This window comes from Heterodontus francisci, chromosome 28 (assembly GCF_036365525.1).
Source record: "Heterodontus francisci isolate sHetFra1 chromosome 28, sHetFra1.hap1, whole genome shotgun sequence".
NCBI lineage: Eukaryota > Metazoa > Chordata > Chondrichthyes > Heterodontiformes > Heterodontidae > Heterodontus > Heterodontus francisci.
The window spans coordinates 33,299,232-33,364,389 of NC_090398.1; the positions used below are offsets into that span (position 1 = coordinate 33,299,232).

A 65,158-nucleotide genomic window follows, 5' to 3' on the forward strand; every position below is an offset into this window, starting at 1 on the left:
GCCTTTTTCCCTTGTGTCTTTTTCCCTTGTGTCTTTTTCCCCTGTGTCTTTTTCCCCTGTGTCTTTTTCTCCTGTGCCTTTTTCCCTTGCGTCTTTTTCCCTTGTGTCTTTTTCCCCTGTGCCTTTTTCCCTTGTGTCTTTTTCCCTTGTGTCTTTTTCCCTTGTGCCTTTTTCCCTTGTGTCTTTTTCCCCTGTGTCTTTTTCCCCTGTGTCTTTTTCCCCTGTGTCTTTTTCCCTTGTGTCTTTTTCCCTTGTGTCTTTTTCCCTTGTGCCTTTTTCCCCTGTGTCTTTTTCCCTTGTGTCTTTTTCCCCTGTGTCTTTTTCCCTTGTGTCGTTTTCCCCTGTGTCTTTTTCCCCTGTGTCTTTTTCCCCTGTGTCTTTTTCCCCTGTGTCTTTTTCCCTTGTGTCTTTTTCCCTTGTGTCTTTTCCCCCTGTGCCTTTTTCCCTTGTGTCTTTTTCCCTTGTGTCTTTTTCCCCTGTGCCTTTTTCCCTTGTGCCTTTTTCCCTTGTGCCTTTTTCCCTTGTGTACTTTTCCCCTGTGTCTTTTTCCCCTGTGCCTTTTTCCCTTGTGTCTTTTTCCCTTGTGCCTTTTTCCCTTGTGCCTTTTTCCCTTGTGTCTTTTTCCCCTGTGCCTTTTTCCCCTGTGTCTTTTTCCCTTGTGTCTTTTTCCCCTGTGTCTTTTTCCCCTGTGCCTTTTTCCCTTGTGCCTTTTTCCCTTGTGTCTTTTTCCCTTGTGTCTTTTTCCCTTGTGTCTTTTTCCCCTGTGTCTTTTTCCCCTGTGTCTTTTTCCCTTGTGTCTTTTTCCCCTGTGTCTTTTTCCCCTGTGTCTTTTTCTCCTGTGCCTTTTTCCCTTGCGTCTTTTTCCCTTGTGTCTTTTTCCCCTGTGCCTTTTTCCCTTGTGTCTTTTTCCCTTGTGTCTTTTTCCCTTGTGCCTTTTTCCCTTGTGTCTTTTTCCCCTGTGTCTTTTTCCCTTGTGTCTTTTTCCCCTGTGTCTTTTTCCCCTGTGTCTTTTTCCCCTGTGTCTTTTTCCCTTGTGTCTTTTTCCCTTGTGCCTTTTTCCCCTGTGTCTTTTTCCCTTGTGTCTTTTTCCCCTGTGTCTTTTTCCCTTGTGTCGTTTTCCCCTGTGTCTTTTTCCCCTGTGTCTTTTTCCCCTGTGTCTTTTTCCCCTGTGTCTTTTTCCCTTGTGTCTTTTTCCCTTGTGTCTTTTCCCCCTGTGTCTTTTTCCCTTGTGTCTTTTTCCCTTGTGTCTTTTTCCCTTGTGCCTTTTTCCCCTGTGTCTTTTTCCCTTGTGTCTTTTTCCCCTGTGTCTTTTTCCCTTGTGCCTTTTCCCCCTGTGTCTTTTTCCCTTGTGTCTTTTTCCCCTGTGTCTTTTTCCCTTGTGTCGTTTTCCCCTGTGTCTTTTTCCCCTGTGTCTTTTTCCCCTGTGTCTTTTTCCCTCGTGTCTTTTTCCCTTGTGTGTTTTCCCCCTTTGTCTTTTTCCCTTGTGTCTTTTTCCCTTGTGTCTTTTTCCCTTGTGTCTTTTTCCCTTGTGCCTTTTTCCCCTGTGTCTTTTTCCCTTGTGTCTTTTTCCCCTGTGTCTTTTTCCCTTGTGCCTTTTTCCTCTGTGTCTTTTCCCTTGAATCTTTTTCCCTTGTGTCTTTTTCCCCTGTGTCTTTTTCCCTTGTGCCTTTTTCCATTGTGTCTTTTTCCCTTGTGTCTTTTTCCCTTGTGTCTTTTTCCCTTGTGTGTTTTTCCCCTGTGTCTTTTTCCCCTGTGTCTTTTTCCCTAGTGTCTTTTTCCCTAGTGTCTTTTTCCCTCGTGTCTTTTTCCCCCGTGTCTTTTTCCCCTGTGCCTTTTTCTCTTGTGTCTTTTACCCTTGTGCCTTTTTCCCCTGTGTCTTTTTCCCTTGTGTCTTTTTCCCCTGTGCCTTTTTCCCCTGTGCCTTTTTCCCTTGTGTCTTTTTCCCCTGTGTCTTTTTCCCTCGTGTCTTATTCCCTCGTCTCTTTTTCCCTCGTGTCTTTTTCCCTCGTGCCTTTTTCCCCTGTGTCTTTTTCCCCTGTGTCTTTTCCCCCTGTGTCTTTTTCCCCTGTGTCTTTTTCCCCTGTGTCTTTTTCCCCTGTGCCTTTTTCCCCTGTGCCATTTTCCCTTGTGTCTTTTTCCCCTGTGCCTTTTTCCCCTGTGCCTTTTTCCCTTGTGTCTTTTTCCCTTGTGTCTTTTTCCCCTGTGTCTTTTTCCCCTGTGTCTTTTTCCCCTGTGTCTTTTTCCCCTGTGCCTTTTTCCCCTGTGCCTTTTCCCCTTGTGTCTTTTTCCCTTGTGTCTTTTTCCCCTGTGCCTTTTTCCCCCTGTGCCTTTTTCCCCTGTGTCTTTTTCCCTTGTGTCTTTTTCCCTTGTGTCTTTTTCCCCTGTGCCTTTTTCCCTTGTGTCTTTTTTCCCCTGTGTCTTTTTCCCCTGTGTCTTTTTCCCCTGTGCCTTTTTCCCTTATGTCTTTTTCCCTTGTGTCTTTTTCCCTTGTGTCTTTTTCCCTTGTGCCTTTTTCCCCTGTGTCTTTTTTCCCTTGTGTCTTTTTCCCCTGTGCCTTTTTCCCCTTTGCCTTTTTCCCCTGTGCCTTTTTCCCTTGTGTCTTTTTCCCTTGTGTCTTTTTCCCCTGTGTCTTTTTCCCCTGTGCCTTTTTCCCCTGTGTCTTTTTCCCCTGTGTCTTTTTCCCCTGTGTCTTTTTCCCCTGTGCCTTTTTCCCCTGTGTCTTTTTCCCCTGTGTCTTTTTCCCCTGTGTCTTTTTCCCCTGTGTCTTTTTCCCCTGTGCCTTTTTCCCTTGTGTCTTTTTCCCCTGTGTCTTTTTCCCCTGTGTCTTTTTCCCCTGTGTCTTTTTCCCTTGTGTCTTTTTCCCTTGTGTATTTTTCCCCTGTGCCTTTTTCCCCTGTGCCTTTTTCCCCTGTGCCTTTTTCCCCTGTGTCTTTTTCCCCTGTGTCGTTTTCCCCTGTGTCTTTTTCCCCTGTGTTTTTTTCCCCTGTGTCTTTTTCCCTTGTGCGTTTTTCCCTTGTGCCTTTTTCCCTTGTGTCTTTTTCCCCGTGTCTTTTTCCCCGTGTCTTTTTCCCTTGTGTCTTTTTCCCTTGTGTCTTTCTCCCCTGTGTCTTTTTCCCCTGTGTCTTTTTCCCCTATGCCTTTTTCCCTTGTGTCTTTTTCCCTTGTGTCTTTTACCCTTGTGCCTTTTTCCCCTGTGTCTTTTTCCCTTGTGCCTTTTTCCCTTGTGTCTTTTTCCACTGTGTCTTTTTCCCTTGTGTCTTATTCCCTTGTGTCTTTTTCCCTTGTGTCTTTTTCCCCTGTGTCTTTTTCCCCTGTGCCTTTTTCCCCTGTGTCTTTTTCCCCTGTGTCTTTTTCCCCTGTGCCTTTTTCCCCTGTGCCTTTTTCCCCTGTGTCTTTTTCCCTTGTGTCTTTTTCCCCTGTGCCTTTTTCCCTTGTGTCTTTTTCCTCTGTGTCTTTTTCCCCTGTGTCTTTTTCCCCTGTGTCTTTTTCCCTTGTGTATTTTTCCCCTGTGCCTTTTTCCCCTGTGTTTTTTTCCCCTGTGTCTTTTTCCCCTGTGTCGTTTTCCCCTGTGTCTTTTTCCCCTGTCTTTTTTTCCCCTGTGTCTTTTTCCCTTGTGCGTTTTTCCCTTGTGCCTTTTTCCCTTGTGTCTTTTTCCCTTGTGTCTTTTTCCCTTGTGTCTTTTTCCCCTGTGCCTTTTTCCCTTGTGTCTTTTTCCCTTGTGCCTTTTTCCCTTGTGCCTTTTTCCCTTGTGTACTTTTCCCCTGTGTCTTTTTCCCCTGTGCCTTTTTCCCTTGTGTCTTTTTCCCTTGTGCCTTTTTCCCTTGTGCCTTTTTCCCTTGTGTCTTTTTCCCTTGTGTCTTTTTCCCCTGTGTCTTTTTCCCTTGTGTCGTTTTCCCCTGTGTCTTTTTCCCCTGTGTCTTTTTCCCCTGTGTCTTTTTCCCTCGTGTCTTTTTCCCTTGTGTGTTTTCCCCCTGTGTCTTTTTCCCTTGTGTCTTTTTCCCTTGTGTCTTTTTCCCTTGTGTCTTTTTCCCTTGTGCCTTTTTCCCCTGTGTCTTTTTCCCTTGTGTCTTTTTCCCCTGTGTCTTTTTCCCTTGTGCCTTTTTCCTCTGTGTCTTTTCCCTTGAATCTTTTTCCCTTGTGTCTTTTTCCCCTGTGTCTTTTTCCCTTGTGCCTTTTTCCATTGTGTCTTTTTCCCTTGTGTCTTTTTCCCTTGTGTCTTTTTCCCTTGTGTGTTTTTCCCCTGTGTCTTTTTCCCCTGTGTCTTTTTCCCTAGTGTCTTTTTCCCTAGTGTCTTTTTCCCTCGTGTCTTTTTCCCCCGTGTCTTTTTCCCCTGTGCCTTTTTCTCTTGTGTCTTTTACCCTTGTGCCTTTTTCCCCTGTGTCTTTTTCCCTTGTGTCTTTTTCCCCTGTGCCTTTTTCCCCTGTGCCTTTTTCCCTTGTGTCTTTTTCCCCTGTGTCTTTTTCCCTCGTGTCTTATTCCCTCGTCTCTTTTTCCCTCGTGTCTTTTTCCCTCGTGCCTTTTTCCCCTGTGTCTTTTTCCCCTGTGTCTTTTCCCCCTGTGTCTTTTTCCCCTGTGTCTTTTTCCCCTGTGTCTTTTTCCCCTGTGCCTTTTTCCCCTGTGCCATTTTCCCTTGTGTCTTTTTCCCCTGTGCCTTTTTCCCCTGTGCCTTTTTCCCTTGTGTCTTTTTCCCTTGTGTCTTTTTCCCCTGTGTCTTTTTCCCCTGTGTCTTTTTCCCCTGTGTCTTTTTCCCCTGTGCCTTTTTCCCCTGTGCCTTTTCCCCTTGTGTCTTTTTCCCTTGTGTCTTTTTCCCCTGTGCCTTTTTCCCCCTGTGCCTTTTTCCCCTGTGTCTTTTTCCCTTGTGTCTTTTTCCCTTGTGTCTTTTTCCCCTGTGCCTTTTTCCCTTGTGTCTTTTTTCCCCTGTGTCTTTTTCCCCTGTGTCTTTTTCCCCTGTGCCTTTTTCCCTTATGTCTTTTTCCCTTGTGTCTTTTTCCCTTGTGTCTTTTTCCCTTGTGCCTTTTTCCCCTGTGTCTTTTTTCCCTTGTGTCTTTTTCCCCTGTGCCTTTTTCCCCTTTGCCTTTTTCCCCTGTGCCTTTTTCCCTTGTGTCTTTTTCCCTTGTGTCTTTTTCCCCTGTGTCTTTTTCCCCTGTGCCTTTTTCCCCTGTGTCTTTTTCCCCTGTGTCTTTTTCCCCTGTGTCTTTTTCCCCTGTGCCTTTTTCCCCTGTGTCTTTTTCCCCTGTGTCTTTTTCCCCTGTGTCTTTTTCCCCTGTGTCTTTTTCCCCTGTGCCTTTTTCCCTTGTGTCTTTTTCCCCTGTGTCTTTTTCCCCTGTGTCTTTTTCCCCTGTGTCTTTTTCCCTTGTGTCTTTTTCCCTTGTGTATTTTTCCCCTGTGCCTTTTTCCCCTGTGCCTTTTTCCCCTGTGCCTTTTTCCCCTGTGTCTTTTTCCCCTGTGTCGTTTTCCCCTGTGTCTTTTTCCCCTGTGTTTTTTTCCCCTGTGTCTTTTTCCCTTGTGCGTTTTTCCCTTGTGCCTTTTTCCCTTGTGTCTTTTTCCCCGTGTCTTTTTCCCCGTGTCTTTTTCCCCGTGTCTTTTTCCCTTGTGTCTTTTTCCCTTGTGTCTTTTTCCCCTGTGTCTTTTTCCCCTGTGTCTTTTTCCCCTGTGCCTTTTTCCCTTGTGTCTTTTACCCTTGTGCCTTTTTCCCCTGTGACTTTTTCCCTTGTGCCTTTTTCCCTTGTGTCTTTTTCCACTGTGTCTTTTTCCCTTGTGTCTTATTCCCTTGTGTCTTTTTCCCTTGTGTCTTTTTCCCCTGTGTCTTTTTCCCCTGTGCCTTTTTCCCCTGTGTCTTTTTCCCCTGTGTCTTTTTCCCCTGTGCCTTTTTCCCCTGTGCCTTTTTCCCCTGTGTCTTTTTCCCTTGTGTCTTTTTCCCCTGTGCCTTTTTCCCTTGTGTCTTTTTCCTCTGTGTCTTTTTCCCCTGTGTCTTTTTCCCCTGTGTCTTTTTCCCTTGTGTATTTTTCCCCTGTGCCTTTTTCCCCTGTGCCTTTTTCCCCTGTGTCTTTTTCCCCTGTGTCGTTTTCCCCTGTGTCTTTTTCCCCTGTGTTTTTTTCCCCTGTGTCTTTTTCCCTTGTGCGTTTTTCCCTTGTGCCTTTTTCCCTTGTGTCTTTTTCCCTTGTGTCTTTTTCCCTTGTGTCTTTTTCCCCTGTGCCTTTTTCCCTTGTGTCTTTTTCCCTTGTGCCTTTTTCCCTTGTGCCTTTTTCCCTTGTGTACTTTTCCCCTGTGTCTTTTTCCCCTGTGCCTTTTTCCCTTGTGTCTTTTTCCCTTGTGCCTTTTTCCCTTGTGCCTTTTTCCCTTGTGTCTTTTTCCCCTGTGCCTTTTTCCCCTGTGTCTTTTTCCCTTGTGTCTTTTTCCCCTGTGTCTTTTTCCCCTGTGCCTTTTTCCCTTGTGCCTTTTTCCCTTGTGTCTTTTTCCCTTGTGTCTTTTTCCCTTGTGTCTTTTTCCCCTGTGTCTTTTTCCCTTGTGTCTTTTTCCCTTGTGTCTTTTTCCCCTGTGTCTTTTTCCCCTGTGTCTTTTTCTCCTGTGCCCTTTTCCCTTGCGTCTTTTTCCCTTGTGTCTTTTTCCCCTGTGCCTTTTTCCCTTGTGTCTTTTTCCCTTGTGTCTTTTTCCCTTGTGCCTTTTTCCCTTGTGTCTTTTTCCCCTGTGTCTTTTTCCCCTGTGTCTTTTTCCCCTGTGTCTTTTTCCCTTGTGTCTTTTTCCCTTGTGCCTTTTTCCCCTGTGTCTTTTTCCCTTGTGTCTTTTTCCCCTGTGTCTTTTTCCCTTGTGTCGTTTTCCCCTGTGTCTTTTTCCCCTGTGTCTTTTTCCCCTGTGTCTTTTTCCCCTGTGTCTTTCTCCCTTGTGTCTTTTTCCCTTGTGTCTTTTCCCCCTGTGTCTTTTTCCCTTGTGTCTTTTTCCCTTGTGTCTTTTTCCCTTGTGCCTTTTTCCCCTGTGTCTTTTTCCCTTGTGTCTTTTTCCCCTGTGTCTTTTTCCCTTGTGCCTTTTCCCCCTGTGTCTTTTTCCCTTGTGTCTTTTTCCCCTGTGTCTTTTTCCCTTGTGTCGTTTTCCCCTGTGTCTTTTTCCCCTGTGTCTTTTTCCCCTGTGTCTTTTTCCCTTGTGTCTTTTTCCCTTGTGTGTTTTCCCCCTGTGTCTTTTTCCCTTGTGTCTTTTTCCCTTGTGTCTTTTTCCCTTGTGTCTTTTTCCCTTGTGCCTTTTTCCCCTGTGTCTTTTTCCCTTGTGTCTTTTTCCCCTGTGTCTTTTTCCCTTGTGCCTTTTTCCCCTGTGTCTTTTCCCTTGAATCTTTTTCCCTTGTGTCTTTTTCCCCTGTGTCTTTTTCCCTTGTGCCTTTTTCCATTGTGTCTTTTTCCCTTGTGTCTTTTTCCCTTGTGTCTTTTTCCCTTGTGTGTTTTTCCCCTGTGTCTTTTTCCCCTGTGTCTTTTTCCCTAGTGTCTTTTTCCCTAGTGTCTTTTTCCCTCGTGTCTTTTTCCCCCGTGTCTTTTTCCCCTGTGCCTTTTTCTCTTGTGTCTTTTACCCTTGTGCCTTTTTCCCCTGTGTCTTTTTCCCTTGTGTCTTTTTCCCCTGTGCCTTTTTCCCCTGTGCCTTTTTCCCTTGTGTCTTTTTCCCCTGTGTCTTTTTCCCTCGTGTCTTATTCCCTCGTCTCTTTTTCCCTCGTGTCTTTTTCCCTCGTGCCTTTTTCCCCTGTGTCTTTTTCCCCTGTGTCTTTTCCCCCTGTGTCTTTTTCCCCTGTGTCTTTTTCCCCTGTGTCTTTTTCCCCTGTGCCTTTTTCCCCTGTGCCATTTTCCCTTGTGTCTTTTTCCCCTGTGCCTTTTTCCCCTGTGCCTTTTTCCCTTGTGTCTTTTTCCCTTGTGTCTTTTTCCCTTGTGTCTTTTTCCCCTGTGTCTTTTTCCCCTGTGTCTTTTTCCCCTGTGTCTTTTTCCCCTGTGCCTTTTTCCCCTGTGCCTTTTCCCCTTGTGTCTTTTTCCCTTGTGTCTTTTTCCCCTGTGCCTTTTTCCCCCTGTGCCTTTTTCCCCTGTGTCTTTTTCCCTTGTGTCTTTTTCCCTTGTGTCTTTTTCCCCTGTGCCTTTTTCCCTTGTGTCTTTTTTCCCCTGTGTCTTTTTCCCCTGTGTCTTTTTCCCCTGTGCCTTTTTCCCTTATGTCTTTTTCCCTTATGTCTTTTTCCCTTGTGTCTTTTTCCCTTGTGTCTTTTTCCCTTGTGCCTTTTTCCCCTGTGTCTTTTTTCCCTTGTGTCTTTTTCCCCTGTGCCTTTTTCCCCTTTGCCTTTTTCCCCTGTGCCTTTTTCCCTTGTGTCTTTTTCCCTTGTGTCTTTTTCCCCTGTGTCTTTTTCCCCTGTGCCTTTTTCCCCTGTGTCTTTTTCCCCTGTGTCTTTTTCCCCTGTGCCTTTTTCCCCTGTGTCTTTTTCCCCTGTGTCTTTTTCCCCTGTGTCTTTTTCCCTTGTGTCTTTTTCCCCTGTGTCTTTTTCCCCTGTGCCTTTTTCCCTTGTGTCTTTTTCCCCTGTGTCTTTTTCCCCTGTGTCTTTTTCCCCTGTGTCTTTTTCCCTTGTGTCTTTTTCCCTTGTGTATTTTTCCCCTGTGCCTTTTTCCCCTGTGCCTTTTTCCCCTGTGCCTTTTTCCCCTGTGTCTTTTTCCCCTGTGTCGTTTTCCCCTGTGTCTTTTTCCCCTGTGTTTTTTTCCCCTGTGTCTTTTTCCCTTGTGCGTTTTTCCCTTGTGCCTTTTTCCCTGTGTCTTTTTCCCTTGTGTCTTTTTCCCCTGTGCCTTTTTCCCTTGTGTCTTTTTCCCTTGTGCCTTTTTCCCTTGTGCCTTTTTCCCTTGTGCCTTTTTCCCTTGTGTACTTTTCCCTTGTGTACTTTTCCCCTGTGTCTTTTTCCCCTGTGCCTTTTTCCCTTGTGCCTTTTTCCCTTGTGCCTTTTTCCCTTGTGTCTTTTTCCCCTGTCCCTTTTTCCCCGTGTCTTTTTCCCCTGTGTCTTTTTCCCTTGTGTCTTTTTCCCCTGTGTCTTTTTCCCCTGTGCCTTTTTCCCTTGTGCCTTTTTCCCTTGTGTCTTTTTCCCTTGTGTCTTTTTCCCTTGTGTCTTTTTCCCCTGTGTCTTTTTCCCTTGTGTCTTTTTCCCTTGTGCCTTTTTCCCCTGTGTCTTTTTCCCCTGTGTCTTTTTCCCCTGTGCCTTTTTCCCTGCGTCTTTTTCCCTTGTGTCTTTTTCCCCTGTGCCTTTTTCCCTTGTGTCTTTTTCCCTTGTGCCTTTTTCCCTTGTGTCTTTTTCCCCTGTGTCTTTTTCCCCTGTGTCTTTTTCCCCTGTGTCTTTTTCCCTTGTGCCTTTTTCCCGTGTCTTTTTCCCTTGTGTCTTTTTCCCCTGTGTCTTTTTCCCCTGTGTCTTTTTCCCTTGTGTCGTTTTCCCCTGTGTCTTTTTCCCCTGTGTCTTTTTCCCCTGTGCCTTTTTCCCCTGTGTCTTTTTCCCCTGTGTCTTTTTCCCTTGTGTCTTTTTCCCTTGTGTCTTTTTCCCTTGTGTCTTTTCCCCCTGTGTCTTTTTCCCTTGTGTCTTTTTCCCCTGTGTCTTTTTCCCTTGTGTCTTTTTCCCTTGTGTCTTTTCCCCCTGTGTCTTTTTCCCTTGTGTCTTTTTCCCTTGTGTCTTTTTCCCTTGTGCCTTTTTCCCCTGTGTCTTTTTCCCTTGTGTCTTTTTCCCCTGTGTCTTTTTCCCTTGTGCCTTTTTCCCCTGTGTCTTTTCCCCCTGTGTCTTTTTCCCTTGTGTCTTTTTACCCTGTGTCTTTTTCCCCTGTGTCTTTTTCCCCTGTGCCTTTTTCCCCTGTGTCTTTTTCCCCTGTGTCTTTTTCCCTTGTGTCTTTTTCCCTTGTGTCTTTTTCCCTTGTGTCTTTTCCCCCTGTGTCTTTTTCCCTTGTGTCTTTTTCCCCTGTGTCTTTTTCCCTTGTGTCTTTTTCCCTTGTGTCTTTTCCCCCTGTGTCTTTTTCCCTTGTGTCTTTTTCCCTTGTGCCTTTTTCCCTTGTGCCTTTTTCCCTTGTGCCTTTTTCCCTTGTGTACTTTTCCCTTGTGTACTTTTCCCCTGTGTCTTTTTCCCCTGTGCCTTTTTCCCTTGTGCCTTTTTCCCTTGTGCCTTTTTCCCTTGTGTCTTTTTCCCCTGTCCCTTTTTCCCCGTGTCTTTTTCCCCTGTGTCTTTTTCCCTTGTGTCTTTTTCCCCTGTGTCTTTTTCCCCTGTGCCTTTTTCCCTTGTGCCTTTTTCCCTTGTGTCTTTTTCCCTTGTGTCTTTTTCCCTTGTGTCTTTTTCCCCTGTGTCTTTTTCCCTTGTGTCTTTTTCCCTTGTGCCTTTTTCCCCTGTGTCTTTTTCCCCTGTGTCTTTTTCCCCTGTGCCTTTTTCCCTGCGTCTTTTTCCCTTGTGTCTTTTTCCCCTGTGCCTTTTTCCCTTGTGTCTTTTTCCCTTGTGCCTTTTTCCCTTGTGTCTTTTTCCCCTGTGTCTTTTTCCCCTGTGTCTTTTTCCCCTGTGTCTTTTTCCCTTGTGCCTTTTTCCCGTGTCTTTTTCCCTTGTGTCTTTTTCCCCTGTGTCTTTTTCCCCTGTGTCTTTTTCCCTTGTGTCGTTTTCCCCTGTGTCTTTTTCCCCTGTGTCTTTTTCCCCTGTGCCTTTTTCCCCTGTGTCTTTTTCCCCTGTGTCTTTTTCCCTTGTGTCTTTTTCCCTTGTGTCTTTTTCCCTTGTGTCTTTTCCCCCTGTGTCTTTTTCCCTTGTGTCTTTTTCCCCTGTGTCTTTTTCCCTTGTGTCTTTTTCCCTTGTGTCTTTTCCCCCTGTGTCTTTTTCCCTTGTGTCTTTTTCCCTTGTGTCTTTTTCCCTTGTGCCTTTTTCCCCTGTGTCTTTTTCCCTTGTGTCTTTTTCCCCTGTGTCTTTTTCCCTTGTGCCTTTTTCCCCTGTGTCTTTTCCCTTGAATCTTTTTCCCTTGTGTCTTTTTACCCTGTGTCTTTTTCCCTTGTGCCTTTTTCCATTGTGCCTTTTTCCCTTGTGTCTTTTTCCCCTGTGTCTTTTTCCCTTGTGTCTTTTTCCCTTGTGTCTTTTTCCCCTGTGTCTTTTTCCCCTGTGCCTTTTTCCCCTGTGTCTTTTTCCCTGATGCCTTTTTCCCTTGTGTCTTTTTCCCCTGTGTCTTTTTCCCCTGTGTCTTTTTCCCTTGTGTCTTTTTCCCTTGTGTCTTTTTCCCCTGTGCCTTTTTTCCCCTGTGTCTTTTTCCCCTGTGTCTTTTTCCCCTGTGCCTTTTTCCCTTGTGTCTTTTTTCCCCTGTGTCTTTTTCCCCTGTGCCTTTTTCCCTTGTGTCTTTTTCCCTTGTGCCTTTTTCCCCTGTGTCTCTTTTCCCTGTGTCTTTTTCCCCTGTGTCTTTTTCCCCTGTGTCTTCTTCCGCTGTGTCTTTTTCCCCTGTGCCTTTTTCCCCTGTGTCTTTTTCCCTGATGCCTTTTTCCCTTGTGTCTTTTTCCCCTGTGTCTTTTTCCCCTGTGTCTTTTTCCCCTGTGTCTTTTTTCCCCTGTGTCTTTTTTCCCCTGTGTCTTTTTCCCCTGTGTCTTTTTCCCCTGTGTCTTTTTTCCTTGTGTGTTTTTCCCCTGTGTCTTTTTCCCCTGTGTCTTTTTTCCCCTGTCTTTTTCCCCTGTGTCTTTTTCCCCTGTGCCTTTTTCCCTTGTGTCTTTTTCCCTTGTGCCTTTTTCCCTTGTGTCTTTTTCCCTTGTGTCTTTTTCCCCTATGTCTTTTTCCCTTGTGTCTTTTTCCCCTGTGCCTTTTTCCCCTGTGTCTTTTTCCCTGATGCCTTTTTCCCTTGTGCCTTTTTCCCTTGTGTCTTTTTCCCCTGTGCCTTTTTCCCCTGTGTCTTTTTCCCTTGTGTCTTTTTCCCCTGTGTCTTTTTCCCCTGTGCCTTTTTCCCTTGTGCCTTTTTCCCTTGTGTCTTTTTCCCTTGTGTCTTTTTCCCTTGTGTCTTTTTCCCCTGTGTCTTTTTCCCTTGTGTCTTTTTCCCTTGTGTCTTTTTCCCCTGTGTCTTTTTCCCCTGTGTCTTTTTCTCCTGTGCCCTTTTCCCTTGCGTCTTTTTCCCTTGTGTCTTTTTCCCCTGTGCCTTTTTCCCTTGTGTCTTTTTCCCTTGTGTCTTTTTCCCTTGTGCCTTTTTCCCTTGTGTCTTTTTCCCCTGTGTCTTTTTCCCCTGTGTCTTTTTCCCCTGTGTCTTTTTCCCTTGTGTCTTTTTCCCTTGTGCCTTTTTCCCCTGTGTCTTTTTCCCTTGTGTCTTTTTCCCCTGTGTCTTTTTCCCTTGTGTCGTTTTCCCCTGTGTCTTTTTCCCCTGTGTCTTTTTCCCCTGTGTCTTTTTCCCCTGTGTCTTTCTCCCTTGTGTCTTTTTCCCTTGTGTCTTTTCCCCCTGTGTCTTTTTCCCTTGTGTCTTTTTCCCTTGTGTCTTTTTCCCTTGTGCCTTTTTCCCCTGTGTCTTTTTCCCTTGTGTCTTTTTCCCCTGTGTCTTTTTCCCTTGTGCCTTTTCCCCCTGTGTCTTTTTCCCTTGTGTCTTTTTCCCCTGTGTCTTTTTCCCTTGTGTCGTTTTCCCCTGTGTCTTTTTCCCCTGTGTCTTTTTCCCCTGTGTCTTTTTCCCTTGTGTCTTTTTCCCTTGTGTGTTTTCCCCCTGTGTCTTTTTCCCTTGTGTCTTTTTCCCTTGTGTCTTTTTCCCTTGTGTCTTTTTCCCTTGTGCCTTTTTCCCCTGTGTCTTTTTCCCTTGTGTCTTTTTCCCCTGTGTCTTTTTCCCTTGTGCCTTTTTCCCCTGTGTCTTTTCCCTTGAATCTTTTTCCCTTGTGTCTTTTTCCCCTGTGTCTTTTTCCCTTGTGCCTTTTTCCATTGTGTCTTTTTCCCTTGTGTCTTTTTCCCTTGTGTCTTTTTCCCTTGTGTGTTTTTCCCCTGTGTCTTTTTCCCCTGTGTCTTTTTCCCTAGTGTCTTTTTCCCTAGTGTCTTTTTCCCTCGTGTCTTTTTCCCCCGTGTCTTTTTCCCCTGTGCCTTTTTCTCTTGTGTCTTTTACCCTTGTGCCTTTTTCCCCTGTGTCTTTTTCCCTTGTGTCTTTTTCCCCTGTGCCTTTTTCCCCTGTGCCTTTTTCCCTTGTGTCTTTTTCCCCTGTGTCTTTTTCCCTCGTGTCTTATTCCCTCGTCTCTTTTTCCCTCGTGTCTTTTTCCCTCGTGCCTTTTTCCCCTGTGTCTTTTTCCCCTGTGTCTTTTCCCCCTGTGTCTTTTTCCCCTGTGTCTTTTTCCCCTGTGTCTTTTTCCCCTGTGCCTTTTTCCCCTGTGCCATTTTCCCTTGTGTCTTTTTCCCCTGTGCCTTTTTCCCCTGTGCCTTTTTCCCTTGTGTCTTTTTCCCTTGTGTCTTTTTCCCTTGTGTCTTTTTCCCCTGTGTCTTTTTCCCCTGTGTCTTTTTCCCCTGTGTCTTTTTCCCCTGTGCCTTTTTCCCCTGTGCCTTTTCCCCTTGTGTCTTTTTCCCTTGTGTCTTTTTCCCCTGTGCCTTTTTCCCCCTGTGCCTTTTTCCCCTGTGTCTTTTTCCCTTGTGTCTTTTTCCCTTGTGTCTTTTTCCCCTGTGCCTTTTTCCCTTGTGTCTTTTTTCCCCTGTGTCTTTTTCCCCTGTGTCTTTTTCCCCTGTGCCTTTTTCCCTTATGTCTTTTTCCCTTATGTCTTTTTCCCTTGTGTCTTTTTCCCTTGTGTCTTTTTCCCTTGTGCCTTTTTCCCCTGTGTCTTTTTTCCCTTGTGTCTTTTTCCCCTGTGCCTTTTTCCCCTTTGCCTTTTTCCCCTGTGCCTTTTTCCCTTGTGTCTTTTTCCCTTGTGTCTTTTTCCCCTGTGTCTTTTTCCCCTGTGCCTTTTTCCCCTGTGTCTTTTTCCCCTGTGTCTTTTTCCCCTGTGCCTTTTTCCCCTGTGTCTTTTTCCCCTGTGTCTTTTTCCCCTGTGTCTTTTTCCCTTGTGTCTTTTTCCCCTGTGTCTTTTTCCCCTGTGCCTTTTTCCCTTGTGTCTTTTTCCCCTGTGTCTTTTTCCCCTGTGTCTTTTTCCCCTGTGTCTTTTTCCCTTGTGTCTTTTTCCCTTGTGTATTTTTCCCCTGTGCCTTTTTCCCCTGTGCCTTTTTCCCCTGTGCCTTTTTCCCCTGTGTCTTTTTCCCCTGTGTCGTTTTCCCCTGTGTCTTTTTCCCCTGTGTTTTTTTCCCCTGTGTCTTTTTCCCTTGTGCGTTTTTCCCTTGTGCCTTTTTCCCTGTGTCTTTTTCCCTTGTGTCTTTTTCCCCTGTGCCTTTTTCCCTTGTGTCTTTTTCCCTTGTGCCTTTTTCCCTTGTGCCTTTTTCCCTTGTGCCTTTTTCCCTTGTGTACTTTTCCCTTGTGTACTTTTCCCCTGTGTCTTTTTCCCCTGTGCCTTTTTCCCTTGTGCCTTTTTCCCTTGTGCCTTTTTCCCTTGTGTCTTTTTCCCCTGTCCCTTTTTCCCCGTGTCTTTTTCCCCTGTGTCTTTTTCCCTTGTGTCTTTTTCCCCTGTGTCTTTTTCCCCTGTGCCTTTTTCCCTTGTGCCTTTTTCCCTTGTGTCTTTTTCCCTTGTGTCTTTTTCCCTTGTGTCTTTTTCCCCTGTGTCTTTTTCCCTTGTGTCTTTTTCCCTTGTGCCTTTTTCCCCTGTGTCTTTTTCCCCTGTGTCTTTTTCCCCTGTGCCTTTTTCCCTGCGTCTTTTTCCCTTGTGTCTTTTTCCCCTGTGCCTTTTTCCCTTGTGTCTTTTTCCCTTGTGCCTTTTTCCCTTGTGTCTTTTTCCCCTGTGTCTTTTTCCCCTGTGTCTTTTTCCCCTGTGTCTTTTTCCCTTGTGCCTTTTTCCCGTGTCTTTTTCCCTTGTGTCTTTTTCCCCTGTGTCTTTTTCCCCTGTGTCTTTTTCCCTTGTGTCGTTTTCCCCTGTGTCTTTTTCCCCTGTGTCTTTTTCCCCTGTGCCTTTTTCCCCTGTGTCTTTTTCCCCTGTGTCTTTTTCCCTTGTGTCTTTTTCCCTTGTGTCTTTTTCCCTTGTGTCTTTTCCCCCTGTGTCTTTTTCCCTTGTGTCTTTTTCCCCTGTGTCTTTTTCCCTTGTGTCTTTTTCCCTTGTGTCTTTTCCCCCTGTGTCTTTTTCCCTTGTGTCTTTTTCCCTTGTGTCTTTTTCCCTTGTGCCTTTTTCCCCTGTGTCTTTTTCCCTTGTGTCTTTTTCCCCTGTGTCTTTTTCCCTTGTGCCTTTTTCCCCTGTGTCTTTTCCCCCTGTGTCTTTTTCCCTTGTGTCTTTTTACCCTGTGTCTTTTTCCCCTGTGTCTTTTTCCCCTGTGCCTTTTTCCCCTGTGTCTTTTTCCCCTGTGTCTTTTTCCCTTGTGTCTTTTTCCCTTGTGTCTTTTTCCCTTGTGTCTTTTCCCCCTGTGTCTTTTTCCCTTGTGTCTTTTTCCCCTGTGTCTTTTTCCCTTGTGTCTTTTTCCCTTGTGTCTTTTCCCCCTGTGTCTTTTTCCCTTGTGTCTTTTTCCCTTGTGCCTTTTTCCCTTGTGCCTTTTTCCCTTGTGCCTTTTTCCCTTGTGTACTTTTCCCTTGTGTACTTTTCCCCTGTGTCTTTTTCCCCTGTGCCTTTTTCCCTTGTGCCTTTTTCCCTTGTGCCTTTTTCCCTTGTGTCTTTTTCCCCTGTCCCTTTTTCCCCGTGTCTTTTTCCCCTGTGTCTTTTTCCCTTGTGTCTTTTTCCCCTGTGTCTTTTTCCCCTGTGCCTTTTTCCCTTGTGCCTTTTTCCCTTGTGTCTTTTTCCCTTGTGTCTTTTTCCCTTGTGTCTTTTTCCCCTGTGTCTTTTTCCCTTGTGTCTTTTTCCCTTGTGCCTTTTTCCCCTGTGTCTTTTTCCCCTGTGTCTTTTTCCCCTGTGCCTTTTTCCCTGCGTCTTTTTCCCTTGTGTCTTTTTCCCCTGTGCCTTTTTCCCTTGTGTCTTTTTCCCTTGTGCCTTTTTCCCTTGTGTCTTTTTCCCCTGTGTCTTTTTCCCCTGTGTCTTTTTCCCCTGTGTCTTTTTCCCTTGTGCCTTTTTCCCGTGTCTTTTTCCCTTGTGTCTTTTTCCCCTGTGTCTTTTTCCCCTGTGTCTTTTTCCCTTGTGTCGTTTTCCCCTGTGTCTTTTTCCCCTGTGTCTTTTTCCCCTGTGCCTTTTTCCCCTGTGTCTTTTTCCCCTGTGTCTTTTTCCCTTGTGTCTTTTTCCCTTGTGTCTTTTTCCCTTGTGTCTTTTCCCCCTGTGTCTTTTTCCCTTGTGTCTTTTTCCCCTGTGTCTTTTTCCCTTGTGTCTTTTTCCCTTGTGTCTTTTCCCCCTGTGTCTTTTTCCCTTGTGTCTTTTTCCCTTGTGTCTTTTTCCCTTGTGCCTTTTTCCCCTGTGTCTTTTTCCCTTGTGTCTTTTTCCCCTGTGTCTTTTTCCCTTGTGCCTTTTTCCCCTGTGTCTTTTCCCTTGAATCTTTTTCCCTTGTGTCTTTTTACCCTGTGTCTTTTTCCCTTGTGCCTTTTTCCATTGTGCCTTTTTCCCTTGTGTCTTTTTCCCCTGTGTCTTTTTCCCTTGTGTCTTTTTCCCTTGTGTCTTTTTCCCCTGTGTCTTTTTCCCCTGTGCCTTTTTCCCCTGTGTCTTTTTCCCTGATGCCTTTTTCCCTTGTGTCTTTTTCCCCTGTGTCTTTTTCCCCTGTGTCTTTTTCCCTTGTGTCTTTTTCCCTTGTGTCTTTTTCCCCTGTGCCTTTTTTCCCCTGTGTCTTTTTCCCCTGTGTCTTTTTCCCCTGTGCCTTTTTCCCTTGTGTCTTTTTTCCCCTGTGTCTTTTTCCCCTGTGCCTTTTTCCCTTGTGTCTTTTTCCCTTGTGCCTTTTTCCCCTGTGTCTCTTTTCCCTGTGTCTTTTTCCCCTGTGTCTTTTTCCCCTGTGTCTTCTTCCGCTGTGTCTTTTTCCCCTGTGCCTTTTTCCCCTGTGTCTTTTTCCCTGATGCCTTTTTCCCTTGTGTCTTTTTCCCCTGTGTCTTTTTCCCCTGTGTCTTTTTCCCCTGTGTCTTTTTTCCCCTGTGTCTTTTTTCCCCTGTGTCTTTTTCCCCTGTGTCTTTTTCCCCTGTGTCTTTTTTCCTTGTGTGTTTTTCCCCTGTGTCTTTTTCCCCTGTGTCTTTTTTCCCCTGTCTTTTTCCCCTGTGTCTTTTTCCCCTGTGCCTTTTTCCCTTGTGTCTTTTTCCCTTGTGCCTTTTTCCCTTGTGTCTTTTTCCCTTGTGTCTTTTTCCCCTATGTCTTTTTCCCTTGTGTCTTTTTCCCCTGTGCCTTTTTCCCCTGTGTCTTTTTCCCTGATGCCTTTTTCCCTTGTGTCTTTTTCCCCTGTGTCTTTTTCCCCTGTGTCTTTTTCCCCTGTGTCTTTTTTCCCCTGTGTCTTTTTCCCCTGTGTCTTTTTCCCCTGTGTCTTTTTCCGCTGTGTCTTTTTCCCCTGTGCCTTTTTCCCCTGTGTCTTTTTCCCTGATGCCTTTTTCCCTTGTGTCTTTTTCCCCTGTGTCTTTTTCCCCTGTGTCTTTTTCCGCTGTGTCTTTTTCCCCTGTGCCTTTTTCCCCTGTGTCTTTTTCCCTGATGCCTTTTTCCCTTGTGTCTTTTTCCCCTGTGTCTTTTTCCCCTGTGTCTTTTTCCCCTGTGTCTTTTTCCCCTGTGTCTTTTTTCCCCTGTGTCTTTTTCCCCTGTGTCTTTTTCCCCTGTGTCTTTTTTCCTTGTGTGTTTTTCCCCTGTGTCTTTTTCCCCTGTGTCTTTTTTCCCCTGTCTTTTTCCCCTGTGTCTTTTTCCCCTGTGCCTTTTTCCCTTGTGTCTTTTTCCCTTGTGCCTTTTTCCCTTGTGTCTTTTTCCCTTGTGTCTTTTTCCCCTATGTCTTTTTCCGCTGTGTCTTTTTCCGCTGTGTCTTTTTCCCCTGTGCCTTTTTCCCCTGTGTCTTTTTCCGCTGTGTCTTTTTCCCCTGTGCCTTTTTCCCCTGTGTCTTTTTCCCTGATGCCTTTTTCCCTTGTGTCTTTTTCCCCTGTGTCTTTTTCCCCTGTGTCTTTTTCCCTTGTGCATTTTTCCCCTGTGCCTTTTTCCCCTGTGCCTTTTTCCCCTGTGTCTTTTTCCCTTGTGTCTTTTTCCCTTGTGTCTTTTTCCCCTGTGTCTTTTTCCCCTGTTTCTTTTTCCCCTGTGTCTTTTTCCCTTGTGTCTTTTTTCCCTTGTGTCTTTTTCCCTTGTGTCTTTTTCTCCTGTGTCTTTTTCCCTTGTGCCTTTTTCCCCTGTGTCTTTTTCCCTTGTGTCTTTTTCCCTTGTGTCTTTTTCCCCTGTGTCTTTTTTCCTTGTGCCTTTTTCCCCTGTGTCTTTTTCCCCTGTGTCTTTTTCCCCTGTGTCTTTTTCCCTTGTGTCTTTTTCCATTGTGCCTTTTTCCCTTGTGTCTTTTTCCCCTGTGCCTTTTTCCCCTGTGCCTTTTTCCCTTGTGTGTTTTTCCCCTGTGTCTTTTTCCCCTGTGCCTTTTTCCCCTTTGCCTATTTCCCTTGTGTCTTTTTCTCCTGTGTCTTTTACCCCTGTGTCTTTTTCCCCTGTGCCTTTTTCCGCTGTGCCTTTTTCCCCTGTGCCTTTTTCCCCTGTGTCTTTTTCCCCTGTGTCTTTTTCCCTGATGCCTTTTTCCCTTGTGTCTTTTTCCCCTGTCTTTTTCCCTTGTGTCTTTTTCCCTTGTGTCTTTTTCCGCTGTGTCTTTTTCCCCTGTGTCTGTTTTCCCCTATGTCTTTTTCCCCTGTGTCTTTTTCCCCTGTGTCTTTTTCCCCTGTGCCTTTTTCCCCTGTGCCTTTTTCCCCTGTGTCTTTTTCCCCTGTGTCTTTTTCCCCTGTGTCTTTTTCCGCTGTGTCTTTTTCCCCTGTGTCTTTTTCCCTGATGCCTTTTTCCCTTGTGTCTTTTTCCCCTGTGTCTTTTTCCCCTGTGTCTTTTTCCCTGATGCCTTTTTCCCTTGTGTCTTTTTCCCCTGTGTCTTTTTCCCCTGTGTCTTTTTCCCTTGTGTCTTTTTCCCTTGTGTCTTTTTCCCCTGTGCCTTTTTTCCCCTGTGTCTTTTTCCCCTGTGCCTTTTTCCCTTGTGTCTTTTTTCCCCTGTGTCTTTTTCCCCTGTGCCTTTTTTCCCTTGTGTCTTTTTCCCTTGTGTCTTTTTCCCTTGTGCCTTTTTCCCCTGTGTCTTTTTTCCCTGTGTCTTTTTCCCCTGTGTCTTTTTCCCCTGTGTCTTTTTCCGCTGTGTCTTTTTCCCCTGTGCCTTTTTCCCCTGTGTCTTTTTCCCTGATGCCTTTTTCCCTTGTGTCTTTTTCCCCTGTCTCTTTTTCCCCTGTCTCTTTTTCCCCTGTGTCTTTTTCCCCTGTGTCTTTTTCCGCTGTGTCTTTTTCCGCTGTGTCTTTTTCCGCTGTGTCTTTTTCCCCTGTGCCTTTTTCCCCTGTGTCTTTTTCCCTGATGCCTTTTTCCCTTGTGTCTTTTTCCCCTGTGTCTTTTTTCCCCTGTGTCTTTTTCCCCTGTGCCTTTTTCCCTTGTGTCTTTTTTCCCTTGTGTCTTTTTTCCCCTGTGTCTTTTTCCCCTGTGCCTTTTTCCCTTGTGTCTTTTTCCCTTGTGCCTTTTTCCCCTGTGTCTTTTTTCCATGTGTCTTTTTCCCTTGTGTCTTTTTCCCTTGTGTCTTTTTCCCTTGTGTCTTTTTTCCCTTGTGTCTTTTTCCCTTGTGTCTTTTTCCCCTGTGCCTCTTTCCCTTGTGTCTTTTTTCCCTTGTGTCTTTTTTCCCTTGTGTCTTTTTTCCCTTGTGTCTTTTTCCCTTGTGTCTTTTTCCCCTGTGCCTCTTTCCCTTGTGTCTTTTTTCCCTTGTGTCTTTTTTCCCTTGTGTCTTTTTCCCTTGTGCCTTTTTCCCTTGTGTCTTTTTTCCCATGTATCTTTTTTCCCCTGTGTCTTTTTCCCCTGTGTCTTTTTCCCCTGTGTCTTTTTCCCTTGTGTCTTTTTCCCTTGTGTCTTTTTCCCTTGTGTCTTTTTTCCCTTTTGTCTTTTTTCCCCTGTGTCTTTTTCCCTTGTGTCTTTTTCCCCTGTGCCTTTTTCCCTTGTGTCTATTTTCCCCTGTGTCTTTTTCCCTTGTGTCTTTACCCTTGTGTCTTTTTCCCCTGTGCCTTTTCCCCCTGTGTCTTTTATCCCTTGTGTCTTTTTCCCTTGTGTCTTTACCCTTGTGTCTTTTTCCCCTGTGCCTTTTACCCCTGTGTCTTTTATCCCTTGTGTCCTTTTCCCTTGTGTCTTTTTCCCCTGTGCCTTTTTCCCCTGTGCCTTTTTCCCCTGTGCCTTTTTCCCTTGTGTCTTTTTCCCCTGTGTCTTTTTCCCCGTGTCTTTTTCCCTTGTGTCTTTTTCCCCTGTGTCTTTTTCCCTTGTGCCTTTTTCCCTTGTGCCTTTTTCCCTTGTGTCTTTTTCTCCTGTGTCTTTTTCCCTTGTGCCTTTTTCCCCTGTGTCTTTTTCCCTTGTGTCTTTTTCCCTTGTGTCTTTTTCCCCTGTGTCTTTTTCCCCGTGTCTTTTTCCCTTGTGTCTTTTTCCCCTGTGTCTTTTTCCCTTGTGCCTTTTTCCCTTGTGCCTTTTTCCCTTGTGTCTTTTTCTCCTGTGTCTTTTTCCCTTGTGCCTTTTTCCCCTGTGTCTTTTTCCCTTGTGACTTTTCCCCTGTGTCTTTTTCCCCTGTGCCTTTTTCCCCTGTGCCTTTTTCCCTTGTGTCTTTTTCCCCTGTGTCTTTTTCCCCTGTGTCTTTTTCCCCTGTGTCTTTTTCCCCTGTGTCTTTTTCCCTTGTGCATTTTTCCCCTGTGCCTTTTTCCCCTGTGCCTTTTTCCCCTGTGTCTTTTTCCCTTGTGTCTTTTTCCCTTGTGTCTTTTTCCCCTGTGTCTTTTTCCCCTGTGTCTTTTTCCCCTGTGTCTTTTTCCCTTGTGTCTTTTTTCCCTTGTGTCTTTTTTCCCTTGTGCCTTTTTTCCCCTGTGTCTTTTTCCCTTGTGTCTTTTTCCCCTGTGCCTTTTTCCCTTGTGTCTATTTTCCCCTGTGTCTTTTTCCCTTGTGTCTTTTTCCCTTGTGTCTTTCTCCCCTGTGCCTTTTACCCCTGTGTCTTTTTTCCCTTGTGTCTTTTTTCCCTTGTGTCCTTTTCCCTTGTGTCTTTTTCCCCTGTGCCTTTTTCCCCTGTGCCTGTTTCCCCTGTGCCTTTTTCCCCTGTGCCTTTTTCCCCTGTGCCTTTTTCTCTTGAGTCTTTTTCCCTTCTGTCTTTTTCCCCTGTGTCTTTTTCCCCTGTGCCTTTTTCCCTTGTGTCTTTTTCCCCTGTGTCTTTTTCCCCTGTGCCTTTTTCCCCTGTGCCTTTTTCCCCTGTGCCTTTTTCCCTTGTGCCTTTTTCCCTTGTGTCTTTTTCCCCTGTGCCTGTTTCCCCTGTGCCTTTTTCCCCTGTGCCTTTTTCCCCTGTGCCTTTTTCCCCTGTGCCTTTTTCCCCTGTGCCTTTTTCTCTTGAGTCTTTTTCCCTTCTGTCTTTTTCCCCTGTGTCTTTTTCCCCTGTGCCTTTTTCCCTTGTGTCTTTTTCCCCTGTGTCTTTTTCCCCTGTGCCTTTTTCCCCTGTGCCTTTTTCCCCTGTGCCTTTTTCCCTTGTGCCTTTTTCCCTTGTGTCTTTTTCCCCTGTGTCTTTTTCCCCTGTGTCTTTTTCCCTTGTGTCTTTTTCCATTGTGCCTTTTTCCCTTGTGTCTTTTTCCCCTTGCCTTTTTCCCCTGTGCCTTTTTCCCTTGTGTCTTTTTCCCTTGTGTCTTTTTCCCTTGTGTCTTTTTCCCCTGTGCCTTTTTCCCCTGTGTCTTTTTCCCCTGTGCCTTTTTCCCCTGTGCCTTTTTCCCCTGTGCCTTTTTCCCCTGTGCCTTTTTCCCCTGTGCCTTTTTCCCTTGTGTCTTTTTCCCTTGTGTCTTTTTCCCCTGTGCCTTTTTCCCCTGTGCCATTTTCCCTTGTGCCATTTTCCCTTGTGTCTTTTTCCCTTGTGTCTTTTTCCCCTGTGCCTTTTTCCCCTGTGCCTTTTTCCCCTGTGCCTTTTTCCCCTGTGCCTTTTTCCCCTGTGTCTTTTTCCCCTATGTCTTTTTCCCCTGTCCCTTTTTCCCTTGTGTCTTTTGCCCCTGTGTCTTTTTCCCTTCTGTCTTTTTCCCCTGTGTCTTTTTCCCCTGTGCCTTTTTCCCTTTTGTCTTTTTCCCCTGTGTCTTTTTCCCCTGTGCCTTTTTCCCCTGTGCCTTTTTCCCCTGTGTCTTTTTCCCCTGTGTCATTTTCCCCTGTGCCTTTTCCCCCTGTGCCTTTTTCCCCTGTGCCTTTTTCCCTGATGCCTTTTTCCCTTGTGTCTTTTTCCCCTGTGTCTTTTTCCCTTGTGTCTTTTTCCCCGTGTCTTTTTTCCCCTGTGTCTTTTTTCCCCTGTGTCTTTTTCCCCTGTGTCTTTTTCCCTTGTGTCTTTTTCCCCTGTGCCTTTTTCCCCTGTGCCATTTTCCCTTGTGCCATTTTCCCTTATGTCTTTTTCCCTTGTGTCTTTTTCCCCTGTGTCTTTTTCCCCTGTGCCTTTTTCCCCTGTGCCTTTTTCCCCTGTGTCTTTTTCCCCTATGTCTTTTTCCCCTGTCCCTTTTTCTCTTGTGTCTTTTTCCCCTGTGTCTTTTTCCCTTCTGTCTTTTTCCCCTGTGTCTTTTTCCCCTGTGCCTTTTTCCCTTTTGTCTTTTTCCCCTGTGTCTTTTTCCCCTGTGCCTTTTTCCCCTGTGCCTTTTTCCCCTGTGTCTTTTTCCCCTGTGTCTTTTTCCCCTGTGCCTTTTCCCCCTGTGCCTTTTTCCCCTGTGCCTTTTTCCCCTGTGCCTTTTTCCCCTGTGTCTTTTTTCCCCTGTGTCTTTTTTCCCCTGTGTCTTTTCCCCCTGTGCCTTTTTCCCTGATGCCTTTTTCCCTTGTGTCTTTTTCCCCTGTGTCTTTTTCCCTTGTGTCTTTTTCCCCGTGTCTTTTTTCCCCTGTGTCTTTTTTCCCCTGTGTCTTTTTCCCCTGTGTATTTTTCCCTTGTGTCTTTTTCCCCTGTGTCTTTTTCCCCTGTGTCTTTTTTCCCCTGTCTTTTTCCCCTGTGTCTTTTTCCCCTGTGCCTTTTTCCCTTGTGTCTTTTTCCCTTGTGCCTTTTTCCCTTGTGTCTTTTTCCCCTATGTCTTTTTCCCCTGTGTCTTTTTCCCCTGTGCCTTTTCCCCCTGTGCCTTTTTCCCCTGTGTCTTTTTCCCCTGTGTCTTTTTCCCCTGTGTCTTTTTTCCCCTGTGTCTTTTTCCCCTGTGCCTTTTTCCCTGATGCCTTTTTCCCTTGTGTCTTTTTCCCCTGTGTCTTTTTCCCTTGTGTCTTTTTCCCCGTGTCTTTTTTCCCCTGTGTCTTTTTTCCCCTGTGTCTTTTTCCCCTGTGTCTTTTTCCCTTGTGTCTTTTTCCTCTGTGTCTTTTTCCCCTGTGTCTTTTTTCCCCTGTCTTTTTCCCCTGTGTCTTTTTCCCCTGTGCCTTTTTCCCTTGTGTCTTTTTCCCTTGTGCCTTTTTCCCTTGTGTCTTTTTCCCCTATGTCTTTTTCCCTTGTGTCTTTTTCCCCTGTGTCTTTTTCCCTTGTGCCTTTTTCCCTTGTGCCTTTTTCCCTTGTGTCTTTTTCTCCTGTGTCTTTTTCCCTTGTGCCTTTTTCCCCTGTGTCTTTTTCCCTTGTGTCTTTTTCCCTTGTGTCTTTTTCCCCTGTGTCTTTTTTCCTTGTGTCTTTTTTCCCTGTGTCTTTTTCCCCTGTGTCTTTTTCCCCTGTGCCTTTTTCCCCTGTGCCTTTTTCCCTTGTGTCTTTTTCCCTTGTGTCTTTTTCCCCTGTGTCTTTTTCCCCTGTCTCTTTTTCCCTTGTGCATTTTTCCCCTTTGCCTTTTTCCCCTGTGTCTTTTTCCCTTGTGTCTTTTTCCCCTGTGTCTTTTTCCCCTGTGTCTTTTTCCCTTGTGTCTTTTTCCCTTGTGTCTTTTTTCCCTTGTGTCTTTTTTCCCTTGTGTCTTTTTTCCCCTGTGTCTTTTTCCCTTGTGTCTTTTTCCCCTGTGCCTTTTTCCCTTGTGTCTATTTTCCCCTGTGTCTTTTTCCCTTGTGTCTTTTTCCCTTGTGTCTTTCTCCCCTGTGCCTTTTACCCCTGTGTCTTTTTTCCCTTGTGTCTTTTTTCCCTTGTGTCCTTTTCCCTTGTGTCTTTTTCCCCTGTGCCTTTTTCCCCTGTGCCTTTTTCCCCTGTGCCTTTTTCCCCTGTGCCTTTTTCTCTTGTGTCTTTTTCCCTTCTGTCTTTTTCCCCTGTGTCTTTTTCCCCTGTGCCTTTTTCCCTTGTGTCTTTTTCCCCTGTGTCTTTTTCCCCTGTGCCTTTTTCCCCTGTGCCTTTTTCCCCTGTGCCTTTTTCCCCTGTGCCTTTTTCCCTTGTGCCTTTTTCCCTTGTGTCTTTTTCCCTTGTGTCTTTTTTCCCTTGTGTCTTTTTCCCTTGTGTCTTTTTCCCTTGTGTCTTTTTCCCTTGTGCCTTTTTCCCTTGTGTCTTTTTTCCCATGTATCTTTTTTCCCCTGTGTCTTTTTCCCCTGTGTCTTTTTCCCCTGTGTCTTTTTCCCTTGTGTCTTTTTCCCTTGTGTCTTTTTCCCTTGTGTCTTTTTTCCCTTTTGTCTTTTTTCCCCTGTGTCTTTTTCCCTTGTGTCTTTTTCCCCTGTGCCTTTTTCCCTTGTGTCTATTTTCCCCTGTGTCTTTTTCCCTTGTGTCTTTACCCTTGTGTCTTTTTCCCCTGTGCCTTTTACCCCTGTGTCTTTTATCCCTTGTGTCCTTTTCCCTTGTGTCTTTTTCCCCTGTGCCTTTTTCCCCTGTGCCTTTTTCTCTTGTGTCTTTTTCCCTTGTGTCTTTTTCCCTTGTGCCTTTTTCCCCTGTGCCTTTTTCCCCTGTGCCTTTTTCCCCTGTGCCTTTTTCCCCTGTGTCTTTTTCCCTTGTGTCTTTTCCCCCTGTGCCTTTTTCCCCTGTGCCTTTTTCCCCTGTGCCTTTTTCCCCTGTGCCTTTTTCCCCTGTGCCTTTTTCCCCTGTGCCTTTTTCCCCTGTGTCTTTTCCCCCTGTGCCTTTTTCCCCTGTGCCTTTTTCCCCTGTGCCATTTTCCCCTGTGCCATTTTCCCTTGTGCCATTTTCCCTTGTGTCTTTTTCCCTTGTGTCTTTTTCCCCTGTGCCTTTTTCCCCTGTGCCTTTTTCCCCTGTTTCTTTTTCCCCTGTGTCTTTTTCCCCTATGTCTTTTTCCCCTGTCCCTTTTTCCCTTGTGTCTTTTTCCCCTGTGTCTTTTTCCCTTCTGTCTTTTTCCCCTGTGTCTTTTTCCCCTGTGCCTTTTTCCCTTGTGTCTTTTTCCCGTGTCTTTTTCCCGTGTCTTTTTCCCATGTGCCTTTTTCCCCTGTGCCTTTTTCCCCTGTGTCTTTTTCCCCCTGTACCTTTTTCCCCTGTGCCTTTTTCCCTTGTGTCTTTTTCCCCTGTGTCTTTTTCCCCTGTGTCTTTTTCCCCTGTGCCTTTTTCCCTGATGCCTTTTTCCCTTGTGTCTTTTTCCCCTGTGCCTTTTTCCCCTGTGCCTTTTTCCCCTGTGTCTTTTTCCCCTGTGTCTTTTTCCCTTGTGTCTTTTTCCCCTGTGCCTTTTTCCCCTGTGCCATTTTCCCTTGTGTCTTTTTCCCTTGTGTCTTTTTCCCTTGTGTCTTTTTCCCCTGTGCGTTTTTCCCCTGTGCCTTTTTCCCCTGTGTCTTTTTCCCCTGTGCCTTTTTCCCCTGTGCCTTTTTCCCCTGTGTCTTTTTCCCCTGAGTCTTTTTCCCCTGAGTCTTTTTCCCCTGTGTCTTTTTCCCCTGTGTCTTTTTCCCCTGTGCCTTTTTCCCTGATGCCTTTTTCCCTTGTGTCTTTTTCCCCTGTGTCTTTTTCCCCTGTGTCTTTTTCCCCTGTGTCTTTTTTCCCCTGTGTCTTTTTCCCCTGTGTCTTTTTCCCTTGTGTCTTTTTCCCTGATGCCTTTTTCCCTTGTGTCTTTTTTCCCCTGTCTTTTTCCCCTGTGTCTTTTTCCCCTGTGTCTTTTTCCCCTGTGTCTTTTTCCCTTGTGTCTTTTTCCCCTGTGTCTTTTTCCCTTGTGTCTTTTTCCCCTGTGTCTTTTTCCCTTGTGTCTTTTTCCCTTGTGCCTTTTTCCCTTGTTTCTTTTTCCCCTGTGTCTTTTTCCCTTGTGCCTTTTTCCCTTGTGTCTTTTTCCCCTGTGTCTTTTTCCCTTGTGCCTTTTTCCCCTGTGTCTTTTTCCCCTGTGCCTTTTTCCCTTGTGTCTTTTTTCCCTGTGCCTTTTTCCCCTGTGTCTTTTTACCCCCTGTGTCTTTTTACCCTTGTGTCTTTATTCCCTTGTGTCTTTATTCCCTTGTGTCTTTTTCCCCTGTGCCTTTTTCCCCTGTGCCTTTTTCCCTTGTGTCTTTTTCCCCTGTGCCTTTTTCCCCTGTGCCTTTTTCCCCTGTGCCTTTTTCCCCTGTGTCTTTTTCCCCTGTGCCTTTTTCCCTTGTGCCTATTTCCCCTGTGTCTTTTTCCCCTGTGTCTTTTTCCCCTGTGTCTTTTTCCCTGATGCCTTTTTCCCTTGTGTCTTTTTCCCCTGTGTCTTTTTCCCTTGTGTCTTTTTCCCTGTGTCTTTTTCCCTGTGTCTTTTTCCCTTGTGCCTTTTTCCCTTGTGTCTTTTTCCCTGATGCCTTTTTCCCTTTTGTCTTTTTCCCCTGTGTCTTTTTCCCTTGTGTCTTTTTCCCTTGTGTCTTTTTCCCCTGTGTCTTTTTTCCCCTGTGTCTTTTTCCCCTGTGTCTTTTTCCCCTGTGTCTTTTTCCCTTGTGTCTTTTTCCCTTGTGCCTTTTTCCCTTGTGTCTTTTTCCCCTATGTCTTTTTCCTTTGTGTCTTTTTCCCCTGTGTCTTTTTCCCTTGTGTCTTTTTCCCTTGTGCCTTTTTCCCTTGTGTCTTTTTCCCCTGTGTCTTTTTCCCTTGTGCCTTTTTCCCTTGTGTCTTTTTCCCCTGTGTCTTTTTCCCTTGTGTCTTTTTCCCCTGTGTCTTTTTACCTTTGTGTATTTTTCCCCTTGTCTCTTTTTACCCCCTGTGTCTTTTTTCCCATTGTGTCCTTTTTCCGCATGTGTCTTTGTTCCCTCGTCTCTTTCTCCCTTGTCTCTTTTTTGCCTTGTGTCTTTTTGCCCTTGTCTCTTTTTACCCCCTGTGACTTGTTACCCCCTGTGACCTTTTACCCCCTGTGACTTTTTCCCCCCTGTTTCTTTTTACCCTTGTGTCTTTTTCCCCTTGTCAATTTTTACCCCCTGTGTCTTTTTACCCCCTGTGTCTTTTTACCCCTTGTGTCTTTATTCCCTTGTGTCTTTTTCCCCTTGTGTCTTTTTACCCCCTGTGTCTTTTTACCCTTGTGTCTTTATTCCCTTGTGTCTTTATTCCCTTGTGTCTTTTTCCCCTTGTGTCTTTTTCCCCTTGTGTCTTTTTACCCTCTGTGTCTTTTTTCCCTTGTGTCTTTTTACCCTTGTGCATTTTTCCCCTTGTCTCATTTTACCCCCTGTGTCTTTTTACCCCCTGTATTTTTTTACCCTTGTGTCTTTTTACACTTGTGTACTTTTCCCCTTGTGTCTTTTTCCCCTTGTGTCTTTTTACCCCCTGTGTCTTTTTACCCTTGTGTCTTTATTCCCTTGTGTCTTTTTCCCCTTGTGTCTTTTTCCCCCTGTGTCTTTTTCCCCTTGTGTCTTTTTACCCCCTGTGTCTTTTTACCCTTGTGTCTTTATTCCCTTGTGTATTTTTCCCCTTGTCTCTTTTTACCCCCTGTGTCTTTTTACCCCCTGTGTCTTTTTACCCTTGTGTATTTTTACCCCCTGTCTTTTTTTTTGTGTCTTTTTTCCCTTGTGTCTTTTTTCCCCTGTGTCTTTTTTCCCCTGTGTCTTTTTCCCCCTGTGTCTTTTCCCCCTTGTGTCTTATTTCCCCTTGTGTCTTATTTCCGTCGTCTCTTTCTCCCTTGTCTCTTTTTTCCCTTGTCTCTTTTTTCCCTTGTGTCTTTTTTCCCCTGTGTCTTTTTCCCCCTGTGTCTTTTTTCCCCCTGTGTCTTTTTACCCTTGTGTCTTTTTCCCCTTGTGTCTTATTTCCCTCGTCTCTTTCTCCCTTGTCTCTTTTTTCCCTTGTCTCTTTTTACCCTTGTCTCTTTTTACCCCCTGTTTCTTTTTACCCTTATGTCTTTTTACCCTTATGTCTTTTTACCCTTATGTCTTTTTACCCTTGTCTCTTGTTACCCCTGTGTCTTTTTACCCCATGTGTCTTTTTACCCCATGTGTCTTTTTTCCCTTGTGTCTTTCTTCCCCTGTGTCTTTTTTATTTGTGTCTTTTTTCCCTAGTCTCTTTTTACCCTTGTGTCTTTTTACCCTTGTGTCTTTTTCGCTTGTCTCTTTTTACCCTTGTGTCTTTTTACCCTTGTGTCTTTTTTCGCTTGTCTCTTTTTACCCTTGTGTCTTTTTACCCTTGTCTCTTGTTACCCCTGTGTCTTTTTACCCCATGTGTCTTTTTACCCCATGTGTCTTTTTACCCCATGTGTCTTTTTTCCCTTGTGTCTTTCTTCCCTTGTGTCTTTTTTCCCTTGTGTCTTTTTCCCCATTGTGTTCTTTTCCCCCTTGTGTCTTTGTTTCCTCGTCTCTTTCTCCCTTGTCTCTTTTTTGCCTTGTCTCTTTTTTGCCTTGTCTCTTTTTTGCCTTGTGTTTTTTTTGCCTTGTCTCTTTTTACCCCCTGTGACTTTTTGCCCCCTGTGACTTTTTACCCCTTGTATCTTTTTACCCTTGTGTCTTTTTACCCTTGTGTCGTTTTACCCTTGTGTCTTTTTACCCTTGTGTCTTTTTCCCCTTGTTTCTTTTTACCCCCTGTGTCATTTTACCCTTGTGTCTTTTTTCCCTTGTGTATTTTTCCCCTTGTCTCTTTTTACCCCCTGTGTCATTTTACCCCCGGTGTCTTTTTACCCTTGTGTATTTTTACCCCCTGTCTCTTTTTACCCCTGTCTCTTTTTACCCCTGTCTCTTTTTACCCTTGTGTCTTTTTTCCCTTGTGTCTTTTTTCCCTTGTGTCTTTTTTCCCCCAGTGTCTTTTTTCCCCCTGTGTCTTTTTACCCCTTGTATCTTGTTCCCCTTGTGTATTTATCCCCTTGTCTCTTTTTACCCCCTGTGTATTTTTACCCCATGTGTCTTTTTACCTTTGTGTATTTTTCCCCTTGTCTCTTTTTACCCCCTGTGTCTTTTTTCCCATTGTGTCCTTTTCCCCCATGTGTCTTTGTTCCCTCGTCTCTTTCTCCCTTGTCTCTTTTTTGCCTTGTCTCTTTTTTGCCTTGTGTCTTTTTTGCCTTGTCTCTTTTTACCCCCTGTGTCTTTTTACCCCCTGTGTCTTTTTACCCCCTGTGTCTTTTTTCCCTTGTGTCTTTTTACCCCCTGTGTCTTTTTTCCCCTGTGTCTTTTTTCCCTTGTGTCTTTTTTCCCTTGTGTCCTTTTTCCCTTGTGTCTTTTTTTCCCTTGTGTCTTTTTACCCTTGTGTCTTTTTCCCCTTGTCTCTTTTTACCCCCTGTGTCATTTTACCCTTGTGTCTTTTTTCCCTTGTGTATTTTTCCCCTTGTCTCTTTTTACCCCCTGTGTCATTTTACCCCCGGTGTCTTTTTACCCTTGTGTATTTTTACCCCCTGTCTCTTTTTACCCCTGTCTCTTTTTACCCCTGTCTCTTTTTACCCCTGTCTCTTTTTACCCTTGTGTCTTTTTTCCCTTGTGTCTTTTTCCCCTAGTGTCTTTTTTCCCCCAGTGTCTTTTTTCCCCCTGTGTCTTTTTACCCCTTGTATCTTGTTCCCCTTGTGTATTTATCCCCTTGTCTCTTTTTACCCCCTGTGTATTTTTACCCCATGTGTCTTTTTACCTTTGTGTATTTTTCCCCTTGTCTCTTTTTACCCCCTGTGTCTTTTTTCCCATTGTGTCCTTTTCCCCCATGTGTCTTTGTTTCCTCGTCTCTTTCTCCCTTGTCTCTTTTTTGCCTTGTCTCTTTTTTGCCTTGTGTCTTTTTTGCCTTGTCTCTTTTTACCCCCTGTGTCTTTTTACCCCCTGTGTCTTTTTACCCCCTGTGTCTTTTTTCCCTTGTGTCTTTTTACCCCCTGTGTCTTTTTTCCCCTGTGTCTTTTTTCCCTTGTGTCCTTTTTCCCTTGTTTCCTTTTTCCCTTGTGTCCTTTTTCCCTTGTGTCTTTTTTTCCCTTGTGTCTTTTTACCCCCTGTGTCTTTTTTCCCCTGTGTCTTTTTTCCCCTGTGTCTTTTTTCCCTTGTGTCTTTTTTCCCATTGTGTCCTTTTCCCCCTTGTGTCTTTGTTTCCTAGTCTCTTTCTCCCTTGTGTCTTTTTACCCTTGTGTCTTTTTACCCTTGTCTCTTTTTACCCCCTGTATCTTTTTACCCCTGTATCTTTTTACCCTTGTGTCTTTTTACCCTTGTGTCTTTTTACCCCTGTGTCTTTTTACCCCATGTGTCTTTTTTCCCTTGTGTCTTTTTTCCCTTGTGTCTTTCTTCCCTTGTGTCTTTTTTCCCATTGTGTCCTTTTTCCCCATTGTGTCCTTTTTCCCCTTGTCTCTTTGTTTCCTCGTCTCTTTCTCCCTTGTCTCTTTTTTGCCTTGTGTCTTTTTTGCCTTGTGTCTTTTTACCCTTGTCTCTTTTTACCCCATGTGTCTTTTTACCCCATGTGTCTTTTTTCCCTTGTGTCTTTCTTCCCTTGTGTCTTTTTTCCCATTGTCTCCTTTTTCCCCTTGTGTCTTTGTTTCCTAGTCTCTTTCTCCCTTGTCTCTTTTTACCCTTGTCTCTTTTTACCCCCTGTGTCTTTTTACCCTTGTGTATTTTTCCCCTTGTCTCATTTTACCCCCTGTGTCTTTTTACCCTTGTGTCTTTTTCCCCTTGTCTCTTGTTACCCCTGTGTCTTTTTACCCCATGTGTCTTTTTACCCCATGTGTCTTTTTTCCCATTGTGTCCTTTTTCCCATTGTGTCCTTTTTCCCCTTGTGTCTTTGTTTCCTAGTCTCTTTCTCCCTTGTCTCTTTTTTGCCTTGTGTCTTTTTTGCCTTGTGTCTTTTTACCCTTGTCTCTTGTTACCCCTGTATCTTTTTACCCTTGTGTCTTTTTACCCCTGTGTCTTTTTTCCCATTGTGTCCTTTTTCCCCATTGTGTCCTTTTTCCCCATTGTGTCCTTTTTCCCCTTGTCTCTTTGTTTCCTCGTCTCTTTCTCCCTTGTCTCTTTTTTGCCTTGTGTCTTTTTACCCTTGTGTCGTTTTACCCTTGTGTCTTTTTACCCTTGTGTCTTTTTCCCCTTGTCTCTTTTTACCCCCTGTGTCATTTTACCCTTGTGTCTTTTTTCCCTTGTCTATTTTTCCCCTTGTCTCTTTTTACCCCCTTGTCATTTTACCCCCGGTGTCTTTTTACCCTTGTGTATTTTTACCCCCTGTCTCTTTTTACCCCTGTCTCTTTTTACCCTTGTGTCTTTTTTCCCTTGTGTCTTTTTTCCCCCAGTGTCTTTTTTCCCCCAGTGTCTTTTTTCCCCCTGTGTCTTTTTACCCCCTGTATCTTGTTCCCCTTGTGTATTTATCCCCTTGTCTCTTTTTACCCCCTGTGTATTTTTACCCCCTGTGTCTTTTTACCTTTGTGTATTTTTCCCCTTGTCTCTTTTTACCCCCTGTGTCTTTTTTCCCATTGTGTCCTTTTCCCCCATGTGTCTTTGTTCCCTCGTCTCTTTCTCCCTTGTCTCTTTTTTGCCTTGTCTCTTTTTTGCCTTGTGTCTTTTTTGCCTTGTCTCTTTTTACCCCCTGTGACTTTTTACCCCCTGTGACTTTTTACCCCCTGTTTCTTTTTACCCTTGTGTCTTTTTCCCCTTGTCACTTTTTACCCCCTGTGTCTTTTTACCTCCTGTGTCTTTTTACCTCCTGTGTCTTTTTACCCTTGTGTCTTTTTAGCCTTGTGCATTTTTCCCCTTGTCTCATTTTACCCCCTGTGTCTTTTTACCCCCTGTGTCTTTTTACCCTTGTGTCTTTTTACCCTTGTGTCTTTTTTCGCTTGTCTCTTTTTACCCTTGTGTCTTTTTACCCTTGTCTCTTGTTACCCCTGTGTCTTTTTACCCCATGTGTCTTTTTACCCCATGTGTCTTTTTACCCCATGTGTCTTTTTTCCCTTGTGTCTTTCTTCCCTTGTGTCTTTTTTCCCTTGTGTCTTTTTCCCCATTGTGTCCTTTTCCCCCTTGTGTCTTTGTTTCCTCGTCTCTTTCTCCCTTGTCTCTTTTTTGCCTTGTCTCTTTTTTGCCTTGTCTCTTTTTTGCCTTGTGTTTTTTTTGCCTTGTCTCTTTTTACCCCCTGTGACTTTTTACCCCCTGTGACTTTTTACCCCTTGTATCTTTTTACCCTTGTGTCTTTTTACCCTTGTGTCGTTTTACCCTTGTGTCTTTTTACCCTTGTGTCTTTTTCCCCTTGTCTCTTTTTACCCCCTGTGTCATTTTACCCCCGGTGTCTTTTTACCCTTGTGTATTTTTACCCCCTGTCTCTTTTTACCCCTGTCTCTTTTTACCCTTGTGTCTTTTTTCCCTTGTGTCTTTTTTCCCTTGTGTCTTTTTTCCCCCAGTGTCTTTTTTCCCCCTGTGTCTTTTTACCCCTTGTATCTTGTTCCCCTTGTGTATTTATCCCCTTGTCTCTTTTTACCCCCTGTGTATTTTTACCCCATGTGTCTTTTTACCTTTGTGTATTTTTCCCCTTGTCTCTTTTTACCCCCTGTGTCTTTTTTCCCATTGTGTCCTTTTCCCCCATGTGTCTTTGTTTCCTCGTCTCTTTCTCCCTTGTCTCTTTTTTGCCTTGTCTCTTTTTTGCCTTGTGTCTTTTTTGCCTTGTCTCTTTTTACCCCCTGTGTCTTTTTACCCCCTGTGTCTTTTTACCCCCTGTGTCTTTTTTCCCTTGTGTCTTTTTACCTCCTGTGTCTTTTTTCCCCTGTGTCTTTTTTCCCTTGTGTCCTTTTTCCCTTGTGTCCTTTTTCCCTTGTGTCTTTTTTTCCCTTGTGTCTTTTTACCCCCTGTGTCTTTTTTCCCCTGTGTCTTTTTTCCCTTGTGTCTTTTTTCCCATTGTGTCCTTTTCCCCCTTGTGTCTTTGTTTCCTAGTCTCTTTCTCCCTTGTGTCTTTTTACCCTTGTGTCTTTTTACCCTTGTCTCTTTTTACCCCCTGTATCTTTTTACCCCTGTATCTTTTTACCCTTGTGTCTTTTTACCCTTGTGTCTTTTTACCCCTGTGTCTTTTTACCCCATGTGTCTTTTTTCCCTTGTGTCTTTTTTCCCTTGTGTCTTTCTTCCCTTGTGTCTTTTTTCCCATTGTGTCCTTTTTCCCCATTGTGTCCTTTTTCCCCTTGTCTCTTTGTTTCCTCGTCTCTTTCTCCCTTGTCTCTTTTTTGCCTTGTGTCTTTTTTGCCTTGTGTCTTTTTACCCTTGTCTCTTTTTACCCCATGTGTCTTTTTACCCCATGTGTCTTTTTTCCCTTGTGTCTTTCTTCCCTTGTGTCTTTTTTCCCATTGTCTCCTTTTTCCCCTTGTGTCTTTGTTTCCTAGTCTCTTTCTCCCTTGTCTCTTTTTACCCTTGTCTCTTTTTCCCCTTGTCTCATTTTACCCCTTGTCTCTTGTTACCCCTGTATCTTTTTACCCTTGTGTCTTTTTACCCCTGTGTCTTTTTTCCCATTGTGTCCTTTTTCCCCATTGTGTCCTTTTTCCCCATTGTGTCCTTTTTCCCCTTGTCTCTTTGTTTCCTCGTCTCTTTCTCCCTTGTCTCTTTTTTGCCTTGTGTCTTTTTACCCTTGTGTCGTTTTACCCTTGTGTCTTTTTACCCTTGTGTCTTTTTCCCCTTGTCTCTTTTTACCCCCTGTGTCATTTTACCCTTGTGTCTTTTTTCCCTTGTCTATTTTTCCCCTTGTCTCTTTTTACCCCCTTGTCATTTTACCCCCGGTGTCTTTTTACCCTTGTGTATTTTTACCCCCTGTCTCTTTTTACCCCTGTCTCTTTTTACCCCTGTCTCTTTTTACCCTTGTGTCTTTTTTCCCTTGTTCTTTTTTCCCCCAGTGTCTTTTTTCCCCCAGTGTCTTTTTTCCCCCTGTGTCTTATTACCCCCTGTATCTTGTTCCCCTTGTGTATTTATCCCCTTGTCTCTTTTTACCCCCTGTGTATTTTTACCCCCTGTGTCTTTTTACCTTTGTGTATTTTTCCCCTTGTCTCTTTTTACCCCCTGTGTCTTTTTTCCCATTGTGTCCTTTTCCCCCATGTGTCTTTGTTCCCTCGTCTCTTTCTCCCTTGTCTCTTTTTTGCCTTGTCTCTTTTTTGCCTTGTGTCTTTTTTGCCTTGTCTCTTTTTACCCCCTGTGACTTTTTACCCCCTGTGACTTTTTACCCCCTGTTTCTTTTTACCCTTGTGTCTTTTTCCACTTGTCACTTTTTACCCCCTGTGTCTTTTTACCTCCTGTGTCTTTTTACCTCCTGTGTCTTTTTACCCTTGTGTCTTTTTAGCCTTGTGCATTTTTCCCCTTGTCTCATTTTACGCCCTGTGTCTTTTTACCCCCTGTGTCTTTTTACCCTTGTGTCTTTTTTCCCTTGTGTACTTTTCCCCTTGTGTCTTTTTCCCCTTGCGTCTTTTTACCCCCTGTGTCTTTTTACCCTTGTGTATTTATACCCCCTGTGTCTTTTTTTTTTAGTGTCTTTTTTCCCTTGTGTCTTTTTTTCCCTTGTGTCTTTGTTCTCTAGTCTCTGTCTCCCCTGTCTCTTTTTTCCCTTTGTGCCTTTTTACCCTTGTCTCTTTTTGCCCTTGTGTCTTTTTTCACCGTGTATCTTTTTTACCCCTGTCTCTTTTTACCCTTGTGTCTTTTTCCCCTTGTGTCTTATTTCCCTCGTCTCTTTCTCCCTTGTCTCTTTCTCCCTTGTCTCTTTTTACCCTTGTCTCTTTTTACCCCCTGTGTCTTTTTACCCTTGTGTATTTTTCCCCTTGTCTCATTTTACCCCCTGTGTCTTTTTACCCCCTGTCTTTTTACCCTTGTGTCTTTTTTCCCTTGTGTCTTTTTCCCCTTGTGTCTTATTTCCCTCGTCTCTTTCTCCCTTGTCTCTTTTTTCCCTTGCCTCTTTTTACCCTTGTCTCATTTTACCCCCTGTGTCTTTTTACCCCCTGTCTTTTTACCCCCTGTCTTTTTACCCCCTGTCTTTTTACCCCCTGTCTTTTTACCCCCTGTCTTTTTACCCCCTGTGTCTTTTTACCCCATGTGTCTTTTTACCCCATGTGTCTTTTATCCCTTGTGTCCTTTTTCCCCTTGTGTCTTTGTTTCCTCGTCTCTTTCTCCCTTGTCTCTTTTTTGCCTTGTCTCTTTTTTGCCTTGTCTCTTTTTTCCCCCTGTGTCTTTTTCCCCTTGTGTATTTTTCCCCTTGTGTATTTTTCCCCTTGTCTCTTTTTACCCCCTGTGTCTTTTTACCCCCTGTGTCTTTTTACCCTTGTGTCTTTTTGCCCTTGTGTCTTTATTCCCTTGTGTATTTTCCCCCTTGTCTCTTTTTACCCTTGTGTCTTTTTTCCCTTGTGTCTTTTTTCCCTTGTGTCTTTTTTCCCCTGTGTCTTTTTTCCCCTGTGTCTTTTTTCCCCTGTGTATTTTTTCCCTTGTGTCTTTTTTCCCCTGTGTCTTTTCTCACTTGTGTCTTGTCTCACTTGTGTCTTTTTTCCCCTGTGTCTTTTTTCCCCTGTGTCTTTTTTCCCTTGTGTCTTTTTTCCCTTGTGTCTTTTTTCTCCTGTGTCTTTTTTCCCTTGTGTCTTATTTCCCCCTGTGTCTTTTTTCCCCTGTGTCTTTTTACCCTTGTCTCTTTTCACCCTTGTCTCTTTTTTCCCTTGTGTCTTTTTTCCCTCTGTCTTTTTACCCACTGTGTCTTTTTACCCTTGTGTCTTTATTCCCTTGTGTCTTTTTACCCCCTGTGTCTTTTTACCCTTGTGTATTTTTACCCCCTGTGTCTTTTTTTTAAGTGTCTTTTTTCGCTTGTCTCTTTTTACCCCCTGTGTCTTTTTTCCCTTGTGTCTTTTTACCCCATGTGTCTTTTTTCCCCCTGTGTCTTTTTACCCTTGTCTCTTTTTGCCCTTGTGTCTTTTTTCACCGTGTATCTTTTTTACCCCTGTCTCTTTTTTCCCTTGTGTCTTTTTCCCCGTTGTCTTTTTTCCCATTGTGTCTTTTTTCCCATTGTGTCCTTTTTCCCCTTGTGTCTTTGTTTCCTAGTCTCTTTCTCCCTTGTCTCTTTTTACCCTTGTCTCTTTTTATCCTTGTCTCTTTTTACCCCCTGTGTCTTTTTTCCTTTGTGTCTTTTTACCCCATGTGTCTTTTTTTCCCTTGTGTCTTTGTTCTCTAGTCTCTTTCTCCCCTGTCTCTTTTTCCCTTGTGTCTTTTTTCCCCCTGTGTCTTTTTACCCTTGTCTCTTTTTGCCCTTGTGTCTTTTTTCACCGTTTATCTTTTTTACCCCTGTCTCTTTTTCCCCTTGTGTCTTTTTCCCCTTGTGTCTTATTTCCCCTTGTGTCTTATTTCCCTCGTCTCTTTTTTCCCTTGTGTCTTTTTCCCCGTTGTCTTTTTTCCCTTGTGTCTTTTTTCCCATTGTGTCCTTTTTCCCCTTGTGTCTTTGTTTCCTAGTCTCTTTCTCCCTTGTCTCTTTTTACCCTTGTCTCTTTTTATCATTGTCTCTTTTTACCCCCTGTGTCTTTTTACCCTTGTGTATTTTTCCCCTTGTCTCATTTTACCCCCTGTGTCTTTTTACCCCCTGTGTCTTTTTACCCCTTGTGTCTTTTTACCCTTGTGTCTTTTTTCCCTTTTCCATTGTTACCCCTGTGTCTTTTTACCCCATGTGTCTTTTTTCCCATTGTGTCCTTTTTCCCCTTTTGTCTTTGTTTCCTCGTCTCTTTCTCCCGTGTCTCTTTTTTGCCTTGTCTCTTTTTTGCCTTGTGTCTTTTTTGCCTTGTCTCTTTTTACCCCCTGTGACTTTTTACCCCCTGTGTCTTTTTACCCTTGTGTCTTTTTACCCTTGTGTCTATTTTCCCTTGTGTAATTTTCCCTTTGTCTCTTTTTACCCCCTGTGACTTTTTACCCCCTGTGACTTTTTACCCCCTGTGACTTTTTACCCTTGTGTCTTTTTTCCCTTGTGTATTTTTCCCCTTGTCTCTTTTTACCCCCTGTGTCTTTTTACCCTTGTGTCTTTTTACCCCCTGTGTCTTTTTACCCCCTGTGTCTTTTTTCCCTTGTGTCCTTTTTCCCTTGTGTCTTTTTTTCCCTTGTGTCTTTTTACCCCCTGTGTCTTTTTTCCCCTGTGTCTTTTTTCCCCTGTGTCTTTTTTCCCTTGTGTCCTTTTCCCCCTTGTGTCTTTGTTTCCTAGTCTCTTTCTCCCTTGTGTCTTTTTACCCTTGTGTCTTTTTACCCTTGTCTCTTTTTACCCTTGTCTCTTTTTACCCCCTGTATCTTTTTACCCCTGTATCTTTTTACCCCTGTGTCTTTTTACCCTTGTGTCTTTTTACCCTTGTGTTTTTTTTACCCCTGTGTCTTTTTACCCCATGTGTCTTTTTTCCCTTGTGTCTTTCTTCCCTTGTGTCTATTTTCCCATTGTGTCCTTTTTCCCCTTGTCTCTTTGTTTCCTCGTCTCTTTCTCCCTTGTCTCTTTTTTGCCTTGTGTCTTTTTTGCCTTGTGTCTTTTTACCCTTGTCTCTTTTTACCCCATGTGTCTTTTTACCCCATGTGTCTTTTTTCCCTTGTGTCTTTCTTCCCTTGTGTCTTTTTTCCCATTGTCTCATTTTTCCCCTTGTGTCTTTGTTTCCTAGTCTCTTTCTCCCTTGTCTCTTTTTACCCTTGTCTCTTTTTACCCCCTGTGTCTTTTTACCCTTGTGTATTTTTCCCCTTGTCTCATTTTACCCCCTGTGTCTTTTTACCCTTGTGTCTTTTTACCCTTGTCTCTTGTTACCCCTGTGTCTTTTTACCCCATGTGTCTTTTTTCCCATTGTGTCCTTTTTCCCATTGTGTCCTTTTTCCCATTGTCTCTTTGTTTCCTCGTCTCTTTCTCCCTTGTCTCTTTTTTGCCTTGTGTCTTTTTTGCCTTGTGTCTTTTTACCCTTGTCTCTTGTTACCCCTGTATCTTTTTACCCTTGTGTCTTTTTACCCCTGTGTCTTTTTTCCCATTGTGTCCTTTTTCCCCTTGTCTCTTTGTTTCCTCGTCTCTTTCTCCCTTGTCTCTTTTTTGCCTTGTGTCTTTTTACCCTTGTCTCTTTTTACCCCTGTGTCTTTTTACCCCTTGTGTCTTTTTTCCCCTAGTCTCTTTCTCCCTTGTGTCTTTTTCCCCTTGTCTCATTTTACCCCCGGTCTCTTTTTACCCCCTGTGTCTTTTTTCCCTTGTGTAATTTTCCCCTTGTCTCTTTTTACCCTTGTGTCTTTTTCCCCTTGTCTCTTTTTACCCCCTGTGTCTTTTTACCCTTGTGTCTTTTTTTCCCTTGTCTCTTTTCACCCCCTGTGTCTTTTTTCCCTTGTGTAATTTTCCCCTTGTCTCTTTTCACCCCCTGTGTCTTTTTTCCCTTGTGTATTTTTCCCCTTGTGTCTCATTTTACCCCTTGTCTCTTTTTACCCTTGTGTAATTTTCCCCTTGTCTCTTTTTACCCCCGTCTTTTTTCCCTTGTGTCTTTTTCCCCTTGTCTCATTTTACCCCTTGTCTCTTTTTACCCTTGTGTAATTTTCCCCCTTGTGTCTTTTTCCCTTTGTCTCTTTTTACCCTTGTGTCTTTTTTTCCCTTGCCTCTTTTTACCCCTTGTCTCTTTTTACCTATTGTGTCCTTTTTTCCCCATGTGTCTTTGTTCCCTAGTCTCTTTTTTCCCCCTGTGTCTTTTTACCTTTGTGTATTTTTCTCCTTGTCTCTTTTTACCCCCTGTGTCTTTTTTCCCTTGTGTAATTTTCCCCTTGTGTCTTTTTTCCCTTGTCTCATTTTACACCTCATCTCTTTTTTCCCTTGTGTAATTTTCCCCTTGTCTCTTTTTACCCCCTGTGTCTTTTTTCCCTTGTGTAATTTTCCAATTGTCTCTTTTTACCCCCTGTGTCTTTTTTCCCTTGTCTCATTTTACCCCTTGTCTCTTTTTACCCCATGTGTCTTTGTTCGCTAGTCTCTTTCTCCCTTGTCTCTTTTTTCCCCCTGTTTCTTGTTCCCCTTGTCTCTTTTTACCCCCTGTATCTTTTTACCTTTGTGTATTTTTCCCCTTGTCTCTTTTTACCCCGTGTCTTTTTACCTTTGTGTATTTTTCCCCTTGTCTCTTTTTACCTTTGTGTATTTTTCCCCTTGTCTCTTTTTACCTCCTGTATCTTTTTATCTTTGTGTATTTTTCCCCTTGTCTCTTTTTACCTCCTGTGTCTTTTTTCCCTTGTGTCTTCTTTTCCTTGTGTATTTTTCCCCTTGTCTCTTTTTACCCTTTTCTCTTGTTTAGAGATACAGCACTGAAACAGGCCCTTCGGCCCACCGAGTCTGTGCCGACCATCAACCACCCATTGATACTAATCCTACATTAAACCCATATTCCTACCACATTCCCACCTGTCCCTATCTTTCCCTGCCACCTACCAACACTAGGGGCAATTTATAACGGCCAATTAACCTATCAACCAGCAAGTCTTTGGCATATGGGAGGAAACCGGAGCACCCGGAGGAAACCCACACATACACAGGGAGAACTTGCAAACTCCACACAGGCAGTACCCAGAATTGAACCCGGGTCGCTGGAGCTGTGAGGCTGTGGTGCTAACCACTGCGCCACTGTGCCGCCACTGTCCCTTTTTACCATTGTGTCTCTTTTCCCCCTGTGTCTCTTTTCCCCGTGTCTCTTTTCCCCGTGTCTCTTTTCCCCGTGTCTCTTTTCCCCCGTGTCTCTTTTCCCCCGTGTCTCTTTTCCCCCGTGTCTCTTTTCCCCCGTGTCTCTCTTTTCCCCCGTGTCTCTTTTCCCCCGTGTCTCTTTACCCCCCTGTCTCTTTTTTCCCCCCTGTCTCTCTTTCCCCCGTGTCTCTCTTTCCCCCGTGTCTCTTTTTGCCCCGTCTCTTTTTGCCCTGTGTTTCTTTTTGCCCTGTGTCTCTTTTCCCCCATGGCTCCTTTATCCTCCTGTGTCTCCTTTTCCCCTGTGTCTCCTTTTCCCCTGTGTCTCCTTTTCCCCTGTGTCTCTTTTTTCCCCGTGTCTCTTTTTCCCCCGTGTCTCGTTTTCCCCCCGTGTCTCGTTTTCCCCCCGTGTCTCGTTTTTCCCCCTGTGTCTCTTTTTCCCCCGTGTCTCTTTTTCCCCCGTGTCTCTTTTTCCCCCGTGTCTCTTTTTCCCCCGTGTCTCTTTTTGCCCCCGTGTCTCTTTTTGCCCCTGTGTCTTTTTTCACCCGTGTCTCCTTTTCCCCCGTGTCTCTTTTTTCCCCGCGTCTCTTTTTCCCCGTGTCGATTTTTAACCCGAGTCTCCTTTTTCCCCATGTCTCTTTTTTTCCCCCGTCTCTTTTTTTCCCCCTGTCTCTTCCTTTTCCCTGTGTCTCTTTTGTCCCCGTGTCTCTTTTGTCCCCGTGTCTCTTTTGTCCCCGTGTCTCTTTTGTCCCCGTGTCTCTTTTTCCCCCGTCTCTCTTTTTCCCCCTGTCTCTCTCTTTTCCCCTGTCTCTCTCTTCACCCCCGCGCCTCTTCTTCCCCCATGTCTATTTTTAACCCGAGTCTCCTTTTTCCCCATGTCTCTTTTCCCCATGTCTGTTTTTCTTCCCCTGTCTCTCTCTTGTCCCCCATGTCTCTTTTTGCCCCGTGTCTCTTTGTTCCCATGTCTCTTTTTCCCCCTGTCTCTCTTTTTCCCCCTGTCTCTCTTTTTCACCCCTGTCTTTCTCTTTTCCCCCGTGTCTCTTTTTTCCACTGGGTCTCTTTCTTCCCCGTGTCTCTTTTTTCCCCTGTGTCTCTTTTTTCCCCTGTGTCTCTTTTTTTCCCCTGTGTCTCTTATTTCCCCTGTGTCTCTTATTTCCCCTGTGTCTCATATTTTCCCTTGTGTCTCTTATTTTCACTTGTGTCTCATTTTACCCCTGTGTTTCTTTCTTCCCTGTGTTTCTTTCTTCCCTCTGTTTCTTTCTTCCGTGTCTCGTTTTTCCCCCCGTGTCTCTTTTTCCCCCGTGTCTCTTTTTCCCCCGTGTCTCTTTTTCCCCCGTGTCTCTTTTTCCCCCGTGTCTCTTTTCCCCCCGTGTCTCTTTTTCCCCCGTGTCTCTTTTTGCCCCCGTGTCTCTTTTTGCCCCCGTGTCTCTTTTTGCCCCCGTGTCTCTTTTCACCCGTGTCTCCTTTTCCCCCGGGTCTCGTTTTCCCCCGTGTCTCTTTTTTCCCCGCGTCTCTTTTTCCCCGTGTCGATTTTTAACCCGAGTCTCCTTTTTCCCCATGTCTCTTTTCCCCATGTCTCTTTTTTTCCCCCTGGCTCTCCCTTTTCCCTGTCTCTCCCTTTTCCCTGTCTCTCCCTTTTCCCCGTGTCTCTTTTGTCCCCGTGTCTCTTTTGTCCCCGTGTCTCTTTTGTCCCCGTGTCTCTTTTTCCCCCTGTCTCTCTCTTTTCCCCTGTCTCTCTCTTCACCCCCGCGTCTCTTCTTCCCCCATGTGTATTTTTAACCCGAGTCTCCTTTTTCCCCATGTCTCTTTTCCCCATGTCTGTTTTTCTTCCCCGTCTCTCTCTTTTCCCGCATGTCTCTTTTTGCCCCGTGACTCTTTGTTCCCATGTCTCTTTTTCCCCCTGCCTCTCTTTTTCCCCCTGTCTCTCTTTTTCCCCCCGTCTCTCTTTTTTCCCCCCTGTCTCTTTTTTCCACTGGGTCTCTTTCTTCCCCGTGTCTCTTTCTTCCCCGTGTCTCTTTTTTCCCCTGTGTCTCTTTTTTCCCTTGTGTCTCTTTTTTTCCCCTGTGTCTCTTTTTTTCCCCTGTGTCTCTTATTTCCCCTGTGTCTCATATTTTCCCCTGTGTCTCATATTTTCCCCTGTGTCTCATATTTTCCCTTGTGTCTCTTATTTTCACTTGTGTCTCATTTTACCCCTGTGTTTCTTTCTTCCCTGTGTTTCTTTCTTCCCTGTGTTTCTTTCTTCGTGTCTCTTTTTTCCCTCTGTCTCTTGTTTCCCTGTCTCACTTTTTTCCCCTGAGTCTCGTATTTTCCCTGTGTCCCTTATTTTCCCTTGTGTCTCTTTTTTCCCTGGGTCACTTTCTTCCCGGTGTCTCTTTCTTCCCTGTGTCTCTTATTTTCTCCTGTGTCTCTTTCATTCTCCTGTGTCTCTTTCATTCTCCTGTGTCTCTTATTTTCTCCTGTGTCACTTTTATTCTCCTGTGTCACTTATTTTCTCCTGTGTCTCTTTTATTCTCCTGTGTCTCTTTTATTCTACTGTGTCTCTTTTATTCTCCTGTGTCTCTTTTATTCTCCCGTGTCTCTTTTATTCTCCTGTGTCTCTTTTTTTCTCCTGTGTCTCTTTTATTCTCCTGTGTCTCTTTTATTCTCCTGTGTCTCTTATTTTCCCTGTGTCTCTTATTTTCTCCTGTGTCTCTTTTTTTCTCCTGTGTCTCATTTATTCTCCTGTGTCTCATTTATTCTCCTGTGTCTCTTTTTTTCTCCTGTGTCTCTTTTATTCTCCTGTGTCTCTTATTTTCTCCTGTGTCTCTTTTTTTCACCTGTGTCTCTTTTATTCTCCTGTGTCTCTTATTTTCCGTGTCTCTTTTATACTCCTGTGTCTCTTTTATTCTACTGTGTCTCTTTTATTCTACTGTGTCTCTTATTTTCTCCTGTGTCTCTTTTATTCTCCTGTGTCTCTTTTTTTCTCCTGTGTCTCTTTTATTCTCCTGTGTCTCTTGTTTTCCCTGTGTCTCTTTTATTCTCCTGTGTCTCTTATTTCCCCAGTGTCTCTTTAATTCTCCTGTGTCTCTTTAATTCTCCTCTGTCTCTTTAATTCTCCTCTGTCTCTTATTTTCTCCTGTGTCTCCTTATTCTCCTGTGTCTCTTGTTTTCCCTGTGTCTCTTTTATTCTCCTGTGTCTCTTATTTTCCCAGTGTCTCTTTTATTCTCCTGTGTCTCTTATCTTCCCTGTGTCTCTTTTATTCTCCTGTGTCTCTTTTATTCTCCTGTGTCTCTTATTTTCTCCTGTGTCTCTTATTTTCTCCTGTGTCTCTTTTATTCTCCTGTGTCTCTTTTATTCTCCTGTGTCTCTTATTTTCTCCTGTGTCTCTTTTATTCTCCTGTGTCTCTTTTATTCTCCTGTGTCTCTTTTATTCTCCTGTGTCTCTCATTTTCTCCTGTGTCTCTTATTTTCTCCTGTGTCTCTTTTATTCTCCTGTGTCTCTTTTCTTCTCCTGTGTCTCTTATTTTCCCTGTGTCTCTTTTATTCTCCTTTGTCTCTTATTTTCTCCTGTGTCTCTTTTATTCTCCTGTGTCTCTTTTATTCTCCTTTGTCTCTCATTTTCTCCTGTGTCTCTTATTTTCTCCTGTGTCTCTTTTATTCTCTGTGTCTCTTATTTTCCCTGTGTCTCTTTTATTCTCCTGTGTCTCTTATTTTGCCTGTGTCACTTTTATTCTCCTGTGTCTCTTATTTTCTCCTGTGTCTCTTTTATTCTCCTGTGTCTCTTATTTTCCCTGTGTCTCTTTTATTCTCCTGTGTCTCTTTTATTCTCCTGTGTCTCTTATTTTCCCTGTGTCTCTTTAATTCTCCTGTGTCTCTTATTTTCCCTGTGTCTCTTTTATTCTCCTGTGTCTCATATTTTCTCCTGTGTCTCTTTTATTCCCCTGTGTCTCTTATTTTCCCTGTGTCTCTTTTATTCTCCTGTGTCTCTTATTTTCCCAGTGTCTCTTTTATTCTCCTGTGTCTCTTATTTTCTCCTGTGTCTCTTTTATTCTCCTGTGTCTCTTTTATTCTCCTGTGTCTCTTTTATTCTCCTGTGTCTCTTATTTTCCCTGTGACATTTTTATTCTCCTGTGTCTCTTATTTTCTCCTGTGTCTCTTTTATTCTCCTGTGTCTCTTATTTTCCCTGTGTCTCTTTTATTCTCCTGTGACTCTTATTTTCCCTGTGTCACTTTTATTCTCCTGTGTCTCTTATTTTCTCCTGTGCCTCTTTTATTCTCCTGTGTCTCTTATTTTCTCTGTGTCTCTTTTATTCTCCTGTGTCTCTTTTATTCTCCTGTGTCTCTTATTTTCTCCTGTGTCTCTTTTACTCTCCTGTGTCTCTTGTTTTCCCTGTGTCTCTTTTATTCTCCTGTGTCTCTTATTTTCCCAGTGTCTCTTTTATTCTCCTGTGTCTCTTATTTTCCCAGTGTCTCTTTTATTCTCCTGTGTCTCTTATTTTCTCCTGTGTCTCTTTTATTCTCCTGTGTCTCTTATTTCCCCTGTGTCTCTTTTATTCTCCTGTGTCTCTTATTTTCTCCTGTGTCTCTTTTATTCTCCTGTGTCTCTTATTTTCTCCTGTGTCTCTTTTATTCTCCTGTGTCTCTTATTTCCCCTGTGTCTCTTTTATTCTCCTGTGTCTCTTATTTTCTCCTGTGTGTCTTTTATTCTCCTGTATCTCTTATTTTCCCTGTGTCTCTTTTATTCTCCTGTGTCTCTTTTATTCTCCTGTGTCTCTGATATTCCCTGTGTCTCTTTTATTCTCCTGTGTCTCTTATTTTCTCCTGTGTCTCTTTTATTCTCCTGTGTCTCTTATTTTCCCCGTGTCTCTTTTATTCTCCTGTGTCTCTTTTATTCTCCTGTGTCTCTTTTATTCTCCTGTGTCTCTTATTTTCCCTGTGTCTCTTTAATTCTCCTGTGTCTCTTTAATTCTCCTGTGTCTCTTATTTTCTCCTGTCTCTCTTTTATTCTCCTGTGTCTCTTGTTTTCCCTGTGTCTCTTTTATTCTCCTGTGTCTCTTATTTTCCCTGTGTCTCTTTTATTCTCCTGTGTCTCTTTTATTCTCCTGTGTCTCTTATTTTCCCAGTGTCTCTTTAATTCTCCTGTGTCTCTTTAATTCTCCTGTGTCTCTTATTTTCTCCTGTGTCTCTTTTACTCTCCTGTGTCTCTTGTTTTCCCTGTGTCTCTTTTATTCTCCTGTGTCTCTTATTTTCCCAGTGTCTCTTTTATTCTCCTGTGTCTCTTATTTTCCCAGTGTCTCTTTTATTCTCCTGTGTCTCTTATTTTCTCCTGTGTCTCTTTTATTCTCCTGTGTCTCTTATTTCCCCTGTGTCTCTTTTATTCTCCTGTGTCTCTTATTTTCTCCTGTGTCTCTTTTATTCTCCTGTGTCTCTTATTTTCTCCTGTGTCTCTTTTATTCTCCTGTGTCTCTTATTTCCCCTGTGTCTCTTTTATTCTCCTGTGTCTCTTATTTTCTCCTGTGTGTCTTTTATTCTCCTGTATCTCTTATTTTCCCTGTGTCTCTTTTATTCTCCTGTGTCTCTTTTATTCTCCTGTGTCTCTGATATTCCCTGTGTCTCTTTTATTCTCCTGTGTCTCTTATTTTCTCCTGTGTCTCTTTTATTCTCCTGTGTCTCTTATTTTCCCCGTGTCTCTTTTATTCTCCTGTGTCTCTTTTATTCTCCTGTGTCTCTTATTTTCCCTGTGTCTCTTTAATTCTCCTGTGTCTCTTTAATTCTCCTGTGTCTCTTATTTTCTCCTGTGTCTCTTTTATTCTCCTGTGTCTCTTGTTTTCCCTGTGTCTCTTTTATTCTCCTGTGTCTCTTATTTTCCCTGTGTCTCTTTTATTCTCCTGTGTCTCTTTTATTCTCCTGTGTCTCTTATTTTCCCAGTGTCTCTTTAATTCTCCTGTGTCTCTTTAATTCTCCTGTGTCTCTTTAATTCTCCTGTGTCTCTTATTTTCTCCTGTGTCTCTTTTATTCGCCTGTGTCTCTTGTTTTCCCTGGGTCTCTTTTATTCTCCTGTGTCTCTTATTTTCGCCTGTGTCTCTTTTATTCTCCTGTGTCTCTTATTTTCCCTGTGTCTCTTTTATTCTCCTGTGTCTCTTTTATTCTCCTGTGTCTCTTATTTTCTCCTGTGTCTCTTTTACTCTCCTGTGTCTCTTGTTTTCCCTGTGTCTATTTTATTCTCCTGTGTCTCTTATTTTCCCAGTGTCTCTTTTATTCTCCTGTGTCTCTTATTTTCCCAGTGTCTCTTTTATTCTCCTGTGTCTCTTATTTTCCCTGTGTCTCTTTTATTCTCCTGTGTCTCTTTTATTCTCCTGTGTCTCTTATTTTCTCCTGTGTCTCTTTTATTCTCCTGTGTCTCTTATTTTCCCAGTGTCTCTTTAATTCTCCTGTGTCTCTTTAATTCTCCTGTGTCTCTTTAATTCTCCTGTGTCTCTTATTTTCTCCTGTGTCTCTTTTATTCGCCTGTGTCTCTTGTTTTCCCTGTGTCTCTTTTATTCTCCTGTGTCTCTTATTTTCCCTGTGTCTCTTTTATTCTCCTGTGTCTCTTTTATTCTCCTGTGTCTCTTTTATTCTCCTGTGTCTCTTATTTTCTCCTGTGTCTCTTTTACTCTCCTGTGTCTCTTGTTTTCCCTGTGTCTCTTTTATTCTCCTGTGTCTCTTATTTTCCCAGTGTCTCTTTTATTCTCCTGCGTCTCTTATTTTCTCCTGTGTCTCTTTTATTCTCCTGTGTCTCTTTTAGTCTCCTGTGTCTCTTATTTTCTCCTGTGTCTCTTATTTTCTCCGGTGTCTCTTTTATTCTCCTGTGTCTCTTTTCTTCTCCTGTGTCTCTTATTTTCCCTGTGTCTGTTTTATTCTCCTTTGTCTCTTATTTTCCCTTTGTCACTTTTATTCTCCTGTGTCTCTTATTTTCTCCTGTGTCTCTTTTATTCTCCTGTGTCTCTTTTATTCTCCTGTGTCACTTTTATTCTCCTGTGTCTCTTATTTTCTCCTGTGCCTCTTTTATTCTCCTGTGTCTCTTATTTTCTCTGTGTCTCTTTTATTCTCCTGTGTCTCTTTTATTCTCCTGTGTCTCTTATTTTCTCCTGTGTCTCTTTTACTCTCCTGTGTCTCTTGTTTTCCCTGTGTCTCTTTTATTCTCCTGTGTCTCTTATTTTCCCAGTGTCTCTTTTATTCTCCTGTGTCTCTTATTTTCCCAGTGTCTCTTTTATTCTCCTGTGTCTCTTATTTTCTCCTGTGTCTCTTTTATTCTCCTGTGTCTCTTATTTCCCCTGTGTCTCCTTTATTCTCCTGTGTCTCTTATTTTCTCCTGTGTCTCATTTATTCACCTGTGTCTCTTATTTTCTCCTGTGTCTCTTTTACTCTCCTGTGTCTCTTGTTTTCCCTGTGTCTATTTTATTCTCCTGTGTCTCTTATTTTCCCAGTGTCTCTTTTATTCTCCTGTGTCTCTTATTTTCCCAGTGTCTCTTTTATTCTCCTGTGTCTCTTATTTTCCCTGTGTCTCTTTTATTCTCCTGTGTCTCTTTTATTCTCCTGTGTCTCTTATTTTCTCCTGTGTCTCTTTTATTCTCCTGTGTCTCTTTAATTCTCCTGTGTCTCTTTAATTCTCCTGTGTCTCTTATTTTCTCCTGTGTCTCTTTTATTCGCCTGTGTCTCTTGTTTTCCCTGTGTCTCTTTTATTCTCCTGTGTCTCTTATTTTCGCCTGTGTCTCTTTTATTCTCCTGTGTCTCTTATTTTCCCTGTGTCTCTTTTATTCTCCTGTGTCTCTTTTATTCTCCTGTGTCTCTTTTATTCTCCTGTGTCTCTTATTTTCTCCTGTGTCTCTTTTACTCTCCTGTGTCTCTTGTTTTCCCTGTGTCTCTTTTATTCTCCTGTGTCTCTTATTTTCCCAGTGTCTCTTTTATTCTCCTGCGTCTCTTATTTTCTCCTGTGTCTCTTTTATTCTCCTGTGTCTCTTTTATTCTCCTGTGTCTCTTATTTTCTCCTGTGTCTCTTATTTTCTCCTGTGTCTCTTTTATTCTCCTGTGTCTCTTTTCTTCTCCTGTGTCTCTTATTTTCCCTGTGTCTGTTTTATTCTCCTTTGTCTCTTATTTTCCCTTTGTCACTTTTATTCTCCTGTGTCTCTTATTTTCTCCTGTGTCTCTTTTATTCTCCTGTGTCTCTTTTATTCTCCTGTGTCACTTTTATTCTCCTGTGTCTCTTGTTTTCCCTGTGTCTCTTTTATTCTCCTGTGTCTCTTATTTTCGCCTGTGTCTCTTTTATTCTCCTGTGTCTCTTATTTTCCCTGTGTCTCTTTTATTCTCCTGTGTCTCTTTTATTCTCCTGTGTCTCTTATTTTCTCCTGTGTCTCTTTTACTCTCCTGTGTCTCTTGTTTTCCCTGTGTCTCTTTTATTCTCCTGTGTCTCTTATTTTCCCAGTGTCTCTTTTATTCTCCTGCGTCTCTTATTTTCTCCTGTGTCTCTTTTATTCTCCTGTGTCTCTTATTTTCTCCTGTGTCTCTTATTTTCTCCTGTGTCTCTTTTATTCTCCTGTGTCTCTTTTCTTCTCCTGTGTCTCTTATTTTCCCTGTGTCTGTTTTATTCTCCTTTGTCTCTTATTTTCCCAGTGTCTCTTTTATTCTCCTGCGTCTCTTATTTTCTCCTGTGTCTCTTTTATTCTCCTGTGTCTCTTATTTTCTCCTGTGTCTCTTATTTTCTCCTGTGTCTCTTTTATTCTCCTGTGTCTCTTTTCTTCTCCTGTGTCTCTTATTTTCCCTGTGTCTGTTTTATTCTCCTTTGTCTCTTATTTTCCCTTTGTCACTTTTATTCTCCTGTGTCTCTTATTTTCTCCTGTGTCTCTTTTATTCTCCTGTGTCTCTTTTATTCTCCTGTGTCTCTTATTTTCCCTGTGTCTGTTTTATTCTCCTTTGTCTCTTATTTTTCCTTTGTCACTTTTATTCTCCTGTGTCTCTTATTTTCTCCTGTGTCTCTTTTATTCTCCTGTGTCTCTTTTATTCTCCTGTGTCTCTTATTGTCCCTGTGTCTCTTTTATTCTCCTGTGTCTCTTTTATTCTCCTGTGTCTCTTTTATTCTCCTGTGTCTCTTATTTTCCCTGTGTCTCTTTTATTCTCCTGTGTCTCTTATTTTCTCCTGTATCTCTTATTTTCCCTGTGTCTCTTTTATTCTCCTGTGTCTCTTATTTTCCCTGTGTCACTTTTATTCTCCTGTGTCTCTTATTTTCTCCTGTGCCTCTTTTATTCTCCTGTGTCTCTTATTTTCTCCTGTATCTCTTATTTTCCCTGTGTCTCTTTTATTCTCCTGTGTCTCTTATTTTCCCTGTGTCTCTTTTATTCTCCTGTGTCTCTTATTTTCTCCTGTATCTCTTATTTTCCCTGTGTCTCTTTTATTCTCCTGTGTCTCTTATTTTCCCTGTGTCTCTTTTATTCTCCTGTGTCTCTTATTTTCTCCTGTATCTCTTATTTTCCCTGTGTCTCTTTTATTCTCCTGTGTCTCTTATTTTCTCCTGTGTCTCTTTTATTCTCCTGTGTCTCTTATTTTCCCTGTGTCTCTTTTATTCTCCTGTATCTCTTTTATTCTCCTGTGTCTCTTATTTTCCCTGTGTCTCTTTAATTCTCCTGTGTTTCTTTAATTCTCCTGTGTCTCTTTTATTCTCCTGTGTCTCTTGTTTTCCCTGTGTCTCTTTTATTCTCCTGTGTCTCTTATTTTCCCTGTGTCTCTTTTATTCCCCTGTGTCTCTTTTATTCTCCTGTGTCTCTTATTTTCCCAGTGTCTCTTTAATTCTCCTGTGTCTCTTTAATTCTCCTGTGTCTCTTATTTTCTCCTGTATCTCTTATTTTCCCTGTGTCTGTTTTATTCTCCTGTGTTTCTTATTTTCTCCTGTGTCTCTTTTATTCTCCTGTGTCTCTTATTTTCCCTGTGTCTCTTTTATTCTCCTGTATCTCTTTTATTCTCCTGTGTCTCTTATTTTCCCTGTGTCTCTTTAATTCTCCTGTGTTTCTTTAATTCTCCTGTGTCTCTTTTATTCTCCTGTGTCTCTTGTTTTCCCTGTGTCTCTTTTATTCTCCTGTGTCTCTTATTTTCCCTGTGTCTCTTTTATTCTCCTGTGTCTCTTTTATTCTCCTGTGTCTCTTATTTTCCCAGTGTCTCTTTAATTCTCCTGTGTCTCTTTAATTCTCCTGTGTCTCTTATTTTCTCCTGTGTCTCTTTTATTCGCCTGTGTCTCTTATTTTCTCCTGTGTCTCTTTTATTCTCCTGTGTCTCTTTTATTCTCCTGTGTCTCTTATTTTCCCTGTGTCTCTTTTATTCTCCTGTGTCTCTTTTATTCTCCTGTGTCTCTTATTTTCTCCTGTGTCTCTTTTACTCTCCTGTGTCTCTTGTTTTCCCTGTGTCTCTTTTATTCTCCTGTGTCTCTTATTTTCCCAGTGTCTCTTTTATTCTCCTGTGTCTCTTATTTTCCCAGTGTCTCTTTTATTCTCCTGTGTCTCTTATTTTCCCTGTGTCTCTTTTATTCTCCTGTGTCTCTTATTTCCCCTGTGTCTCTTTTATTCTCCTGTGTCTCTTATTTTCCCTGTATCTCTTTTATTCTCCTGTGTCTCTTTTATTCTCCTGTGTCTCTTATTTTCTCCTGTGTCTCTTTTATTCTCCTGTGTCTCTTATTTTCTCCTGTGTCTCTATTATTCTCCTGTGTCTCTTATTTTCCCCGTGTCTCTTTTATTCTCCTGTGTCTCTTTTATTCTCCTGCGTCTCTTATTTTCCCTGTGTCTCTTTTATTCTCCTGTGTCTCTTATTTTCTCCTGTGTCTCTTTTATTCTCCTGTGTCTCTTATTTTCACTGTGTCTCTTTTATTCTCCTGTGTCTCTTATTTTCACTGTGTCTCTTTTATTCTCCTGTGTCTCTTATTTTCTCCTGTGTCTCTTATTTTCTCCTGTGTCTCTTTTATTCTCCTGTGTCTCTTTTATTCTCCTGTGTCTCTTTTATTCTCCTGTGTCTCTTATTTTCTCCTGTGTCTCTTATTTTCTCCTGTGTCTCTTATTTTCTCCTGTGTCTCTTTTATTCTCCTGTGTCTCTTTTATTCTCCTGTGTCTCTTTTATTCTCCTGTGTCTCTTATTTTCTCCTGTGTCTCTTTTACTCTCCTGTGTCTCTTGTTTTCCCTGTGTCTCTTTTATTCTCCTGTGTCTCTTATTTTCCCAGTGTCTCTTTTATTCTCCTGCGTCTCTTATTTTCTCCTGTGTCTCTTTTATTCTCCTGTGTCTCTTATTTTCTCCTGTGTCTCTTATTTTCTCCTGTGTCTCTTTTATTCTCCTGTGTCTCTTTTCTTCTCCTGTGTCTCTTATTTTCCCTGTGTCTGTTTTATTCTCCTTTGTCTCTTATTTTCCCTTTGTCACTTTTATTCTCCTGTGTCTCTTATTTTCTCCTGTGTCTCTTTTATTCTCCTGTGTCTCTTTTATTCTCCTGTGTCTCTTTTATTCTCCTGTGTCTCTTATTTTCCCTGTGTCACTTTTATTCTCCTGTGTCTCTTATTTTCTCCTGTGTCTCTTTTATTCTCCTGTGTCTCTTTTATTCTCCTGTGTCTCTTTTATTCTCCTGTGTCTCTTATTGTCCCTGTGTCTCTTTTATTCTCCTGTGTCTCTTTTATTCTCCTGTGTCTCTTTTATTCTCCTGTGTCTCTTATTTTCCCTGTGTCTCTTTTATTCTCCTGTGTCTCTTATTTTCTCCTGTATCTCTTATTTTCCCTGTGTCTCTTTTATTCTCCTGTGTCTCTTATTTTCCCTGTGTCACTTTTATTCTCCTGTGTCTCTTATTTTCTCCTGTGCCTCTTTTATTCTCCTGTGTCTCTTATTTTCTCCTGTATCTCTTATTTTCCCTGTGTCTCTTTTATTCTCCTGTGTCTCTTATTTTCCCTGTGTCTCTTTTATTCTCCTGTGTCTCTTATTTTCTCCTGTATCTCTTATTTTCCCTGTGTCTCTTTTATTCTCCTGTGTCTCTTATTTTCCCTGTGTCTCTTTTATTCTCCTGTGTCTCTTATTTTCTCCTGTATCTCTTATTTTCCCTGTGTCTCTTTTATTCTCCTGTGTCTCTTATTTTCTCCTGTGTCTCTTTTATTCTCCTGTGTCTCTTATTTTCCCTGTGTCTCTTTTATTCTCCTGTGTCTCTTATTTTCCCTGTGTCTCTTTAATTCTCCTGTGTTTCTTTAATTCTCCTGTGTCTCTTTTATTCTCCTGTGTCTCTTGTTTTCCCTGTGTCTCTTTTATTCTCCTGTGTCTCTTATTTTCCCTGTGTCTCTTTTATTCTCCTGTGTCTCTTTTATTCTCCTGTGTCTCTTATTTTCCCAGTGTCTCTTTAATTCTCCTGTGTCTCTTTAATTCTCCTGTGTCTCTTATTTTCTCCTGTGTCTCTTTTATTCGCCTGTGTCTCTTATTTTCGCCTGTGTCTCTTTTATTCTCCTGTGTCTCTTTTATTCTCCTGTGTCTCTTATTTTCCCTGTGTCTCTTTTATTCTCCTGTGTCTCTTTTATTCTCCTGTGTCTCTTATTTTCTCCTGTGTCTCTTTTACTCTCCTGTGTCTCTTGTTTTCCCTGTGTCTCTTTTATTCTCCTGTGTCTCTTATTTTCCCAGTGTCTCTTTTATTCTCCTGTGTCTCTCATTTTCCCAGTGTCTCTTTTATTCTCCTGTGTCTCTTATTTTCCCTGTGTCTCTTTTGTTCTCCTGTGTCTCTTATTTCCCCTGTGTCTCTTTTATTCTCCTGTGTCTCTTATTTTCCCGGTGTCTCTTTTATTCTCCTGTGTCTCTTTTATTCTCCTGTGTCTCTTATTTTCTCCTGTGTCTCTTTTATTCTCCTGTGTCTCTTATTTTCTCCTGTGTCTCTATTATTCTCCTGTGTCTCTTATTTTCCCCGTGTCTCTTTTATTCTCCTGTGTCTCTTTTATTCTCCTGCGTCTCTTATTTTCCCTGTGTCTCTTTTATTCTCCTGTGTCTCTTATTTTCTCCTGTGTCTCTTTTATTCTCCTGTGTCTCTTATTTTCACTGTGTCTCTTTTATTCTCCTGTGTCTCTTATTTTCACTGTGTCTCTTTTATTCTCCTGTGTCTCTTATTTTCTCCTGTGTCTCTTTTATTCTCCTGTGTCTCTTTTATTCTCCTGTGTCTCTTTTATTCTCCTGTGTCTCTTATTTTCTCCTGTGTCTCTTATTTTCTCCTGTGTCTCTTATTTTCTCCTGTGTCTCTTATTTTCTCCTGTGTCTCTTTTATTCTCCTTTGTCTCATTTATTCTCCTGTGTCTCTTATTTTCACTGTGTCTCTTTTATTCTCCTGTGTCTCTTTTATTCTCCTGTGTCTCTTTTATTCTCCTGTGTCTCTTTTATTCTCCTGTGTCTCTTATTTTCTCCTGTGTCTCTTTTATTCCCAGTGTCACTTTTATTCTCCTGTGTCTCTTTTATTCTCCTGTGTCTCTTATATTCCCTGTGTCTCTTTTATTCTCCTGTGTCTCTTTTATTCCCAGTGTCACTTTTATTCTCCTGTGTCTCTTTTATTCTCCTGTGTCTCTTATTTTCTCCTGTGTCTCTTTTATTCCCAGTGTCACTTTTATTCTCCTGTGTCTCTTTTATTCTCCTGTGTCTCTTATATTCCCAGTGTCACTTTTATTCTCCTGTGTCTCTTTTATTCTCCTGTGTCTCTTATATTCCCTGTGTCTCTTTTATTCTCCTGTGTCTCTTATTTTCCCTGTGTCTCTTATATTCCCTGTGTCTCTTTTATTCTCCTGTGTCTCTTATTTTCTCCTGTGTCTCTTATATTCCCTGTGTCTCTTTTATTCTCCTGTGTCTCTTATTTTCTCCTGTGTCTCTTATATTCCCTGTGTCTCTTTTATTCTCCTGTGTCTCTTTTATTCTCCTGTGTCTCTTATTTTCTCCTGTGTCTCTTTTATTCTCCTGTGTCTCTTATATTCCCTGTGTCTCTTTTATTCTCCTGTGTCTCTTATTTTCCCTGTGTCTCTTATATTCCCTGTGTCTCTTTTATTCTCCTGTGTCTCTTATTTTCTCCTGTGTCTCTTTTATTCTCCTGTGTCTCTTATTTTCCCTGTGTCTCTTTTATTCTCCTGTGTCTCTTATATTCCCTGTGTCTCTTTTATTCTCCTGTGTCTCTTTTATTCTCCTGTGTCTCTTTTATTCTCCTGTGTCTCTTTTATTCTCCTGTGTCTCTTATTTTCCGTGTGTCTCTTATTTTCCCTGTGTCTCTTTTATTCTCCTGTGTCTCTTATATTCCCTGTGTCTCTTTTATTCTCCTGTGTCTCTTATTTTCTCCTGTGTCTCTTTTATTCTCCTGTGTCTCTTATATTCCCTGTGTCTCTTTTATTCTCCTGCGTCTCTTATATTCTCCTGTGTCTCTTTTATTCTCCTGTGTCTCTTATATTCCCTGTGTCTCTTTTATTCTCCAGTGTCTCTTATTTTCTCCTGTGTCTCTTTTATTCTCCTGTGTCTCTTATATTCTCCTGTGTCTCTTTTATTCTCCTGTGTCTCTTATATTCCCTGTGTCTCTTTTATTCTCCAGTGTCTCTTATTTTCTCCTGTGTCTCTTTTATTCTCCTGTGTCTCTTATATTCCCTGTGTCTCTTTTATTCCCCTGTGTCTCTTATATTCTCCTGTGTCTCTTTTATTCTCCAGTGTCTCTTATTTTCTCCTGTGTCTCTTTTATTCTCCTGTGTCTCTTATATTCCCTGTGTCTCTTTTATTCCCCTGTGTCTCTTTTATTCTCCTGTGTCTCTTATATTCTCCTGTGTCTCTTTTATTCTCCAGTGTCTCTTTTATTCTCCTGTGTCTCTTATTTTCTCCTGTGTCTCTTTTATTCTCCTGTGTCTCTTATTTTCTCCTGTGTCTCTTTTATTCTCCAGTGTCTCTTTATTCTCCTGTGTCTCTTTTATTCTCCTGTGTCTCTTCTTTTCCCTGTGTCTCTTTTATTCTCCTGTGTCTCTTATATTCTCCTGTGTCTCTTTTATTCTCCAGTGTCTCTTTTATTCTCCTGTGTCTCTTATTTTCTCCTGTGTCTCTTTTATTCTCCTGTGTCTCTTTTATTCTCCTGTGTCTCTTATTTTCTCCTGTGTCTCTTTTATTCTCCTGTGTCTCTTATATTCCCTGTGTCTCTTTTATTCTCCTGTGTCTCTTATTTTCTCCTGTGTCTCTTTTATTCTCCTGTGTCTCTTATTTTCTCCTGTGTCTCTTTTACTCTCCTGTGTCTCTTATATTCCCCGTGTCTCTTTTATTCTCCTGTGTCTCTTTTATTCTCCTGTGTCTCTTTTATTATCCTGTGTCTCTTATTTTCTCCTGTGTCTCTTTTATTCTCCTGTGTCTCTTATATTCCCTGTGTCTCTTTTATTCTCCTGTGTCTCTTATATTCCCTGTGTCTCTTTTATTCTCCTGTGTCTCTTATTTTCTCCTGTGTCTCTTTTATTCTCCTGTGTCTCTTATTTTCTCCTGTGTCTCTTTTATTCTCCTGTGTCTCTTATTTTCTCCTGTGTCTCTTTTATTCTCCTGTGTCTCTTATTTTCTCCTGTGTCTCTTTTATTCTCCTGTGTCTCTTATTTTCTCCTGTGTCTCTTTTATTCTCCTGTGTCTCTTTTATTCTCCTGTGTCTCTTTTATTCTCCTGTGTCTCTTATTTTCTCCTGTGTCTATTTTATTCTCCTGTGTCTCTTATTTTCTCCTGTGTCTCTTTTATTCTCCTGTGTCTCTTATTTTCTCCTGTGTCTCTTTTATTCTCCTGTGTCTCTTATTTTCTCCTGTGTCTCTTTTATTCTCCTGTGTCTCTTATTTTCTCCTGTGTCTCTTTAATTCTCCTGTGTCTCTTTTATTCTCCTGTGTCTCTTATTTTCTCCTGTGTCTCTTTTATTCTCCTGTGTCTCTTATATTCCCTGTGTCTCTTTTATTCTCCTGTGTCTCTTATTTTCTCCTGTGTCTCTTTTATTCTCCTGTGTCTCTTATTTTCTCCTGTGTCTCTTTTATTCTCCTGTGTCTCTTATTTTCTCCTGTGTCTCTTTTATTCTCCTGTGTCTCTTATATTCCCTGTGTCTCTTTTATTCTCCTGTGTCTCTTATTTTCTCCTGTGTCTCTTTTATTCTCCTGTGTCTCTTATTTTCTCCTGTGTCTCTTTAATTCTCCTGTGTCTCTTTTATTCTCCTGTGTCTCTTATTTTCTCCTGTGTCTCTTTTATTCTCCTGTGTCTCTTATATTCCCTGTGTCTCTTTTATTCTCCTGTGTCTCTTATTTTCTCCTGTGTCTCTTTTATTCTCCTGTGTCTCTTATTTTCTCCTGTGTCTCTTTTATTCTCCTGTGTCTCTTATTTTCTCCTGTGTCTCTTTTATTCTCCTGTGTCTCTTATATTCCCTGTGTCTCTTTTATTCTCCTGTGTCTCTTATTTTCTCGTGTGTCTCTTTTATTCTCCTGTGTCTCTTATTTTCTCCTGTGTCTCTTTAATTCTCCTGTGTCTCTTATATTCTCCTGTGTCTCTTATTTTCTCCTGTGTCTCTTTTATTCTCCTGTGTCTCTTATATTCCCTGTGTCTCTTTTATTCTCCTGTGTCTCTTATTTTCTCCTGTGTCTCTTTTATTCTCCTGTGTCTCTTATTTTCTCCTGTGTCTCTTTTATTCTCCTGTGTCTCTTATTTTCTCCTGTGTCTCTTTTATTCTCCTGTGTCTCTTATTTTCCCTGTGTCTCTTTTATTCTCCTGTGTCTCTTTTATTCTCCTGTGTCTCTTATTTTCTCCTGTGTCTCTTTTATTCTCCTGTGTCTCTTATTTTCTCCTGTGTCTCTTTTATTCTCCTGTGTCTCTTATTTTCTCCTGTGCTCTCTTATATTCTCCTGTGTCTCTTATTTTCCCTGTGTCTCTTTTATTCTCCTGTGTCTCTTATTTTCTCCTGTGTCTCTTATTTTCTCCTGTGTCTCTTTTATTCTCTGTGTCTCTTATTTTCTCCTGTGTCTCTTTTATTCTCCTGTGTCTCTTATTTTCTCCTGTGTCTCTTTTATTCTCCTGTGTCTCTTATTTTCTCCTGTCTCTCTTATATTCCCTGTGTCTCTTTTATTCTCCTGTGTCTCTTATTTTCTCCTGTGTCTCTTTTATTCTCCTGTGTCTCTTATTTTCCCTGTGTCTCTTATTTTCTCCTGTGTCTCTTTTATTCTCCTGTGTCTCTTATTTTCTCCTGTGTCTCTTTTATTCTCCTGTGTCTCTTATTTTCTCCTGTGTCTCTTTTATTCTCCTGTGTCTCTTATTTTCTCCTGTGTCTCTTTTATTCTCCTGTGTCTCTTATTTTCTCCTGTCTCTCTTATATTCCCTGTGTCTCTTTTATTCTCCTGTGTCTCTTATTTTCTCCTGTGTCTCTTTTATTCTCCTGTGTCTCTTATTTTCTCCTGTCTCTCTTATATTCCCTGTGTCTCTTTTATTCTCCTGTGTCTCTTATTTTCTCCTGTGTCTCTTTTATTCTCCTGTGTCTCTTCTTTTCTCCTGTGTCTCTTATTTTCTCCTGTGTCTCTTTTATTCTCCTGTGTCTCTTATTTTCTCCTGTGTCTCTTTTATTCTCCTGTGTCTCTTATTTTCTCCTGTGTCTCTTTTATTCTCCTGTGTCTCTTATTTTCTCCTGTGTCTCTTTTATTCTCCTGTGTCTCTTATTTTCTCCTGTGTCTCTTTTATTCTCCTGTGTCTCTTATTTTCTCCTGTCTCTCTTATATTCCCTGTGTCTCTTTTATTCTCCTGTGTCTCTTATTTTCTCCTGTGTCTCTTTTATTCTCCTGTGTCTCTTATTTTCTCCTGTCTCTCTTATATTCCCTGTGTCTCTTTTATTCTCCTGTGTCTCTTATTTTCTCCTGTGTCTCTTTTATTCTCCTGTGTCTCTTTTATTCTCCTGTCTCTCTTATATTCCCTGTGTCTCTTTTATTCTCCTGTGTCTCTTATTTTCTCCTGTGTCTCTTTTATTCTCCTGTGTCTCTTATTTTCTCCTGTCTCTCTTATATTCCCTGTGTCTCTTTTATTCTCCTGTGTCTCTTATTTTCTCCTGTGTCTCTTTTATTCTCCTGTGTCTCTTTTATTCTCCTGTCTCTCTTATATTCCCTGTGTCTCATTTATTCTCCTGTGTCTCTTATATTCCCTGTGTCTCTTTTATTCTCCTGTGTCTCTTTTATTCTCCTGTGTCTCTTTTATTCTCCTGTGTCTCTTTTATTCTCCTGTGTCTCTTATTTTCTCCTGTCTCTCTTATATTCCCTGTGTCTCTTTTATTCTCCTGTGTCTCTTTTATTCTCCTGTGTCTCTTATTTTCTCCTGTGTCTCTTTTATTCTCCTGTGTCTCTTATTTTCTCCTGTGTCTCTTTTATTCTCCTGTGTCTCTTATTTTCTCCTGCCTCTCTTATTTTCTCCTGTCTCTCTTATTTTCCCTGTGTCTCTTTTATTCTCCTGTGTCTCTTTTATTCTCCTGTGTCTCTTATTTTCTCCTGTCTCTCTTATTTTCTCCTGTCTCTCTTATTTTCCCTGTGTCTCTTTTATTCTCCTGTGTCTCTTTTATTCCCCTGTGTCTCTTATATTCTCCTGTGTCTCTTTTATTCTCCAGTGTCTCTTATTTTCTCCTGTGTCTCTTTTATTCTCCTGTGTCTCTTATATTCCCTGTGTCTCTTTTATTCCCCTGTGTCTCTTTTATTCTCCTGTGTCTCTTATATTCTCCTGTGTCTCTTTTATTCTCCAGTGTCTCTTTTATTCTCCTGTGTCTCTTATTTTCTCCTGTGTCTCTTTTATTCTCCTGTGTCTCTTATTTTCTCCTGTGTCTCTTTTATTCTCCAGTGTCTCTTTATTCTCCTGTGTCTCTTTTATTCTCCTGTGTCTCTTATTTTCCCTGTGTCTCTTTTATTCTCCTGTGTCTCTTTTATTCTCCAGTGTCTCTTTTATTCTCCTGTGTCTCTTATTTTCTCCTGTGTCTCTTTTATTCTCCTGTGTCTCTTTTATTCTCCTGTGTCTCTTATTTTCTCCTGTGTCTCTTTTATTCTCCTGTGTCTCTTATATTCCCTGTGTCTCTTTTATTCTCCTGTGTCTCTTATTTTCTCCTGTGTCTCTTTTATTCTCCTGTGTCTCTTATTTTCTCCTGTGTCTCTTTTACTCTCCTGTGTCTCTTATATTCCCCGTGTCTCTTTTATTCTCCTGTGTCTCTTTTATTCTCCTGTGTCTCTTTTATTCTCCTGTGTCTCTTATTTTCTCCTGTGTCTCTTTTATTCTCCTGTGTCTCTTATATTCCCTGTGTCTCTTTTATTCTCCTGTGTCTCTTATATTCCCTGTGTCTCTTTTATTCTCCTGTGTCTCTTATTTTCTCCTGTGTCTCTTTTATTCTCCTGTGTCTCTTATTTTCTCCTGTGTCTCTTTTATTCTCCTGTGTCTCTTATTTTCTCCTGTGTCTCTTTTATTCTCCTGTGTCTCTTATTTTCTCCTGTGTCTCTTTTATTCTCCTGTGTCTCTTATTTTCTCCTGTGTCTCTTTTATTCTCCTGTGTCTCTTATTTTCTCCTGTGTCTCTTTTATTCTCCTGTGTCTCTTTTATTCTCCTGTGTCTCTTTTATTCTCCTGTGTCTCTTATTTTCTCCTGTGTCTCTTTTATTCTCCTGTGTCTCTTATTTTCTCCTGTGTCTCTTTTATTCTCCTGTGTCTCTTATTTTCTCCTGTGTCTCTTTTATTCTCCTGTGTCTCTTATTTTCTCCTGTGTCTCTTTTATTCTCCTGTGTCTCTTATTTTCTCCTGTGTCTCTTTAATTCTCCTGTGTCTCTTTTATTCTCCTGTGTCTCTTATTTTCTCCTGTGTCTCTTTTATTCTCCTGTGTCTCTTATATTCCCTGTGTCTCTTTTATTCTCCTGTGTCTCTTATTTTCTCCTGTGTCTCTTTTATTCTCCTGTGTCTCTTATTTTCTCCTGTGTCTCTTTTATTCTCCTGTGTCTCTTATTTTCTCCTGTGTCTCTTTTATTCTCCTGTGTCTCTTATATTCCCTGTGTCTCTTTTATTCTCCTGTGTCTCTTATTTTCTCCTGTGTCTCTTTTATTCTCCTGTGTCTCTTATTTTCTCCTGTGTCTCTTTAATTCTCCTGTGTCTCTTTTATTCTCCTGTGTCTCTTATTTTCTCCTGTGTCTCTTTTATTCTCCTGTGTCTCTTATATTCCCTGTCTCTCTTTTATTCTCCTGTGTCTCTTATTTTCTCCTGTGTCTCTTTTATTCTCCCGTGTCTCTTATTTTCTCCTGTGTCTCTTTTATTCTCCTGTGTCTCTTATTTTCTCCTGTGTCTCTTTTATTCTCCTGTGTCTCTTATATTCCCTGTGTCTCTTTTATTCTCCTGTGTCTCTTATTTTCTCGTGTGTCTCTTTTATTCTCCTGTGTCTCTTATTTTCTCCTGTGTCTCTTTAATTCTCCTGTGTCTCTTATATTCCCTGTGTCTCTTATTTTCTCCTGTGTCTCTTTTATTCTCCTGTGTCTCTTATATTCCCTGTGTCTCTTTTATTCTCCTGTGTCTCTTATTTTCTCCTGTGTCTCTTTTATTCTCCTGTGTCTCTTATTTTCTCCTGTGTCTCTTTTATTCTCCTGTGTCTCTTATTTTCTCCTGTGTCTCTTTTATTCTCCTGTGTCTCTTATTTTCCCTGTGTCTCTTTTATTCTCCTGTGTCTCTTTTATTCTCCTGTGTCTCTTATTTTCTCCTGTGTCTCTTTTATTCTCCTGTGTCTCTTATTTTCTCCTGTGTTTCTTTTATTCTCCTGTGTCTCTTATTTTCTCCTGTCTCTCTTATATTCCCAGCGTCTCTTATTTTCCCTGTGTCTCTTTTATTCTCCTGTGTCTCTTATTTTCTCCTGTGTCTCTTATTTTCTCCTGTGTCTCTTTTATTCTCCTGTGTCTCTTATTTTCTCCTGTGTCTCTTTTATTCTCCTGTGTCTCTTATTTTCTCCTGTGTCTCTTTTATTCTCCTGTGTCTCTTATTTTCTCCTGTCTCTCTTATATTCCCTGTGTCTCTTTTATTCTCCTGTGTCTCTTATTTTCTCCTGTGTCTCTTTTATTCTCCTGTGTCTCTTATTTCTCCTGTGTCTCTTATTTTCTCCTGTGTCTCTTTTATTCTGTGTCTCTTATTTCTCCTGTGTCTCTTATTCTCCTGTGTCTCTTTTATTCTCCTGTGTCTCTTATTTTCTCCTGTGTCTCTTTTATTCTCCTGTGTCTCTTATATTCCCTGTGTCTCTTTTATTCTCCTGTGTCTCTTATTTTCTCCTGTGTCTCTTTTATTCTCCTGTGTCTCTTATTTTCTCCTGTGTCTCTTTTACTCTCCTGTGTCTCTTATATTCCCGTGTCTCTTTTATTCTCCTGTGTCTCTTTTATTCTCCTGTGTCTCTTTTATTATCCTGTGTCTCTTATTTTCTCCTGTGTCTCTTTTATTCTCCTGTGTCTCTTATATTCCCTGTGTCTCTTTTATTCTCCTGTGTCTCTTATATTCCCTGTGTCTCTTTTATTCTCCTGTGTCTCTTATTTTCTCCTGTGTCTCTTTTATTCTCCTGTGTCTCTTATTTTCTCCTGTGTCTCTTTTATTCTCCTGTGTCTCTTATTTTCTCCTGTGTCTCTTTTATTCTCCTGTGTCTCTTATTTTCTCCTGTGTCTCTTTTATTCTCCTGTGTCTCTTATTTTCTCCTGTGTCTCTTTTATTCTCCTGTGTCTCTTTTATTCTCCTGTGTCTCTTTTATTCTCCTGTGTCTCTTATTTTCTCCTGTGTCTATTTTATTCTCCTGTGTCTCTTATTTTCTCCTGTGTCTTTTTTATTCTCCTGTGTCTCTTATTTTCTCCTGTGTCTCTTTTATTCTCCTGTGTCTCTTATTTTCTCCTGTGTCTCTTTTATTCTCCTGTGTCTCTTATTTTCTCCTGTGTCTCTTTAATTCTCCTGTGTCTCTTTTATTCTCCTGTGTCTCTTATTTTCTCCTGTGTCTCTTTTATTCTCCTGTGTCTCTTATATTCCCTGTGTCTCTTTTATTCTCCTGTGTCTCTTATTTTCTCCTGTGTCTCTTTTATTCTCCTGTGTCTCTTATTTTCTCCTGTGTCTCTTTTATTCTCCTGTGTCTCTTATTTTCTCCTGTGTCTCTTTTATTCTCCTGTGTCTCTTATATTCCCTGTGTCTCTTTTATTCTCCTGTGTCTCTTATTTTCTCCTGTGTCTCTTTTATTCTCCTGTGTCTCTTATTTTCTCCTGTGTCTCTTTAATTCTCCTGTGTCTCTTTTATTCTCCTGTGTCTCTTATTTTCTCCTGTGTCTCTTTTATTCTCCTGTGTCTCTTATATTCCCTGTCTCTCTTTTATTCTCCTGTGTCTCTTATTTTCTCCTGTGTCTCTTTTATTCTCCCGTGTCTCTTATTTTCTCCTGTGTCTCTTTTATTCTCCTGTGTCTCTTATTTTCTCCTGTGTCTCTTTTATTCTCCTGTGTCTCTTATATTCCCTGTGTCTCTTTTATTCTCCTGTGTCTCTTATTTTCTCGTGTGTCTCTTTTATTCTCCTGTGTCTCTTATTTTCTCCTGTGTCTCTTTAATTCTCCTGTGTCTCTTATATTCCCTGTGTCTCTTATTTTCTCCTGTGTCTCTTTTATTCTCCTGTGTCTCTTATATTCCCTGTGTCTCTTTTATTCTCCTGTGTCTCTTATTTTCTCCTGTGTCTCTTTTATTCTCCTGTGTCTCTTATTTTCTCCTGTGTCTCTTTTATTCTCCTGTGTCTCTTATTTCTCCTGTGTCTCTTTTATTCTCCTGTGTCTCTTATTTTCCCTGTGTCTCTTTTATTCTCCTGTGTCTCTTTTATTCTCCTGTGTCTCTTATTTTCTCCTGTGTCTCTTTTATTCTCCTGTGTCTCTTATTTTCTCCTGTGTTTCTTTTATTCTCCTGTGTCTCTTATTTTCTCCTGTCTCTCTTATATTCCCAGTGTCTCTTATTTTCCCTGTGTCTCTTTTATTCTCCTGTGTCTCTTATTTTCTCCTGTGTCTCTTATTTTCTCCTGTGTCTCTTTTATTCTCCTGTGTCTCTTATTTTCTCCTGTGTCTCTTTTATTCTCCTGTGTCTCTTATTTTCTCCTGTGTCTCTTTTATTCTCCTGTGTCTCTTATTTTCTCCTGTCTCTCTTATATTCTCCTGTGTCTCTTTTATTCTCCTGTGTCTCTTATTTTCTCCTGTGTCTCTTTTATTCTCCTGTGTCTCTTATTTTCCCTGTGTCTCTTATTTTCTCCTGTGTCTCTTTTATTCTCCTGTGTCTCTTATTTTCTCCTGTGTCTCTTTTATTCTCCTGTGTCTCTTATTTTCTCCTGTGTCTCTTTTATTCTCCTGTGTCTCTTATTTTCTCCTGTGTCTCTTTTATTCTCCTGTGTCTCTTATTTTCTCCTGTCTCTCTTATATTCCCTGTGTCTCTTTTATTCTCCTGTGTCTCTTATTTTCTCCTGTGTCTCTTTTATTCTCCTGTGTCTCTTATTTTCTCCTGTCTCTCTTATATTCCCTGTGTCTCTTTTATTCTCCTGTGTCTCTTATTTTCTCCTGTGTCTCTTTTATTCTCCTGTGTCTCTTCTTTTCTCCTGTGTCTCTTATTTTCTCCTGTGTCTCTTTTATTCTCCTGTGTCTCTTATTTTCTCCTGTGTCTCTTTTATTCTCCTGTGTCTCTTATTTTCTCCTGTGTCTCTTTTATTCTCCTGTGTCTCTTATTTCTCCTGTGTCTCTTTTATTCTCCTGTGTCTCTTATTTTCTCCTGTGTCTCTTTTATTCTCCTGTGTCTCTTATTTTCTCCTGTCTCTCTTATATTCCCTGTGTCTCTTTTATTCTCCTGTGTCTCTTATTTTCTCCTGTGTCTCTTTTATTCTCCTGTGTCCTCTTATTTTCTCCTGTCTCTCTTATATTCCCTGTGTCTCTTTTATTCTCCTGTGTCTCTTATTTTCTCCTGTGTCTCTTTTATTCTCCTGTGTCTCTTTTATTCTCCTGTCTCTCTTATATTCCCTGTGTCTCTTTTATTCTCCTGTGTCTCTTATTTTCTCCTGTGTCTCTTTTATTCTCCTGTGTCTCTTATTTTCTCCTGTCTCTCTTATATTCCCTGTGTCTCTTTTATTCTCCTGTGTCTCTTATTTTCTCCTGTGTCTCTTTATTTCTCCTGTGTCTCTTTTATTCTCCTGTCGTCTCTTATATTCTCCTGTGTCTCTTTTATTCTCCTGTGTCTCTTATATTCCCTGTGTCTCTTTTATTCTCCTGTGTCTCTTTTATTCTCCTGTGTCTCTTTTATTCTCCTGTGTCTCTTTTATTCTCCTGTGTCTCTTATATTCTCCTGTGTCTCTTATATTCCCCTGTGTCTCTTTTATTCTCCTGTGTCTCTTTTATTCTCCTGTGTCTCTTATTTTCTCCTGTGTCTCTTTTATTCTCCTGTGTCTCTTATTTTCTCCTGTGTCTCTTTTATTCTCCTGTGTCTCTTATTTCTCCTGTCTCTCTTATTTCTCCTGTGTCTCTTATTTCTCCTGTGTCTCTTTTATTCTCCTGTGTCTCTTTTATTCTCCTGTGTCTCTTATATTCTCCTGTGTCTCTTTTATTCTCCTGTGTCTCTTATATTCTCCTGTGTCTCTTTTATTCTCCTGTGTCTCTTATTTTCTCCTGTGTCTCTTTTATTCTCCTGTGTCTCTTATATTCCCTGTGTCTCTTTATTCTCCTGTGTCTCTTTTATTCTCCTGTGTCTCTTATATTCTCCTGTGTCTCTTTTATTCTCCAGTGTCTCTTTTATTCTCCTGTGTCTCTTATTTTCTCCTGTGTCTCTTTTATTCTCCTGTGTCTCTTATTTTCTCCTGTGTCTCTTTTATTCTCCTGTGTCTCTTATTCTCCTGTGTCTCTTTTATTCTCCTGTGTCTCTTATTTTCCCTGTGTCTCTTTTATTCTCCTGTGTCTCTTATATTCTCCTGTGTCTCTTTTATTCTCCTGTGTCTCTTATATTCTCCTGTGTCTCTTTTATTCTCCTGTGTCTCTTATATTCTCCTGTGTCTCTTTTATTCTCCTGTGTCTCTTATTTTCTCCTGTGTCTCTTTTATTCTCCTGTGTCTCTTATATTCTCCTGTGTCTCTTTTATTCTCCTGTGTCTCTTATTTTCTCCTGTGTCTCTTTTATTCTCCTGTGTCTCTTATTTTCTCCTGTGTCTCTTTTATTCTCCTGTGTCTCTTATTTCTCCTGTGTCTCTTTTATTCTCCTGTGTCTCTTTTATTCTCCTGTGTCTCTTTTA

At 42.0% G+C, this 65,158-nt stretch overlaps 3 protein-coding genes across 3 annotated transcripts; all 3 read right to left on the reverse strand.

Annotated features, from left to right (window-relative positions):
* Positions 1-30,495: 30,495 nt before the first annotated feature.
* LOC137345201 (putative uncharacterized protein DDB_G0292636) lies at positions 30,496-33,400 on the reverse strand. The gene is made up of 2 exons (XM_068008663.1): positions 33,314-33,400; positions 30,496-30,876 (listed from the first exon to the last, which is right to left on the reverse strand). The coding sequence occupies exons 1-2, from the start codon at positions 33,398-33,400 to the stop codon at positions 30,496-30,498; spliced, it is 468 nt and encodes a 155-aa protein (XP_067864764.1).
* A 2,185-nt stretch (positions 33,401-35,585) lies between these two features.
* On the reverse strand, positions 35,586-37,844 carry LOC137345202 (putative uncharacterized protein DDB_G0292636). The gene is made up of 2 exons (XM_068008664.1): positions 37,605-37,844; positions 35,586-35,933 (listed from the first exon to the last, which is right to left on the reverse strand). The coding sequence occupies exons 1-2, from the start codon at positions 37,842-37,844 to the stop codon at positions 35,586-35,588; spliced, it is 588 nt and encodes a 195-aa protein (XP_067864765.1).
* A 2,015-nt stretch (positions 37,845-39,859) lies between these two features.
* On the reverse strand, positions 39,860-40,525 carry LOC137345203 (uncharacterized). The gene has a single exon (XM_068008665.1). The coding sequence runs from the start codon at positions 40,523-40,525 to the stop codon at positions 39,860-39,862; it is 666 nt and encodes a 221-aa protein (XP_067864766.1).
* Positions 40,526-65,158: the final 24,633 nt, after the last annotated feature.

What these genes read in the sequence shown, in the direction of transcription:
- LOC137345201 (XM_068008663.1), bottom strand. Translation starts at nt 33,400, where the DNA reads ATGGGGAAAAAGGACACAATGGGAAAAAAGACACAAGGGAAGAAAGAC. An exon ending in AGGGAAAAAAGACACATGGG is followed by an intron (nt 30,877 to 33,313) that starts GTAAAAAGACAC and finishes AAAATACACAAG; the next exon opens with GGTAAAAAGACACAGGGGGT.
- LOC137345203 (XM_068008665.1), bottom strand. Translation starts at nt 40,525, where the DNA reads ATGGGGAAAAAGGAGACTCGGGTTAAAAATCGACACGGGGAAAAAGAG.
- LOC137345202 (XM_068008664.1), bottom strand. Translation starts at nt 37,844, where the DNA reads ATGAGACAATGGGAAAAAAGACACAAGGGAAGAAAGACACAAGGGAAA. An exon ending in AGGGAAAAAAGACACATGGG is followed by an intron (nt 35,934 to 37,604) that starts GTAAAAAGACAC and finishes GTGGGTAAAAAG; the next exon opens with ACAGAGGGAAAAAAGACACA.